Source organism: Emydura macquarii, unplaced genomic scaffold (genome assembly GCF_026122565.2).
Source record: "Emydura macquarii macquarii isolate MOO-44397 ecotype Brisbane River unplaced genomic scaffold, CSIRO-AGI_Emac_v2 contig_2994, whole genome shotgun sequence".
Taxonomy (NCBI): Eukaryota; Metazoa; Chordata; order Testudines; family Chelidae; genus Emydura; species Emydura macquarii.
Genome location: NW_027133131.1, coordinates 1,410,395 through 1,474,604, shown reverse-complemented (window position 1 = coordinate 1,474,604; position 64,210 = coordinate 1,410,395). Strand labels below are relative to the sequence as shown.

General features: G+C 62.1%; 4 protein-coding genes across 7 annotated transcripts; 1 reads left to right on the top strand and 3 right to left on the bottom strand.

Moving 5' to 3' along the window:
- The first annotated feature begins 3,555 nt into the window (after positions 1-3,555).
- Positions 3,556-18,845, top strand: C1QL4 (complement C1q like 4). Its single transcript, XM_067529905.1, has 2 exons — positions 3,556-4,249; positions 18,576-18,845. The coding sequence occupies exons 1-2, from the start codon at positions 3,686-3,688 to the stop codon at positions 18,753-18,755; spliced, it is 744 nt and encodes a 247-aa protein (XP_067386006.1). The 5' UTR covers positions 3,556-3,685; the 3' UTR covers positions 18,756-18,845.
- A 4,927-nt stretch (positions 18,846-23,772) lies between these two features.
- TROAP (trophinin associated protein) lies at positions 23,773-34,757 on the bottom strand. Of its 4 annotated transcripts, none has more exons than XM_067529859.1 (17): positions 34,699-34,757; positions 33,986-34,267; positions 32,451-32,682; positions 31,576-31,745; positions 30,880-30,973; positions 30,427-30,545; positions 29,678-29,898; positions 29,196-29,242; positions 28,440-28,597; positions 27,975-28,068; positions 27,650-27,774; positions 27,197-27,295; positions 26,830-26,904; positions 26,270-26,383; positions 25,730-26,078; positions 25,141-25,352; positions 23,773-24,807 (listed from the first exon to the last, which is right to left on the bottom strand). In XM_067529859.1, exons 2-17 carry the CDS (start codon positions 34,217-34,219, stop codon positions 24,712-24,714), a joined length of 2,439 nt encoding a protein of 812 aa, XP_067385960.1. In that variant the 5' UTR covers positions 34,220-34,267; positions 34,699-34,757; the 3' UTR covers positions 23,773-24,711. The 4 variants fall into 4 exon arrangements, with proteins under 4 accessions (XP_067385960.1, XP_067385963.1, XP_067385961.1 ...); XM_067529862.1 differs by having other exon boundaries at positions 29,196-29,239; XM_067529860.1 differs by having other exon boundaries at positions 33,986-34,221.
- Positions 34,758-37,621: 2,864 nt separating this feature from the next.
- Positions 37,622-44,004, bottom strand: PRPH (peripherin). Its single transcript, XM_067529886.1, has 9 exons — positions 43,445-44,004; positions 42,227-42,287; positions 41,303-41,398; positions 40,647-40,808; positions 40,261-40,386; positions 39,730-39,950; positions 39,434-39,483; positions 38,932-39,011; positions 37,622-38,433 (listed from the first exon to the last, which is right to left on the bottom strand). The coding sequence occupies exons 1-9, from the start codon at positions 43,930-43,932 to the stop codon at positions 38,386-38,388; spliced, it is 1,332 nt and encodes a 443-aa protein (XP_067385987.1). The 5' UTR covers positions 43,933-44,004; the 3' UTR covers positions 37,622-38,385.
- Positions 44,005-52,916: 8,912 nt separating this feature from the next.
- Positions 52,917-55,275, bottom strand: LOC137141059 (tubulin alpha-1C chain). The gene is made up of 3 exons (XM_067529887.1): positions 55,121-55,275; positions 54,864-55,012; positions 52,917-53,989 (listed from the first exon to the last, which is right to left on the bottom strand). Exons 1-3 carry the CDS (start codon positions 55,239-55,241, stop codon positions 53,015-53,017), a joined length of 1,245 nt encoding a protein of 414 aa, XP_067385988.1. The 5' UTR covers positions 55,242-55,275; the 3' UTR covers positions 52,917-53,014.
- Positions 55,276-64,210: the final 8,935 nt, after the last annotated feature.

The window sequence follows — 64,210 nt, the reverse complement described above, 5'->3', positions numbered from 1 at the left end:
AGAGAGAGAGACACACACACACACACATACGCAGATACTAACACACAGAGAGACACACACACACCCCGATATTAACAGAGGGAAAGAGAGATGCACACACACATGCAGATACTAACACACACACAGAGACGCACACACACACCCAGATACTAACAGAGAGACACACACACAAAGACTGACATGCACGCAGATTTACACCAATACACAGACATATTCACAAATTCACACACACACACACACACCCAAACTCACACAGATATACATTAACCCACAGACACACACAGACACAATCACATGTGACAATCACAGTAACACACACACACACATATATGCAAGACCCAGGAATGTGGCCCATTTAAAACCCCATTAAAAGTGACCGGCTGTTGCCAGAGGGCCAGCGTATGGAGCAGACAAAGAGCCTGAATCCCCGCAGAAAGTCAGCCCCTGCCCAGCTGATCTGAAAGGCACCGGGGGGGGAGGTCAGGGAAGGTGGAGGTCGCCACCCTGGAGAACCAGGCGTCCGTTTGCACAGTTTTCCCTTTTTTTCCTAATTGCTCAGAAAATGCAGATCTGACTCTCTCTGGAAGCCGATTCTCTGCAATCAGCCCATCTCCCGGGAGGCTGAGGGCAGGAACTACATTTTGCATAAAAAGGAGCAAATCCAGTAAAGATTCTTAAAGAGCAGCCATAAATCAGATCCCAAAGCACAAAATGCGCCCGGCTCCTCCGCTAAGATGAATGTGGGAGCATGAGAGACGGCTGCTAGGGCCCCCAGACAGGTAGCTATTGAGATGTATTGGAACAGCCAGATCCTGACGGCAGGGCTGGCTCCAAGCTCTATCTTTCCGGTTGGAAACACGGCCTAAAAATTAACTACAATTCCCTCGCATCGTGGGGGCGAGAAAAGAAAAAGGAACCTTTACTGGAAAAGGTTTTGTGCTCGCAAACAAACAGCTGCAACCTCTAATGCAGACGTACACACACAGCCACTAACTACACACAAACAATAAACCGAGAGAGACTAACAAATGCACCCACAGACACGGCCCAGGGGAGCGATGCTACCACACACACAGGTGCACAGAGCAAGTCGAGTTTTCCGCAGCTGCATTTAAAAAGGGGAGGGGGGGGGATTTTTGTCTTGAGGGCAGGGGAGCAGAATATGTATCAAGCTCTAAAAGGCAGGCGGTGACATTTCTAGTGCTAATACGTTGAGATACTTCCCGACGGGCTGTAAGCACCTGCCTACACTGGAACAGAACGGATATTCCTGCATGTAGCTAGAGCCCCCCCGCTGAGTGCTGACACCGATAGCCAAGTGTGACAGAGGTGAACAGCTGTCTCTCTCTCACACACACACACACACACGCACACGCACATCTATATACACACACAGCGACACAGGTGTCGAGCTCTCTGTAGCTATACAGACTTTTTGCATACTCATAAACATGCATTCGTATTGCTCTCCACGCATCCCTCGGCATGTGACACACACAGCCACCTCGTGCGCCCCACATAGATGCTCACCCAGCACGGCACTGATCCACAATTGTATATGTGTCCAGTCAACGTGTGTAGCAGCAGCGCCGCACAGAGATATTTAGTGTGTGTAATTAATACAGCTATAAATACATGCACTATAAAAAGGAGCGTGTACCATAAACAGGCTGACACACACGCGGGCGGACACGTTTCGCTAAGGTTTCCGGAATGAGCTAGAGATTTCTCAGGGCTTTGGTTTTTGGGGTGGTGCATTCGAGGCCGAGTCGCTCCTGCACTGAGGAATGGGCCCCGTGCAGGTGTGTCAGGTTGGCTACCTACACATGACCTCAGCCTGGCTCCCCCAGACTCACTAGTCACTTGTGAAGGGCACAGCTAGCGAGGTGAGCTGGCGGACGCCCAGCTCCGGCCAGGAGGTGCAGATGTGCCCACTGAGATCCCTCTGGAGCGAGAACGCGACGTACCAGCTCAGTGATGGTGGAATTACAGCTGCGCCAGCTACAGCTTCCTAGTTCAGGCTGAGCCGAGTTTTGCACTGCACACGGGGACCCAGCCTCTGCTCCCCAGCGATGCCCACGCGTACTTCAGACATCTCGCTCTGTCTGAGCGTGAGCGAAAACCCACGAGTGGCTACGAATGGGAGCATGGCCGCTGGCTTCCATGGACTTTGGAGCATACACAGACATCTACACACACCTCCTGGCCGGAGCGATGCGTGTGTGTAAACACAAACCCACACACACCTCTGTCTCCTATGCAAGTGTGTTAGTTTACACACGCATGCACACGCACGCCCCTCTCCCTGTCCATCACGCTGGCTATAGCATCTTGCAAGATTGAGCTAAAGGAGCAGGAGACGCCTCTCGCTGGCCGTGTGTGTGGTGGTGGGGGGTGGGTAATTGATTAATTAATGCCGGTGATGGTTTGCAGCCCCTGTAGCTGATCTGTCAGCTGTTAATCAGTCTCTGCAGACAGAGGCAGGGGAGGCACCAAGGTAAAGCGCTTTAATTGCACAGGGGAATGATACAAACCCAGCATATAAAACACATCCTTAAACATGACAAAAGCTGTGGGAGGAGGGGGGCTGGCGTGGCAGGATTAGCAGCCCACAACTGGGGTGGGGGATAAATAGCAGGAACAGGATCCAGGGTAACACAAGTGCCCGATGGGGCCAAGCAGAGCAAACACAGCGGGGTCGCCCATCCGCCGGCTCCGCGCCTTATAGGAAGAGACGTGATGTTTCCATGCATGCGCCGTGTCTCCCCACCAGCAGTGCTGGGGGATGCAGCCCTCGGACCCCCGGCCTCTCACTCCTGCAAACACACCAGGAGCCAGGCTGCTCTGGATGAGATGAGACACTCGGCGGCTCCGGGCGCCGGGGGCTTGTGCTGAGCCGCGCCTCCATCGCGAGGCCCCCAGAGGTCGCTCGGATGGTCAGACCGTTACTTTTTGCATCTTCAGCCGCTCAGACCCGCCTTCTCGCTCTCTCCCAGCTGAGCACCGGGGGAGTCTGGGGTGGGGGGTGCCAGGGCCGCGAAGGGGTGGGGTTGGGATCCCTTCCCTCGGGCGTCTTGCTGCACAGCGATGATGCCCATATGATCTGGCAGGAGGAGAAGCCTGGAGCGGCCACAGGCACCAGCTGGGTTCTCAAGAAGAGGAGACAAAAATTAGATATATTTATATACGCGCGCACACGCCTCCCAGCATCTCCGACCCCCCTGCTCCCGCTCCTGCTGCCGCTGCGTCCAGTCAAGTGCGAGCAATCCGGAGTGTCTCCTGGAGAGGAGCGAGACGGAGTCTCCGCCGAGCGGCGCGCACGGTGGGGAGAGGTAGCGAGGGGGGCAGAGAACGCGGGCACCTGGCTCCCGGTCACTGTGGCGAGAACTTTCCCGTCCCTCTGAGCCAGAGCAACAAGTGAGGGGGCCGCCTGCAGAAAGGAGCGAGCCAGCGGGACTCTGAGCCGGGCTGGGCCCACGGGCATCGAGCCGGGGCTGTCCTTCTCCTGCTGTGTCTTGGGAGGGCTCTGCTCCCCCCCCCCATCGCCACCCCCTTCCCGCCTCCAGGCTCCGTCTCTGGAGAAGCCGCCACCATTCCTGCCAAAAGCGAAGACGACTTCCTAGCCCTGGCCGCGTCCAGGCTGAGCCGCCGGAAGCGGGTGATCGGCGCGGCCATCGGGGTGGCCATGGTGCTGGTCCTGCTGGTGGCCATCCCGCTGCTGGTGCACAGCTCCAAGGCCACCGGGCATTACGAGATGCTGGGCAGCTGCCGCATGGTCTGCGACCCCTACACGCCCCAGACCCACGGGGCGGCCGAAGCCTCAGCCAGCCAGGAGCTGGCCCTCATCTCGCCAGCCCCGTTCCTGCCGGGGGGCAAAGGGGACCAAGGGAGGAAGGGCAAGGCTGGGATCCGGGGTCCCCCGGGTCCTCCGGGGCCACCAGGGCTGCGTGGTCCAGCCGGAGAGCCGGGCAGACCGGGGCCGCCGGGGCCGCCGGGGCCAGGGCCGGGGGGCTACGTCTCGTCTTTCTACAGCCCGAAGATCGCCTTCTACGCCGGGCTGCGGAAGCCCCACGAGGGCTATGAGATCCTGCGCTTCGACGACGTGGTGACCAACGTGGGGAATTACTACGAGCCGTCCAGCGGGAAATTCACCTGCCCCCTGCCCGGCATCTACTTCTTCACCTACCACGTGCTGATGCGTGGCGGCGACGGCACCAGCATGTGGGCCGACCTCATGAAGAACGGGCAGGTAGGAGAGCGGCCCCCACCCCGCCCCCTCCATCTCACCTGCGACCCCGCCCCTCTCCCCACTGGCTCCGCCCAGCCAAGCAGTACTCCCCCCGGTGGCTCCGCCCACCCCACCTGCATCCCTGGCCACTTCACCTGCAGGTCCTGGCTCCAGCCAATCCACCCAGGAAAGACAGTAGCTTTACCTGCAAACAAACGCCCCAGCTCCTCCCTGCCACCTGCGCCCAGCCGTGCCAGGGCCTCGCTGCAAGTGATGGATTCGGAGCGTGGGCGAGGGGAAAGGCACGAGTGAGGGTCTGATTTTTCAGACCCTCCATCTCTAAACCCCAGGTGGGAAGGGACATTTAGATCCCTACAGTCCTGTACAAACAGGGCACATTTTACAATCCAGCTACTTCTGATGAGTACCAATAGAAAGGACACCTTCACACACAGCCAGCACTAAGCCCTTCTATTCACTATTAACACAGCTCTTTACTGCACTACTCCGGTGTTATTTACGGGAGGACGCTGGCTGTGTGGAGGGTTTTCAATTAATAGCTAGGGTTCCTTTTCTGAAAGACAAAAATCAAATTTAAAAAACATAAAATGCAAACTAGATTAATTTCACTGGGACCCACCCGTTCAAGGAAGTCCTTTTAGGTTTGTGATCCAGGGTTGGGTTTAGCATTAGTCACCAACTCCTTATACGAGACCCCTCGGCTTGGGAGCCAACCGCTTTGTCTGTATGAATCCTAAAGGTAAAATACAGAGAAGAAGAAGGACCGGGAAAAGCAATTCAGTTCTATTCAGCCCATACGAATACAGAGGGGCAAGGCTGCCCATTCCTTTACAAAATGAAAGCAAATGTCAGAGCATCTGGAATCCAAGAGGCATTTTTAAGTTAGCCTTGGGCTATTGTATTTGTAAAATATTGGGTTATTGGGTTCCCTGCGGTGGGGACAGGGAAAACTTTATTTTAGAAATTGTTAGAAAAAAAATAGATTTCCCCCATACCTCCACGGAAACAGTAATAAATCAAAACTAGCACAAAATAATATACACACTGATCAAAGCAACACACACACACTCCTTCAGAACATAGAGAGACGGGTTTGTGAAGTTTAATATAATTTGGGGGGTGTGGTGTGGAAGAGAAGTTGCTAATTTTTTTCAGATTTAGAGAACTCAGGATAACGGAGATGGGTTTTCAAAATATGTCCACAGTCAAGCAAGAAAATCAAATAAGATGTAAAGTATTTGAATATTCATTGGAATAAGAGGAAGGTGTTAAAGATGTGTAAGCAATTATTACGTGTGTGTGTGTGTGTGCAATATATAGCATAATATAGATTACAGACGTATACGTTTGTGTGTGTAATATATGTTATAATATACCGAGGATGCATACGTCAGGCGGTGATATTTATGAAATACACATTCAGTGTGTATTTGTAGAATATGTAAGTACATCAGATGTTTAATAGAATAGTATATAACCAAATATCTACTATTAACATGATTCTATACACACTGTACCGTGTGTTATAAATTCATACCTACTGTGTGTGTGAATATATTATAGCTACATTTCAGTGTCTATCATAGAAATACTTGCAGAATGTATAGATAATCGTTTAATGGTTTCGGGGGTTGTATATACAGGACTATGAACAAACATGTTATGTACATATATACTGCACAACACGTATTATACAGACAGCCTCGGTGTGTATATCTGCACAGTAAATCAATGTACATAGCATGTTTAATAGTTTGCATTTCAAAGTGTATCTAGGCCATGAAATACAATTATGCCAATATTTACTGTATTTCGTATGTTTACAAAGTGTGGGTTTAGATCTCGCTATCGCTAGATAGCTAGATAGCGTTGATGTAGACAGACACTCACCATACAGATAGATAAACACTCAAAATTTCCTCTAAAAATCCTCCTAAGTCTCCTCAACAGGGGGGAATAAAAACCTGAGAATTTTCATCTCTGGAGAATCATTTTTCCTTTTCTCCCTCTCTCTTCTATTCAGCCTTCAATAAACTCATATCGAATCTTCTCATCACCCTGCATGCTTTATTAGCATCCTCTCCAAAGCTGCAGGTGGGGTCGGGTGCTTTAAAAGCAGCTGCATGGAACCTGGGCCAAACCAAACAAAAATGCGCTGAGAAATATTGTTTCTTTCTTCTTTGATTGGATTGATTTTCCAATGCCCAAAGAAGCCCGCAAAGGCCAGCGTTAGGATATTTAGTATCAGGCGATTATTTTATTTTACCTTTTTTAATAAAGAGAATAACTAGACAGTTGATCTAAAACATAACAGTTTAAAACCTCAGCCTGGACACCCTCCATTTATTAAAGATAAATAAGCCATTGATCTCAAACTTTAAATGCATCCGACTTATCCACCCACCGGCTGCCTGAACTAATGAAAGCAGCACCTCGGGAGAAGCCGTCTGTTGTCTCTCTTGAGCGAATCAATATACATATTTACATTTGATTGCCAAGGGTCTCAGCAAATGCTTCAGCCGGGGGATTAGCAGACACCGAAGCCAAAACCCACGGCTTTATATGCCAGCAAGTTCTTTTAATATCAACGCTTGCACCCCGGGGCCAGATCCTGACGCCAATGGGCCTCCTTCTTCAGCAGGTGTGATCCTCAACCCCCAGGCCAGAAAGGGAACATTTCACACCTACGCTGCACTGGTGTAAAGGTGGGCACAAGGCATCGGGCAACAGCAACCGAGGCCAGATGCTGCTGTGCCATGTGGTCGAGGCTTTGCCCCCACTTCCCCGGGGGTCGTACAATTCTTGCCCTGTGTCTGTTTCTCTCCTTTTCCTGGCCAGTTTCACGCCTGCGATGGCTGAGCCCGGTTGTGGCATCGTCTCTCTCTTTCCAGCTGCCACCCAAACTGAGTCTGGTGTGAAAAACTCCCTTTCGGCTCACCCTGTCCCTGCCATTTCTCAAACCACGCGGGCGCTAAAATGCCACATCTGCCGCCTTGCCAGGGAGCCGCTCGTCAGCAGTGGCTGTTTGCAGAGCACCAGAGTAGGTAAAACACCAGCGATGACAAAGTCCCGCTGTCTTATCCAGGGGCCAGAATCTTACCTGGTGTAAACTGACCCAGTGCCATTAACCTCGGTGCTGAGTTGCATCAGCTGAAGATGGGGCCTGTAATGTGTTAAAAACCCATCCTAGCAGCCCCGGCTCTGTCACTGACACGAAACCAGGGCTCACTGGAGCTTGAGCCGGTTTATTCCCAGGCGAGGCTAAAGAGCATTTTTTAAAAAGCAGAGGAGGGGGCAGCTCTGATTGAAAACCGGTCCCCAAGTTTGGGCCGCTGAGTTGGTTTTTGTTTTGAGGGAGAGGAATGCCAACGTGCGCGGGAGCAGTTACACGTCCGGCCACTCTCCGCTCCCCCTCCGCGTACAAACAGGCAGAATCGGCTGTTTATTAAATAATAAACGTGGGGACGGCTAGAAATGGCCAGCCCAGCTGGTAACATCGGTTCATTGCACTCGTCCCCGGGACGGTTTGCAGTCAATTTGTCAGTGGCTTTTTTTTTTTTTTTTTTAATTTTTAATACCAAAACACCCTCCTGTCAAACAAGCTCAGACAGGAGCCGTCCTGTCTCTCTCCCTTCCCTCCCCCTCCCCTGGCCACCCCTGCTAGGTCTGATAAAGGCCTCCTTGACTTTTTATTTATGTAGCTTATTTTACCAGGGAATTAAAACCCCGGGGGTGTTTATGGCAAGACAGCGCCCAGCGGCTGTTGTAAATCCACCCTCAGGCGGTGGGATTCGGGCGCTGACGGACACTGAGAGAGACTCACAATAAAATCTTTTTATCCATCGCCCGCCACCACTGCCCCCTGCCCCGCGCCACATCTCACAGGATCGGGCCCAGCGATACCACAGGCTCTTGCCCGCTAGAATTCCCTCCCCGTCCCCCTTTCGTGCCAGGAGAACCTCTGTCCTGCCAATCTGCCCCCTCCCGCCAGCAGCACCCACAATTTTCACCACACAGTTTGCACGCATTGCGAACGTGCAGGACGGGTCAGCGTGCCCCAGGGGTGAGAGACAAGGGGATTTTGCAGGCGATCGGGCCAGGCCAGAAAAGGTTTGGAGTCGCTAGACAGACACACACACGCAGAGAGAAGATTAGTGCAAGGGTTAGGGATCAAGCCGGCTGGAAAAGCCACCTTGTCCCGAGGTTTGGGGGAGGGAAGCTGGGCGCAGGGGGGGATCCAGGAGCGATCCCCAGTGGAGCCAACAGGCTTTCCCTTCCTGAGCCGACCAGACCATACGCCGGAGCCTGTGCCCCAAATTCCACGCCTCTGGGGCGGATTCTTGCCCCTCCCCAAGTGACAGCGGTTTGGCCCAGCGCGTTTCAGACCCCGGCGCTGCTGCGCGGTGACAGTTTGAAGGAGTGAGATTTCAAAGTAATTACAAGCCAGCTCTGAGACGCCGTGTCGGGAGGCAGGAGGACACGGAGCCGTCTGTCCGCCCCCCCCGGGCGCCGGCTCCCACCTGGTCCCTGTCTGACAGGCACGGAGACGAGTTTGCTGGACCTCAGCCTCGTTCCTGGAAAGGGAGGCAGCTGTCCAGGCCGAGGCTAATTGGCAGGATTAAATGGGCCGTGGAGATTTAACCCCGGTCCTGCCCCTGGAGCCGGTCTCTCGAGGTCAGGGGCGCTGGCTGCAGGCCGGCTGTCGCACACATCAGGCTCTGCGGCTGTCAATCAAGCATGATCCACCAGCGTGAAACTCACAGCAACAAAACGCTCAACTGGCAGCAAAGCCCGCCGGGCCTGCCACCAGCCCTGAGCGTGACCCCAGGAGGTAGGGGCCTCGCTCCCCAAAGCCCACACGCTCCCCCCCGGGGGGGACCTGCCCTCCTAGGTCAGAGGGTGCTGGTCACCGTTAAAGCAGCACTGAACAATGACCCGGCTCCTTGCCGCGCTCACAAATGCAGCTCGGTGGCGTTGTTCCTCATTTTACAAACGAGGCACGGGCAGGGGGTGTGTGTGACTGGTCTAAGGTCACACATTGAGCCTCTGGCAAGGGCCACACTCCTCAGCTCTAACCGCTAGGCTTCGCTCCCCACCCGAGCAAAGCATAGACCCAGGAGTCCTTATTCCCAACCGCTGCACCGCCACGGCGCCTCTCGGGAGATAGCAAACACCAGGTGTGCCAGAGTTTACGCCAATCTCTGGCTATTCAGGATCAGGCGGAGACCTTCCTGGGGGCCGATTATCCTCTGTCTTTTTCTATCTCACACCTTCGTCTGCCGCACCTGGTGCCAGCCACGGGCGGAGCCGGGATCAGCTCTGGCCATTCTGCTTAGATCAGAGCCCTGAAACGAAGGACAGATTCTTCCGCTTTTGCAGACTACATGGTGCTATTATAGATATTCTCCTCTCCCCTCCTACCCCCCACTCGTTTCTGCCTCTAATTGAAATCTGCCCCAGGAGCGCTTTGAATCCAATTCGTCACTCCGGGTAGGTGAGAAAACGCTAGAGGAATTACAGTCAGGTCATCAACAGGCAGCAATTCCTCTCGACTTCTCTCCAGAGGAATTTTAAAAGCACATATCCATTCCCCCACCGTGCTGCTCTCAGACACACTGTCATAAACACCCTCCAAGTCAGCCGCCCTGCCAGCCAGCTCAGCCAAGCTTAACCTGCTCCCTCGCTGGACGGCAGACCGCGAAGGGAAAGCCGGGAGTGTCAGCAGGAGGCGCACATCCCTGTGACTGTGAATCACTAGGAGCCAATGCAACAGTATGACGGGTCGCCATCCCTGACCATCCCAGTCTGTCTCCCTAACATCCCTTTGGTGGTGACAAGGGGCTGCAGCAGCCGTGTTCACAGCCTGTCCAAAACCATCGGGTAGTCCGAAACAGCGGCACTGCTCCACCCCAGAGGTGGATGCATTTCAGTGCTGGCGAGTGATCCCTGTGCAGTGCCGCTTTGCACCGTTACAGAGCTGCTACGCCCCACCCTAGAAGCAGCTGCATTTCCGTGCCGGCTGAACTTTTTCATAGCTAGCTAGATCTGCAAAGTGCTGTGGGATCAAAGGGGCTCCATGGAGCCAGTAAATTATTGGCAGTAGCAGCTCACTGTGAGGGTACAAATAACTAGGTGAGCTGGTGAAAAGCAAAACAAGCGTCTCTATTTGCAAATGCCCGGCCCATTGCAGCTTCAGCAGAATGTTGCATTTTAGCCCATCACAGACACAGCCAGGCTGCAGATTTCAGGTGACTCTGTTGTGAGGTTGCCCCACGTGAGACGCCAAGCCCTAGATTTGCTAGGTGCTGAGCCCCAGATTTGGGGGGGGGGCTTCACGCCTCTGAATCTCAGGCCACTTTCTAATCCACCCCTTTGCCTGGGGTGTTATTGGTGCCTCCTGCATCTTTGCAGGCTGTGTGTATCCTGAAATGAAAAGCACAGCATCACGCAGCGGGGGAGGAGCAGGTACCCACTTGAAATGAGGGAGGGGGTTTAGGGAGGCAGACGGCGATTAATACAGTTGGAATGACTCCGGCACGCCAGGGTTAAGGCCCCAGGTCAGCCAGCAAACTCCTGTTCCTGAGGCATGATGGCAGTTCCCGCAGCACAGCACCCCACTGGGGTGGGGGGGGTCAGTGCTGCCCTGGGGGGCAGAGCACCTCTTGTGGCATCAAAGCACGGTCCGTGGAGGTCTCCCTCCTGTCCCAGTCCTGACCCGTTCCAGATCCGATGGGCTCCCAGCACAAGGGGCTGCGGGTGGTGGAGTCGACAGGTTAGAAATGGGATGTTGGAGACACAACATCTGGTTTCTATTCACTTCCCCTCTCTGTGCCTCAGTTGCTTCATCTGTGCAATGAGGATAATTATATGGACCAGCGTTGCTGCAGGGTCATTCACTACAATTGCCTCTTTTTTTGAGGGGAGGGGCTATAGCCACATAATCCCCAGTACTTTTGAATGGGAAATGGCCCCCCAAATCCCAGCTGATCCAATGACCCTGCCAAGGGACAAGTTCCCCCCACTCCAGTCTGCTCCGCTCTTGGGGTCTGGCAACTGAATTGCAGCTCCAGGAAGAGGAAAGTGACAGCTCCAAGGCAGACCGAGGTGTGTGTGTGTTATTCTTGTGCTCCTACATTTCTGCTAGTCTGTGTGTATCCGTCTGCATTTGTGTTAGTGTGTCCAAGTGTGCAAGAGGGACACCCACTTTGTTGCTTCTGCATTAATCCCAAGAACACCCAGCTCTTAGCTGAGCGCTTTCCATCAGGAGACCTCAAAGTGCTTTTCAAAGAGCAGTGTCATTATCCCCATTTTACAGCTGGGGAAACTGAGGCACGGGGGAGTGGGGCAGTGACTTGCAAAGGTAACCCAGCAGACAGGAGGTAGAGCCACGGATAGAAATCAGGGTTCCCTAGTCCCAGTCCAATACTCCAGCCACTAAGTCCCCCCGTGGATCCTAGGAGAGCGAGAGCGGCATTTTAAACTGCTGCCTGTGATGTGTGTAGAGAGACGAAGTGGCGCGAGAGACGTGCAGCACCATGCACAGAGACGTGCAGCGCTAACGTCGCCAGACACAGTGTAGTGCAGGCGCTGTGTGGGGCGATGTTAGTGGAAAGGGGGTTTCCAGTTGTCACCAAAATCAGCAGGGTTCTGCTCAGTGCTGCCGAGAAAATCCCCTGAGACCTTGGGCTTGGTTGGCTGCGGTGCTGGAAAGTTATCCCGTGCCAGCCAGGCAGATCGAGACGCAGGACAATGCTGTTGTATTCCACGCTGGGCTAGACCTGGGCAATGTTTTCCAGCCCATCGTTCATTCGCTGAAAAATGCAATTTGGTGACGAACTCAGCCAATAATTTTGCCCCTGCCCAAAAAAGGAGGCGGCGATTTCTAAAAAGTCCAACTGGTTTTCACTGTGACATTTGCCAAACAAAGCGTTTCGAAGCCCCTGTATGATTTTGAAGTGAAGCTGGGTTTCTCTAAACACTAAAAAAAGACCTGAAAACGAAACAAAATGTTCAACCTGAAGCGAATTTCTTTTGGGGATTTTTTTGCCACTGAACCAAAAATCTCAGTTCTTTCCCCAGTTCTATGTGGGGCCTCGCTGTGGTCAGCCAATGATTTTGCGTGGGTCTGGCTAAGTGTTAACATCCGTGTGTTTATGGGGGACAGGAGGGGTCTGTAACTGTGCTACTATCTTCTTCCTTCCGCCTGTAATTGTGTTGCCAGCTGGGTGTAAAACCGTGCGTCGCTCAGCCCGACTGTCCGCGTTTGTGTGAACGTCTGTGCCACAGCTCTGTGCCTGGGTGCAGGAGTGTGTGTGGTGTTATTTTGGGGGGGAGATGTGTGCAGGAGCCGGCGTGTTTGCACACCGCAGGGCTTTGCTTGTTGAGTTGCAGTGGGGGGGGGGGCGTGTGCCAGGAACCCACCGGCATGCTCGAGAGATTCCAGCTAAACGCCCAGAAATCAATCCTTTCCGTCTGTTTCGATCTGGCGGGTCAGTGGTGTCAGGAGGAGGCTGTTAATCTCTCGGCTTCGCAGGAAACGCGCCGTGACACTTTGATGGGCCCTGGCTGCTTTAGTTTCAATTCTTCAGAGTCAGGGGGATCACAAGACACCAGGTTTGGGGGCTGCAGGGAGTTTTAGTGAATTTCACACTGGGGCCTGCTTGATCGACCCCTCTCACTGAGCCAGACAGCAGCAGGGTGAACTTCCCACTTGCGTGTTCCTGCTCTGGGGGGACCTCAGCCCTGCCCCGGGGTCAGTAAGAAAGGAGACCTCAGAGCCTGTGGGAGCCAGCAGATCTGCCACCGATTGGCTGGGTCTCCTTGAGCAGGTCACGTTCCTGCTCTGTACCTCAGTTTCCCTCTAGTTGCAAACTGGGGGCCATGCTGCTCTCCCTGCCAGGGAGCACTTATGAGGCTACGTTACTGGAGGTTGATCAACGGCTGGGACTCCCCCGAAGGCAGGACCCCGCCCACGTCTCCCTAGGTTCACAACATCCATAATGCAGCCACCTCTGGGGAGCTCCCTCCACCCCTTGTGCGGCATTCGAACTGGTGGCCTTGGAGGCAGTTTCCCAAGGCCACGTCGGTGGGGGCGGCTCAGCCGCTTGGGTTGGAGCTGCTGAAGCATGGGGGGCGGGTGAGGGGGGGCAAGAGGAGGAATCGAGGTAAAGACGGACTCAGAGAAAGGGACCTAAATCGTCTCCCCGAAGCCCTGGCCCTCCCAGGTGGAGGCCGCCCTAGGTTTACAGCACTGCCCTAAGCCTCCGGCTGGCAGTTTGATGCTATTCTATGTAGTGACAAGCGGCTTGGAGACAGCGCTTTATCCCCCGCCCCGGCAGCTTGATCTATGGAAAAGGCTTCAGCCCCTTGTCAGAGATTTTCTAGCAGGGGCTCAGGGGATGCCAGGAGAGCTGAACCGAGGAGGCTGGCTTTGGGGGCAGGGCTCACGGAAACACTGGTGGGGGAGGCCGTGACGGGTAGGAGCCCGGGACCGCTGCATACATGGGCAGGCTGCTGGCGGCCAGAGCCTGCTGCGTGGCGAGCCGGAGGACCGACCCCCTGTACTGTGTTGTGCTGGTGCCCTGTTGGGTTGCCTCAGAACAAATCCCTTGGGAAAGGGAAACTTCTGTCCGAGCAAAGGAGCCGATTCTCCAGGCGGCTTCGTCTTGGCAGGAGACCGGAGAGGCGGGGGCCGGAGGGAGGGGGCCCAGCAGCAGCTGTGATCTGAAGCAGACTCACACCTGCCTGCACACAGCCACTCATTCGACAGTGCCCCGAAGCCAGCCACATTAGTGTGAGACACACAGCTGAATGTGATTTGTTGGGGAAGAGTCATCATGGTTTTTGTAAAGGGAAATCACGCCTCACCCGTCTACTAGAATTCTTTGAGGGGGTCAACAAGCCTGTGGCCAAGGGTGATCTCATGGATATAGTGCACTTAGAAGTTCAGAAAGCCTTTGACTAGGTCCCTCACCAAAGGTTCTTAAGCAAAGTAAGCGGTCGTGGGAGGAGAGGAGAGGTCCTCTCCTGGTTAACAGACAGGAAAGGAAACAAAGGGTAGGAATAAATGGTCAGTTTTCAGACTGGAGAGAGGTCAATAGTGGGGTCCCCCAGGGTCTGTTCCGGGACCAGTGCTGTTCAACAGATTCATCAATGATCTGGAAAAAGGAGTAAACAGGGAGGTGGCAAAATGTGCAGATACAAAACTACTCGAGCTGGTGAAGTCCAAAGCAGACAGCGCAGCGTCAGCAAGAGATCACTGGGTGACGGGGCAACAAAAAGGCAGATGAAATTCAACGTTGATAAATGCAAAGTTATGCACATTGGAAAACATGATCCCATCTATACATATCAACCGATGGGGTCTAAGTTAGCTGATTCCACTCCAGAAAGCGATCTTGGCGTCAGCGTGGGTAGTTCTCTGAAAACATCCACTCAAGGTGCAGAGAAAAGCTAACAGAAAGCCGGGAATCATTAGCAAAGGGATGGAGAGAGAAGACAGAGAATATCGTATCGCCTCTTTATAAATCCATGGCACCCGCCCCTGGACTGCTGCCTGCAGAGCTGGTCGCTCCAGCTCAAAAAAAAGCTACGTTGGAACTGGGAAAGGTACAGAAAAGGGCACCTACAATGAGATGGGCTGTGGAAAAGCTTCCGTCTGAGGAAAGAATAATGAGCTGGGAAAAGAGCCGACGCAGGGGGCTCTGACAGAGGGCTGTAACTCAGCGCTGGGGTGGAGGCAGGGAATCGGGACGTGTTATTCACTGCTTCTCACAACACACGATCCAGGGGTCACCCAATGAAACGCACGGGCAGCAGGTTTCAAACGAAGCGAAGGACGTGTTTCTTCACACAGCGCCCGCTCCCCCTGTGCACTCCTGGCCGGGGATGGTGGGAGGCAGAGGCTATAATAGGATTAAGTAAAGGACCAGGCCAGCTCCTGGAGGCTAGTCCCCGGATAGGCTGCGATGGCTGTTTGCAGAGGCTGGAGTGGCCGAGGGGTGGATCACCTGAGGGTCACCTGTTCTGTTCATTCCCTCAGACGCACCTGGCCGTGGCCCCTGGCAGCAGACAGGACACTGGGCTGGATGGACCCTGGGTCTGACCCCGTCTGGCCGTTCTTCTGACGGGGGCAGGAGGACACCTAGGCCAGTTCCCTTTGCCCAGAGGCCACCGCTGGCCCTGGGCCGCCTGGCCCCAGAGCGATTCCCACCCAGCATGCACTACGCCAGCGTAGACTCCCTCCCACTTCCGGCCCTTCCCGGAGGGCCCAGGTGAGGCCCCGTCAGTTTTGCTCTGTATCTAGTCCGTGTCCCGGCAGCACCCAGGCGGGCGGTGTTTCGGGGTCACACGCACCCCAGGGAAAGGTGACGACAAAGAACAAAAACGATAAACCCCCACCTCCCCTGGGTCAGATCCTGCAAGCACCTGAGCGCAGAACCAATGGGAGTTAGGCGCCTAAAGACCTTTGAGGATCGGGGCCCTGCTCATTAGCGAGTCTACTCGTGCACTCAGAGCCACGCAGGGGTGGAGGCGTTTGCAAAAACCAGCGTTTGCCCTCCCCCCCCGTGCACCGCCGATTGTTTGTTTTACACGGCCCAGGCTGCGCTGCGTATCCGGTCCGGATTGTGCGAGCTGCTCCCGGGAGCCATGAATAATGGAAACCGGAGGACGATCAAATACAATTATCTGCCGCCCTTCATTATATTTCCTATTAATATCCTAATGGGAAAACCGACCCGCACTGACCCCAGCAAATCCCTTTCTTAAAAGAGAATGAAACCAACCCCGTCCCATCGCCCCGTGTGACTCCACATCTGCAGCGCAGCTGGAGCCGCCTCGGTCCCAGGATATTAGCGAGCCAAGGCGGGCGAGGTCCTGTCTGCACCTTGCGGGGCCAGACAGACAGACAGCAGCTGAGCGGAGCTGGCTCCGGCCAGGTTGGCGCCCACCGCCCGGTTTCTGACGGGAGCGGTTCTAAACCGAATTGTGACTCCCCGACTCGGCGAACCCCGGGAGCAGAGCGAAGCGCTGCGGTTTGGGGGCCGCTTCGCCGCATTCCCCCGACGTAGGGAGGCTGAATGCCCGCGGTCAGCCCGCCTCAGCCGGCAGCCGGACCCGCACCGCCGGGAACACCTCGGTTCGTGGGGCAGGCAGCGTCCCGCCAAGATTTCTGCACGGCCAGGCGGGTCGGGGGGGGGGGCTGCCCCCAGGTGCGAGCGGACGGGCCCCGCCCGTTAGTAATGCGGATTTATGGGGCGGATTTCTTCTCTCTCCTGGCAGCACCCGCCGCTGAGACACCGCCCCTCCCTCGGGGTGCAGGGACTGGCGGAGACCCGGGCCCCGGCCCAGAGAACTCGGCCCGCTGGGTGTGAAGGGGGCACCGCGGCAGATCTCGGCCCTGCCACCCGCCGTAGGCGCAGAGCGGCGCGGTGCTAGGATGCCGTGCTCCGTACAGGGCCGCTCGTCAGCACCTGCCCGAGCAGGTCTGCTCCGGACTGACGGACGCGGAGCAGCGCGGCCCGGCCCGGCCCGGCCCGTCTCTCCCAAGGCGAGCGGCCGAGGCCGGGGTTAGGATTTTGCGGCCCGGCGCCGGCTGGGGGCGGCTCAGCGCTTGCTGGGGAGGGGGTGAAACCCGGGCGGCGCGGCGGAGGCAGGTGTCGAGACTCGGGGCGAGCGGCCTGGCTCGGAGCGCTCCAGAGCGTGCAGTGGAAACGCAGCTGGGCTGCGCCGCCTGCTAATCCGGTTTTATACCCACCACTCCCTCCTCTGCGTAACAATCCGCATTAACAGCCAGCCGCTGGCGAGTTACTAAAGCTCTGCCGCTAATCACCCGCAAACCCCGCCCGGAGCGCGCCGGTCACACGCCGAGCAGCGAGCGACAGCGGACCCGCTGCGGGACCCGTGCGGGGTGCGGGAGAGATACAGCGGAGAGCGAGTCGGGGTGTAGCGGTGTGCTACCGGCGGAGTGAACACCGCACCCCGCGCACGCGCACACACACACACACACACACACACACACACACACCGCACACACACACACACACACACACACACGCAGAGACACACACACACACACACACGCCCCCCCACACACCCCTCCCCACACACACACACACCCGCACACGCACACACACACACACACACACACACACACACACCGCACCCCGCACACGCAGAGACACACACACACACACACACCCCCCCCCCCACACACACCCCCACACACACCCACACACACACCGCCCCCCCCACACCCCTCCCCACACACACACACACCCCGCACACGCAGAGACAGAGACACACACACACACACCCCCCCCCCCACCCCTCCCCACACACACACACCGCCCCACACACACACACACCGCCCCCCACACCCCCATCCCACACACACACACACCGCACACGCAGAGACACACACACACACACACACACCCCCCCCCCACACCCCTCCCCACACACACACACACCCCCCACACACACACCGCCCCCCACACCCCCACACACACACCGACACACACACAGACACACACACAGGCGGGGCACCGCTCGCTGTGCCGGGCTCTCTCTCGCACTCCCGGTCCTGAGGCGCTGGCGCTGCTGACCCGCTGTTACCGGCCGATCACACGACGACGCTCGAGCACCGGCAGGCCCGAGGCCCCGTGAGCCGGGCGCCCCCGGCGATGTCTCAGCGCCCTTCGGGGACGGTTTTGGGTCCCTCTGTTGATCTTTGACAACGCGCAGTGCCCGGCGCTGCAGCTCCAAACACTCCCGCTTCTCCCCAAACCCCCAATTAATCAGGTCACTGCCCCCCCCACCCCAGCAATTACTGCTGCCCCCCTTAACTGCTGCCCCCTCCCATCCTCACCTCTGCGCCTCCTGCAGCAGCTGGGTTCTTTACCCCCCTCTCCCAGGCCGGGGGGGAGGGGGGCTCCCCCCACCCCCCCCGCACACACCTGGCGTTACAGAGAGAAAGGGGGTGGGGGAGGGGCAGGCTGCCCCCTTGTTCACAGGAGGGGAGGGGGAAGCAGAGCAACCGGGGGGGCAAGAGGAGAGCTCCTCCAGCAGCAGCCCTGATTGGCTGCTCATCCCCGGGGGGTGGGGGGCAGTGGGGAAGGCAGCCAATCAGACGGGGGCTCCCGCCCCCACAGCGGAGATTCCCCCGGGGGGGCTGCGGCCTGGCTCGGACGTGCCTGCGTGGGGGGGGGGGGGCTCTCCCCTGGCACTCCGGGCTGACCCCCCCGCACGCTGCCGGGGGAGGGGCTCCGCTGCGGGGGGCTCCGCAGGGCAGCTCCCCTCTGACCCCCCGCGTCTGACCCCCCAGGTGCGGGCCAGCGCCATCGCGCAGGACGCCGACCAGAACTACGACTACGCCAGCAACAGCGTCATCCTGCACCTGGACGTGGGGGACGAGGTCTTCGTCAAGCTGGACGGCGGCAAGGTGCACGGGGGCAACACCAACAAGTACAGCACCTTCTCCGGCTTCGTCATCTACCCGGACTGAGCCCCCCGCGCCCCCCAGGGGCCATGGACTGGGCTGCAGAGCCCCGGCGCCCAGGGACACGGGGGGGCTGCGGGCGGCTGAGGCAGGGACGGGGGGGGGGGGGAGGACGGGCTACGGGGCGTCTGCTCTGGGACCCCCCCACGTTACCGGCCCCCCGGGCAAGATGACGTGGACGGGGGGGGCTGGATGCAATCGGGGGGGATTGGGCTGCCGTGGGGCCCAACCCCCCTCAGCTGGGGAGAGGTGCTAACGACCTCCTTGTAATGGGGGGGGGTCTCTCCGAGCTTTGAATTGGACCCTCCCCCCACAGGGAAGTCAAGGGTAAAGGTGCCGGGTGGGGCCCGAAGGGGGGATCCTGGGAAGGGAGGGGTCGGGTGGGGTTACCGAGGGGGGTGGCTGTGGGGCAGCTCGCTATCCCCCCGGGGCCGCCCCCCAAGATCCTGCACCGCCCCCCAGGCTGGGGGGCAGGAGGGGGGCCTGGGGGAAACGGCTCCCAGATTTCTAACAGGTCTGGGCTCCTCCTCTCTTCGGATCCGCCCGCCCAGGGGCAGGAGAGATGCCCGCCTGCCCCCTGGCACTGGTGTGTGGATGCCCCCCCCAACTCCCCCTCGTACAGAGGCCCCCCTACCCCCCAAGGTGGGGAGAACCTGCCTACCCCTCTCGTCTCTTCGCCCCGATTGTACTCTGCCACCATCTGCTGCCCCACAAGTCTCTTGCATGAAGGGTTGTGGGGCAGCCCTAGATATTGCTATATATAGACTCAGGGTGGGGGGAGGGGGGAATGCCCATTGGGTGTTGCCCAAGGGATCGTCTCTGTCGTTATCCTGTCCCATTGGCGGCTGACACGCACCTGTCTGGATAGACTCTTGCCACTGCCCCCTGCTGGAGGCCATCGGAGCTGCTCGCACGCGCGTCATAGATCCCGTACAGCAAAGGGACGATGGAGAGTCCCCCGCCCAGCCAGCCTTTGGGAGTGGAAGGAGCAGAGTCCCATGGGCCATGCCCAGCAAGTCCTGGGGTTGTTGTAATAGAGAGATGGGTCTGGCAGGGCTGAGGTCTCCCCCGTCACAGCTGTCGGCTGCAGTGGGTTTCCCTCTGCCCCACAATGGCCAGCCGGGGGGGCCTTGTCCAGCCTCTGTCCTGGCTGCTTCCCAGCAAACAACGAACCACAGTGGTTGGGTCAGAGCCAGGTCGCAGCTGGGCAGGCTGGGACACCCCCCCACAGCCCCACACTGCCCTGCCCCCAACACACCACACCCCTACACACCCACACACCATCACCGCAACTCCCCCCAGCCTACCCCAACCCCCCCACCTTCTCTTGATCCTCCCCGACTCGTCCAGCCTCCCCCATTCCCCTCCCCACGCGTGATCTCCCCATACCCCCCACCCAACCCTCCGCTCACACACACCCGCCCTCGAACCGCCCCCTGGCACTTTCCTAGCAGAGACCCATGTGGGTTAGATCTTCCCACACCGTGGGGGCGTCTCTGCCACGTGCGCACCGGGGTGTCTTTGCACGCGGGTGCAGACGAGGATGTGCACACAGGGGTATGGTCATGCAAGTGTGAGTGTGCAGCTGTTTGCACATGTGTGTGCACGGGGTGTTTTCCCAGTTCCTCCTCCTCTCCCCAGCTCGTTCCCCTCCCCCTGACACCCTCCACATTTCTGTCTCTAGGCTTCATTTCTCCTCCCCTGCTCCCCCCCCCCGCCCCGTTTCCTTGCCCCCTGCTGGAAGCTACACCCCACCTCAGCACACGGGCCGCATTGCACCACGGCACTTACACACACACGTGCAACACGCCTGCCCCTGCATGCAGGCCCCCCTGGGCCAGGCCGAGCCAGACCGTGCCCCGTTCGTATCGTCCAGATCAACACACGCTATCGCGGGGGCTGGGGCACTTCGCTGCGCTTGACCCAGCTGGGCACCGCACGCCAGGGCCCCCCCAACTCGTGTCGCCGATTGTCAGGCTGTGTGTGAGCCGCCATTAAAATACCCTGTTACGGACTCGCACTTGGCGGGGTGTATCTGTTGCCACGATGTACTACTGCCCAGGGCTCACTCACCCACCACTGACCTGCAGCCACCTCTGGGGTGAGGCATGGCAGCTGGTTAACAGCCACACTGCAAGGCTGCCCCGGCGTTCAGGCCGGGAAGCGCAGGCGACTCCCGGGGGGAGGTTAGTGAGGGCAGGACATTACCTGAGCCGGGATTTGGCAGGGAGGATGGGCCCCAACCCTGCACTTGGGAAGCGTCGCGAGCACCGCACCCGGGTCCAGCCGGGATCTGTTGGCAAAGCCAGAAGCCACCCCCAGCCGGTTGCGGGGGCCAAGATGAGGCCAAGATCTGGGTGTGACCCCTCTCGTTAACCCCTTCCTTGCTGCTGGCCTGTTCTCCCCCGCTGATGAATTTAACAAGCACGCTCAAGTCTCTGCTCCAGGATCGTGTCCCTTCCACCCCCACAGACATGGCTGCCAGTGCTAGACTACCGGCTCGGCCAGCCCCAGCCGGGGCTCTCCTGGCTTCTCTGTGCGCAGGGGCCTGGGGGAGCCAACCGTCCTCTCACTGGCCCCTGAGGAGTCCCCAGCAAGACGCCGCACCGCCGCTGGGAAGGGCACGCACAGGGCACTGCTGCAGGAAAGCTCACAGCACTGGGGGCCTGCAGCCTGGGCACGGCTGTGGGGCAGCTCACAGCTGTAGGAAATCTTCCATTTCCAGCCCCTTTGCCCGGCCAGTTAGTGTTAACGAATCAAACGGGTCCAAGCAAGTGTCTGAGTGTGAGCGTGAGGCTGCAGGTGAGATGGTGGCACAGCGCCCACTTACCCAGGGCTGAAATGCAGCTGCTGCTGGGGTGGGGCATGGCAGCTAGGTAGCAGCTGTGATGAACCAGCATTTCACCTTCACCAGTTTGAGGGGGGAGTGTCTCACTGGTGCCTTTTTCACAAGATCCCCCTATGGCCAGATGAGGGGGCAGCCATGGGGGGGGGGCCGGGGGCTCCATGCAGCTTTGATGGTGGTGAGAGAACACATAGATTGGGGGGGGGGGGAGATTCAGGATATGGTACCAGCTCTCTCTCTCTCCCCCCCCCCCACCCTGTCTGACGTGTCCCCCTCCTAGCCTGTGGACCCCGATATCCTGCACTGACAGCGCCTGGGCCAGGATGTCTGGGGCACCCCTGAGCCTCCCTGTCCGGCCTACTCCTGCACCAGTTGCCCCAAGAGAGACACAGCAACCCACCCCCCCCCCCAATTGCCATCCAGCCTGGGGGGGGCCCGCTCCTCTCCCCCAGGGACCATTATGCGGCGGGAGCAACTCAGATTTCGGGTCACGCACCGGCAGCTGGGAAGGGCGGTGCCATATGTGCCAGCCCCTGGGCCTGGGGGCGTGCGAGGGGTCTGTGTCAGACAGGGAGCGTGTCTGCACGCCCACGTGTGGCTAGCATGAGCGGGGCAGCCGTGCTCCGTCGCGTTAGCCGCGTGCAGGGGCTGTATCCCAGCCCTGCACGGCCACGTGGCGTGTGCCCGCCTAGTGGCAATGACACCTCCAGGCCCATGTCTGTGTCAGTGCCCCAGAGGGACGTGCCTGGCCCCCCACGTCCCATGTGTGTCACAAGGACACAGCTGGCTGGGCTGCCTGCAGCCATGTCTGCACCCCGACGGCTCACACCGGGGGCGGGTGGTGATGCTCCCGGTGCACACGCCTGTGCCGGTAGGCTGGCGTGCTGCTGTGTGCACACACGGGCCCCCTCCCCCCGTCTGCGCCGGCCGGCCGTCACCACGCTGATCGCTGCCAAGCACAGCCCGCCTGTAACGAGCTCGCCCCCCCAGCCGCCGATGCTGGTAATTGGCAGCTCAGCGCCGAGACAGCGCCGCGGCCCAGGGCCCCCTGCCCCCGCCGGGCTAGCAATTCGACAGGCGTTCATTCAGCATGGGGGCTGAGAGATTCGTTCCCCCCCTCCCTGTCTTTTCTCTCCCGCTCTCCATCCACCCCCTGCCATCCCCCGGGAACAGGAACACGGGTGCGAGCGTGCACGGCCCAGCCTGCGTGGCAGGGCTCAGACTGGAGGCTCTTCGGGACAGGGACTGACGCTGGGCCGCGTGTTCACACAGCCCCGGCCCAGGAGGGGGGGCGGCTCCAGAACCCTCCCTCCTGCCCTCCATGCCGGGCGCTCCCTTTTGCCTCCCCTCACAGGGGCTCTGCCCCCCCTTTCCTGGCAGGGCAGGGCACCCCCTGTGCGAAGCTGTCCTGGGCAGTCCCCTGCAGGGGGGGAACAACACAGGCATGGTGGGTTTCTGCCAGACAGAGAAATGCCCCCACTGAGCACAGGGCCCCATGGGGAGCAGAGGGGGGCCAGGGGTAGCCAGCACGGACCCCCTCACCTTCCCTAGCAGAGTCATGCCCAGTCCCCTCCCTTCCCAGCCAGGCCTCACGGGCCAGCAAAGACAGGGCAGTGAAGGGGGGCACTAGGGCCCCCACACACAGAGGGCGCTTGGCTCACCTGTGGCCTCAGCCAAATCACTGCACTTCTCTGCCTCAGTTTCCCCCTCTGGGCATGGGGATGGTATTTCCCTGGGGGCTGGGATGATGAGGCCTTGTTCACCCCCCTCCCCAGAGGTAGGTTAGGATCATCCCAATTTTACAGCCAGGGAAAGTGAGGCACTGAGAGAGACGGGGAAGGAGGAATAGAACCCAGGCATCCTGGTGCCAAGCCCCCCACTTCCAGATCCCACACTCTGCACCCCCATCCTCCCCCAGACACAGAACACAAGCATGTGCTAAGCCTGTGATGCCCAGGGAGCTCTGCTGGCACAGATTCCCCCCCCCCCCCCTCCCCAATGGTCGCTGCCCCCCCCGGCAGTAACACAGCAGGCTGACGCCTGGCAGGCTGGTCTGCGCTGCCGCCAGGTGGCCAGGGCCTGTTACAGCAGCTGCCTGCCGGGGCTGGCAAGCTAAGTGCAGCTGGCTCTGGGCAGTGGCCGGCTGGACCCAGGGGGGAGGGTCGTTAATCACAGGCCAGCAGCAGCCCCCGCAGGGAATGGGCCAAGGAGGCACCTGGGGCCCAGGGCCCCTCAGGCTACCACGGCGGGGAACCTGCCATTGCACAGGGCCCCTCAGGCTACCACGGCGGGCATCACCCCCCACTTAGTCCCCAGGTCCCAGCCTGCGCCCAGGAGAGTCACTGCTGGCATCTGGGGAAGGCCAGGGACCAACCCCGCTCGGCTACTGCGGCAGCCTGGTCCACGGGTTAATGCTTTGCCAAGCAACTTGGCCAGGACATACGACCCCAGCCCTGCCCGCCGAGCAGCCGGACAGCAGGGCAGGGCAGGGTAATAGCCAGGCCAGGGGGAGGGCGGCAGGGCCTGGAAGGCAACAGGAGACCCTACAACAACAGCGGAGTGTAAACAATTCTTTATTATGGTGCCATGGTCAGCGTAACAGATACATCTGCTCATTAAAACGTAGTTTGCGGCTTCCCACCACTGAGGCTTCGGGCTGTTAATAAATAAGAGATGGGCCTGGCTGGGCTGGGGGCTGGGCACAGGCAGGTCCCGGAGACTTGGCAGGCACCGCTGAGCGGCCAGTAGGATGAGCCGGGAAGGTCCCAGAGCCTGTGGACACGGCTGGGGGGTGGGTGTGACGTGACCCAGGCCCAGCCTGAGCAGCAGCCTCCAGCCGGGCTGGACGGGCACAGGGGGGGGCGGCAGAGGTGCCCCACTCACCCGCCCCTGGGCGAGCTGGCGTCTCCAGTGCCGGGGCCCGAGGGCATCTCATGAAATCCCCCAAGTCACAGGTCCCGGACGCGGAGCGGGTATCTCCAGCCCAGAGCCCAGCCGTGCCCTGAACAAAGAACAGGAGGTGCCCGCCCAGCCCATCCAGCTGTGCCAGGGATGCAGGGGGCAGGCCGGCCCCGGGGCGCTGGCGCCGAGCGGGTCTGGTCTCCCTCCATCCCATCATCATCTCAAAGGCTGGCGTGGCAGGGCTGGCTGCCGCGCGCTCCCTGCTTCCAGGGGGGCGTCACTGGACTCCGGCTGCGGGATGGGGAGAAAGTGCTAGAGGGGAGAGACGTGAGGGCTGGAGTCTCACCTTGTGACACACGCGCTGCCCCCGCGTCCCCCGAGCACCCCCAGTTGGGAACCCAGGAGCTCAGCTGCCTGAGGCCTGCTCCCATCACTAGGCCCCACTGCCCTCCACTGCTGGGAAAAGATCCCAGGATCCCCCAGCTCACACTAGCTCTCTCTTCCAGAGCCAGGGAGAGAACCCAGGAGTCCTAGTCCCCTCCCCACCCCCAGCATCCCCCCCCCCCGAACGCAGGAGACCCTAGGGAACACACACGGAGGACAGGGGCCAGCGTTCTCACCCCCCATCCAGCCCCACCAACTCACCCTGGTTTCCTGGGCCTCCAGCAGGCTGGCCACGGGGTTGGAGCAGCAGCGCGGGGCGTGGGGCTGGCTGCCGGGTGCCCGGCCCGCGTAGAAGGCGCACTCCTCGTCCAGGCAGGCCTCGTGGAAGCGCTGGGGGGCACCAAGCAGGTCCCCGAGCCGCTGCTTCGCCAGGGCCAGGCGGGAGGAGGGCGCGGCGGGGGCAGCCGTGGCTTCTGCAGGGAGGAGTGAGCGTGAGCTGCCCGGGGGCCTGGAGCCCAGAGCGTCCCGTCCCCCACCTGACCGGCCAGCCACGGGACATGGAGACTTGTGCGCCCCGGGGCTGGATCAGAGCCAGAGGCCCCCACGGGGGAAAGGCCCCATGTCCCGTTCCACCCCCCACAGCCTCCCCACGCCCCGAGCCAGCCAGTCCCCCTCTCTGGGGCCAGACGGGAGCCAGCCCCACTAGAGGGCAGAGGCCCCACGTCCCAGTCCCCGCCAGCTCAGTGCGCTCGCAGCAGGCAGACACGGCGGGGAGGGGGGTGGGTCGAAGAGGCTCTGGTGCCCCCCCTCCCCAGCCCCGCAGGAGAGGGGTGAAAGAGCCATGTCCTACCTGCTGCACCCCTGCTGGTGCGGGGGGACCTCAGGGAGCGGATGAGGGGGCTGGAGCAGACAGGCCGCTGGGTGGAGAAGGTCAGCGTGGTGCCCGCGGCAGAGAAGCTGGGGGGGCTGGCCGGGGGCGCAGTGCCCAGCCCACGGTCGCAGCACGAAGAGGGGGAGGGGAGTCGCTTCAGCCCAGCACTGGCGGCTGGCAGGGGAGGGGACGTGAGGGGGCGTCCGGGCGACGGGGGGCATGGGGCCGGGGCACGGGCAGCCAGCAGCCTGTGGAGCTCCTCCAGGGCAGAAGAGCTGCCCGTCCCCTCCACCTCCTGCCGCAGGAGCCGGGCCAGGACCTCGACGCGCTGCCGGGAGGAAAGAGAGTCAGAACAGGACCCCCCAGCCTCCCCCGGACCCCACCCCGGGCCCAGCCCCTCTGGCAGCACCCGAGGAAGGCCACCCCGTCCTCATCAGCACGCCGGCCTCAGGCGATGCTGCCCCGCTTAGGGACGGGGGCCGAGAGGAAAGAGGCAGGACCCCCAAACCCCCTTCCTACCTGTGCCTTGCTGCACCCCTGGGGGACGGCGGGCTGGGCAGGCGCTTTCCTCGCCGACGCTGCCGCGGTCGCCTGGCTCTCCCCGTCCCCAAAGAGCCGCACGGCGATCTTCTCCTGGGGGGAGGCACCGTCAGGGCTGCAGGACCAGACCCAGCCCAGAACCCTCTCCCCGCTCGCAGGCCAACTGGGGGCGGCCCCGGCCGCTCCTGCAGGACCAGGCGGGGGGCAGGGAGTGATCTTCCCCGCAGAAGCTACAAGACAGTCCAGTCCCCCCCCCCCCCCACAATGCTTTGCCATGCCGGGGGGTGGGGGGGTCCCAACCAGGGCTGCCAACCTTGCATTTTAGTGGTTACTGACATGAAGATCTGAAGTTGATTTTTTTTACCGACAGCGAACCCTTTACTGACCGCACTACAGACACCGGAACAGCACGGCAGAGCAACGGCCACACGACACTTCCTCCGCCACCGCGTTCCTCGACTCGGCCATTTTCACGAACCAATTACCCTCAACAAATTCTCCCCAACCTCCCCCGGCCCAGCCCGGCCCCAGGCACTCACCCACGGCAGAGCCGACTCATCCGGGTCCGTGTTTCTCTGCTGCGGGGAGAGGCCGGCGGCCCACCTGGCCGGGGTCTAGAGAGGGGAACGGGGCATCAGCGACGGTCAACGGGCAGTGGGATGTGGCCGCCCCCCCCCCACGCCCCGGCTCATTCCGGGGCTCAGACCCCCAGACTCAGCTCAGCTCCGGGCAGGCGGCCACACACACAGCGCCCCCGCCTGGCAGCAAGCAGGCCCCCACCCCTCAGACCCTGAGAAGGGAGACTGCTCCCCCAACAGCCCGGACCCCTCGCCCCACACAGACTGTCTGGGATGCTGTTGATCTGCCCGTTCCCATCCCCCAACTCCCCTCTGCCACCCCACGCACCTGCAGTGCTCCCCGAGGCGGGCGCTCGGCCAGGGGCTCCCCGAGGCGGGCGGTGCAGGGGAAGACGGCCAGGCGGTGGGTGGAGAAGCAGGGGCCGCGCTGGGAAGAGAGAAGCGGTTTCATTTGCACAGAACCCGGCGCACGGGGCTGCCATGTGCCCCACACCCCAGGGGACAGACCCCGCTCCCCTGCCATTGCTGGGGATGGAACCCAGGAGTCCTGGCTCACAGCCCCCCTCCCCTCCACAGCCCGCCGCTCCAACCACTAGACCCCACTGCCCTCCCACAGCTGGGCAAGGAACCCAGGGGGCGGTTTGGATCCTGTTTGTGGCTGGTAAGGGTTGGGGCCCAGCTGAGTGGAGGCAATGGTCTGAGGGGTCCAGGCGACAGGAGGGCGGGCAGAACCACCCCTCTCCTGCGGGGCCTACCCCCTGCGCCGCCCCAGAGCACACACCGAGGACTGGGGCTGCGTGACGGGCACTCTCCTGGCGGAGCCGAAGGGCGAATAGCGGCTGATCTCCCGGGTCCTGGGCGTGCCGGGCGGCTGGGCTGCTTGCGGAGCATCCGGGGCCTCCAGGCCTGGAGAGGAGGAGAGGCTGAGGGCAGAGAGGCTGGCACAGAACCCACTGGGCCCCGGGCCTGGGCCGCCCAGCTGGGTCCCACCCGGCTCGTGCATAAGGAGATAACCCCACAGACCAAGGACAGATCCTCACCCCTTAGCCCCCCCCCCCCCAAAATCCCCACCCCACTGGATCCCAGGGGCAGGGAGGGGTCTGTACCTTTAAGCCCCAGCACTGAGCGGCAGGACGTGCGGCCGAAGTCACCCTTTGGGGGGATGCTGCCCTGGGACCCCAGCAGCGAGGTCCGGCTGCCCTGGGGGGAGGCGGGGAGAGAAGGCAGCGTCAGCCCCGCCCCCCGTGTGCAGATGGCAAGGGCAGGGGGGCTGGGCCCAGCCCGCTGCAGGCCAGTGCCAGGCAGGCCCCAAGCCCCCATGCCAGGCTGCTGCTACCTGCCCGCCCTAACCCCCCCATCACTGCAGGAGCTGCTGGAACAGGGCTGGTGGGGCCAGCACACAGACAGGGGGCGCAGCCCAGCTGCTGGAATCCTGGAGGATGCCCGCCTCCTGCCCCACTGGTGCCAGCCCCCCTGGTTTTGGATCCGCTCCTCAGCCCAGATCCCCCCCACACAGCGCCGGGCAGAGGAAGCCCCTGCCCCCGAGATCCAGAGACCCCTGAACAGCTCACCGTGGTGCCGCCGCCAGTGGAGGGCAGAACCCCCCGCAGCCCTTTTACGGGCACCCTCTGAGCCAGGCTGAGCTTCCCCGTGGGCCCCAGGGCGGCATGGCTCAGCCCCACGTTGGAGAGGACGCTGGCCAGGGCGTCCGGGTCCGGCACAAACTCCTCTGCACGAAGGGGGGAGAGAGCGTTAGCAAAGGCTGGCAGAACTCCGTCTGCTAAGATTTTCGATGGCTAATGTCATCGGTTAAGCTTTTTTTTCCTATTTCCAGCGATTTAAACGTTCAAAGCTGCAGGGTCGGACAATGGGGGCGGGAAATCAGACAATGGAGGAGCAGAGAATAAATGATCTGATGACAGCAGCTGCTGAGATTCAAACATTCATAACCCTTAGAACAGACACCGGCGCGGTCGCGGGCCCAGATACATAAAGCACCACGGCAAGCGGCTCTAACGGTGGAAACGTGTGTCATCGGTTTGTGCGTTACACGGGTACGGACACTGCCCGATAGAAGTCGGAGCCGTGCAAGCCCAGCGTGACGGGGGGAGTCCAGGGCTGGGAGCACGACAGGGAACTCATGGCAGCCTGTGGAAATGCCCCACACCGCGTCACTCATAAGGCAAGACGGAAGTTAGGTTGGGCTGGGGAGTCAGGACTCCTGGGTTCTATCCCCAGTTCCGGGAGGGGCGCGGGGTCTAGTGGTCAGAGCTGGGGAGTCAGGACTCCTGGGTTCTATTCCAGGCACACAGGACACAGCATCTTACCTGTCTGTGATGCTCCCATGGGCCCCCTCCTCGTGGCTGCGCTGCTGCTGAAGGAGAGAAAACAGGCAGGAGCGTCACTCCCACCCCTGCTGGCAAGCGCAGGTGTGGGGCAGTTTGTTTGCCACCCAGTTCCCAGGATCCCCTGCTCATGGCCTCCCACGTCCTTGGGGCCTGAATCCCCAGCTCAGCATCCCAGCATGGGGCAGAGGCCTGTGTGTGTAGTGAGTTGGCTGGGTCTCAGCACACAGGGTCCCTGTTTAGAACCAATTCTAACCCGCCTGTAGATGAGGCTAAGGCTGGAACAACTGGGGGGTGGGGGGGCCCTGCCGGCTGGGATATTCCTTGGGGGGGGGGTCCAGTGCCTGGAGAATGGCAGGCACACACTGCGCGCACCCCCTGCCCCATCAGCCGCTCGGGGAGCGGTGAGAGGAGAGCTGGGAAGGGGTTACCCCAGGGCTGTTAACGGCACGCTCCCCCCTCACCTGCTGGCTGCACTCCGCCCCCCGGTGCCAGCCTTGCCCCCCGGGGCTCTGCCGTCGCTTGGGGCCCTGGGCCTGCCATCGGGGGACCGATCCCCGGCTCCGCCTGCTTCCTGGCTCCTGGCTGGTTGGCGCCGAGTTGCTGTGGCGATGGGAGGCGGGTGCTCCTGACACGCTTCCGTCCCCCCTGCACCCTGGCTCTGCAGGGCGGGGCGCCCCTGGTGCTGAGAGAAGCCTGGCTCAAGGGGGGCTGGGCAGGCAGGAGGTACCCACAGCTCCCTGCCCCCATTTGAAGGCATTGGTGCCCCCCTACCAAACACACCCAGCCCCACGGTGACCTACCCTGAGGGGCTGGGGAGCCGCCGGCCCCTGCCACAGGCATCCAGGGGAGGCGGCCGGCCCCAGCCATCCAGGGGAGCCCAGCTCCGTGCATGGGGAACACAAGCCGGATTGATCCTGGAGCAGGGCAGCTTCGAGGAGTCCCCTGCACTTCCCCCTGCCCCTCTCCCAGGCCCCTCACCGCTGTCAGCGCTGGAGCGGCATACAGACAGCCCCCTCCCTGCAGAGGGGACAGTGCCAGCTGGAGCGGGGACCCAACACTGGCCCAGGAGAGCAGCCCCCCCCAACCCTGTAGGGCCCCGGTGCCCTGAGATGGCATGGCCAGCCGGAAGGGTCCCGCCAGCCCAGCCCCGCCCCGCCCGCCCCCAGCCAGGGAGGAGAGCTGCACAGGGGTGCCGCCGGGCAGCACTCACCACAGGCGGGGCACGGGCCCCCAGGTCCCTCAGCGTCGCCGACAGGGCCTGGATCTGCTGCGACTGGAGGAGCAGGCCACGGTGCCGAGCAGGCTCCTGGGTGGCTCGCCGACCTGCATCTGGGGGCCGGAGCAGAGAGGGCTGGAGTCAGGCGGCACTCCCGGGGGGGCGGCCGCCGGGAAGCAAGTTTGCTGGGTCTCAGCTACTCAGCACCACCGGCAGCGCAGGAGCGGGCCCAGGGCTGAGAGCGGGAGCTGAGAGCAGGGAGGAATCGATGCTGCATTCATGCTGCCAAAGGGCCCGGGAGCAGCAGATGCCGCCGGCACCCTCCCCTCCTCGCCGGGGCCTGCACTGAGGGCTCACCGTCCTGGGGAGGTTTCTTCCCCCTTGCTCTGTGAGCACGACAGAGGGCTGCCCGGCCCCCCCCAGCTGCTGGAGCCAGGGGCTCTCTACCTTTAGCCGCTAGCCGGGAGAAGCAGGAGGTGCGGGCCGGATCCGGGCGCAAGGCAGGGGTCCCCGAGGCCACGTACAGGGAGCCGTGTAGAGTCTGGGGGAAGAGCAGAGGCAGCCGGGGAGGCCAGTTAGGAAAGTGAGTCCCAGGCCACACTCTTAAAGCCCTGGTCCTAGGGCTGGGAGCTCGCAGCGGCAGGGGAAAAAAACCCAGAAAAGTGAGAACTTCCCCGGGACATCAAAGCAATTTACAGGAAGGAGGACTGTCTCCTCCCTCCTACGTATGGGGAAACTGAGGCAACATAGCAGTTAGGAATAGAACCCAGGAGTCCTGCCTCTCAGTGCCCCCTGCTCTAAGCCACTGGACGCCGCTCTCCTCCCAGAGCCGGGGGGTAGAACCCAGGAGTCCTGGCGCCAAGCCCCACCCCCACTGCTGCTCTGAGCTGGTGCTTACGAGAAGGACAATTTTTGAAGAGTTTCCATCGTGTCGTCCCTTTAAAAAATGAGCCCCCCTCCCACAGGGCCCATCAGCACCAGCGAGGAGCTACCCTAGAATCTGTGCTGACCCATGACGGTGCCAGAGCCGCTCCCAGGGCCCTGGCTCAGCCTGGCACTCATGCGAGCCACAAGAAGGCAAAGCCAGCCGCCAGCATCGGGGGGAGCCGGTTCCACACCTGGTCCCTGGATGACAGGACTTACCCTTGTGCTTCCGCTGGCGTGGACCGAGTTTCCCCTGCTCCCCCTCAGAGGGACCCGCCGGGCCAGGCTGGGTTTCCTGGCCACGCCCAGCGTGCTGTTTGCCAGCCCCACGTTGGAGAGGATGCTGGCCAAAGCCACCGGGTCAGCCACGAACTCCACTGTGCCGACTTCTGCGAGAGAGATCGCGGCGGTCAAGGGACCTACAGGGACCCAGTAATCCACAGGCAGCTTTACCCCCACACCTCATGACCTTAGCCCGTCTTCCAGCCTGAAGCACCCCACAATGCTTCACAAGATCACCCAGTGCTGAAATGCAGCCACCGCTGGGGTGGAGTGCTGCCGCCAGTTCACAGCGCACAGCAACACTGCAGGAGTGATGTTGAAAGGCCGCTGACACCACAAGGGGAATGAATGCAATTACCGGCGCTGGATCAGGGCCAGGACATGTGGCTCAATGCCCACAGCCTCAGGGCTCTGTCCCAGGCTGGAAACGTGCCGTGGCATCTTCAGAGGGCAGAGAGAACCAAGGGCTGGGCTTTACCACTCAGCAGAAAGACGGTACCTCCACCAGCACAGCCCCGCTCAGCACCACCCCGTGTTGCCGCAGCCAATAACCCTACCCTGGACCCACTGCAGAGCAGCCCAGCACTGTGCTGGGGGCCTGGGTCGGTACGGACTCAGCGGGACGGGCTCTGGCTTCCTGCGGCCCCTGCGCTGCATCCCCGGGTCTCCCACCTGCAGCAGACCAGGACCAATCCTGCTTCCCTTGGTCAGGAAACTCGCCATCCTCCAGGGGCCGGGGGCCCCCTGCCGACAGAGGCTAGGATTGCACCCGCCGTGGTTTTCGGCACCAGCGCCCCATCCTGCAGCGGTACCTTTGCCACTGGGGACCCCGCTCCCCGGCGCGTTCTTCCGCGCTGCTGCCCCCGGCTGTATCTCCTCCAGGGGGCCTCTGGGCTGGCTCCAGGTCAGCAGACTGGGTGATCCCACCCGCAGCTCCGGGCCTGCAGCCACGTCAGCACAGGACATGACCTGGTCCTTGTCCCCTTTGCCGGTCAGGTTGAAGGGACAGGTCTGCGTACAGGGCTTCTTGCTGGCAGCCTTCCCCTGGGCAGGAGAGAAAGACAGTCACCCTGCGGCGAGGTGCAGTACCTGGGAGGCGGAAGGTACGTCTACCCAGGTGGTGGAATGGAGAGCAGACACCGCACACCCCCGGAGCAGGAGTAGAAACAGCAGCGTCGACAGTGAGACACAGCTTAGGCAAGTAGGGTGCCTCAGACACCCGATCCCCCCGGGCACGTCCCCTGCACGGCTCTCTACGCACCCGCATCTACGCCGCTGCTGTTGGCGGCGTGCTGCCCCACCGCCGGAGGAGGTGAGGGAGCCTTTCCCCACTGCCACGCGTACCTACGCCACAGGGACAAGGGGGGCTGCGGCCTGCCTCTCTCTGCAGCGTGGGGCGCCACGCATAGCGCCTGTCCCCTGCCTGCGGCCGTAAGTGTAAGGAGCGAGCGACGCATCCCCGTTAGTGGGGGAAACCGAGGCACTAGGAGGGGAAGCAGCTTGCCTGACGTCACACATCAGTCACAGAGGTGGGACTGGGACCCAGGAGTCCTGACTCCCAGCCCCAGCCGGCCCACTACAGCACACTGCTTGACCCAAAGCCTGCTACAGAACCCGGGGATCTGTCTGCCCGGCCCCTTGCTCTAACCACCACTTGCTCCACACCCCCCTTTCCTTTGTTTTAATAAAGATTTGGGTCTTATACAAATGTCACACCAGGCGCGCTCCCCCAGCCTGTCCACAGCCCTGGGACCACCCAGCTGCATTTAAAACCCAGAGCATCGGTGAGACAAAGCAAAAATAGCCCATCAAAGCTGCAGCCCGGCAAATTCATGCTGTTTTGAGCCGTGGAGCACAGCGACCCAAAGGAAGGGGGGCTTGAACCCCCCTGCGCCAGCTGCCCCATCTCCTCTGAGTGATGCACCCCAGCAGATCACAGCAGGGGCAGCATGACCCAGAGAGAGGTGGCATCAGCGCTAGTGCATTGGACTATCCAGAATCAGATGCACCGGAGTCGGCCTGGCGGCTCACAAATGCCCCCAGCAGGAGGTTTAAGCTTTGAGCTGGGTAGCGAAGGCCCTTCACTGGGCCCTCCCAGGGGCTGGGGGCACCAGGACTGGGTCTAAGCCTGCATCCGTGGGAGCAGAGATCCGGAGCATGTTCTAGAGAACCGAGCACACCGGCTGCCACTCTCAAGAGGGATAAACCGGGGTCTAGGCTTCAGCCAGTCTGCACAGAGGCCCCTGCTCCATGTCTGAGCAGTGCCCTGGCTGTTTTTCCTCGCAGTTCTCGCCCTGGCACCGGGAGCAGCCGACACACGGGTCTAGGAGAGGGCTGGAGCATTCACCTTCTGGGACTGGCTCCCCCAGGCCTGGCGCAGCGGCTGGCAGTCGGGGGGCAGGCGGCTCCTGGAGAGGACGGGGATCTTGCTGTGGCTCTGTGCGCCTGGCAGGTCGCCGGGCGAGGGCTGGTTCTCCTTGCCAGGCTGCGGGCTCCGGGCCGGGGAGCTGCTCCTCCTCCACTTGCCGTGCGGCGGGCGGGCACAGGAGACCCAGCCCGGGCTCTGCTTCAGCTGGGCCATGTCTGACAGCGGCAGGGAGCGAAGTCACCGCAGCCCCCGGCCGGGCAGCTGTAGCGGGAGGGAGAGGATCCCGGGAGCTGCGGGGCCCTGCAATGCGGTCCGCAGCGCGGCGCTCGCTGGCTGGGCTCCCCCCCGCCGCCGGCACCGGCCCCGGGCGAGTCTCAGCCGCACCCCACGGAGCGAGGCCAACGCCTGCCTGGATCGCGCATCCCCTGCCCGCCCCCGTCTGCTCCGGGGCGCCCGCCCCAGCTCCCTCCCGGGACCCGCCCAGAGACCCGCCCCCAGCCCACGGGGACCCCCGGGCCCCCCCAAGGGAACCCCTCCAGCGTTGCAGCCAGCCACGGCGACCCCCAGAGCCCCGCCCTCCCCGCCCCCCGGATCCCCCCCGGCGGGGACCCTCGCTCACCCCGCCCCGTGCCCGGCTCCAGCGCACCCCGGGGACCCCGCCCGCCGGGACATGCCCCCCCCCCGCGCCCTACCGGCTCCCCGTTGATTCGGTTGCGTCCGCTACCGCCAGCGCTCTCTCCTCGGCCGGTTTGTAAAATACCAAGGCCGCTGATTGGTCCCTTCACCTCCCGCCGCCGGACGGGGCGGGGCCGAGCGGAGAGCGAGCCAATCGGGAGCCAAGGAGGCGGGGCCAGGACGGTGGCAGGGCGTAGGGCGGGGCTGCCATGACGGATTGGTCGGCGCTGTCCCTTTCCCCCGCCTCCCGACCTATCAGGGGTGGTGGCGGGTGGGCGGGGCTAGGTCGCCCAGCGGAGGTCGACGATCTCGCGAGATCTGTGTGGAAGGGAGCTGGGGCGTGTGGACCATAGAGCGGGCGCGTGGGTGGGTAGAGCGGCGGGCGGATGGGATGGTGGGATAGCCTGGGTCCTCCGAGGGGCCTCTGGGGATGCAGGGGGGCTCAAGGTAGGAGCTGAGTCTGGCCCCCCCCCCCAGGATCAGACCATGGGGCCCAGCTCACGCCAAGGGGTCACGTGGGGTCAGGCCCTGGCCCTGGGTCACATCCCAGAGTCATGCCCTGGGCCCGGCCCTGGCACCAGCTCATGCTCCAGGGGCTCCCCCTGGTTCCCACTCCTGGCCAGGGGCACCTGTCCCTGCCCCTCTGCTGCGAGTCCCCCCAGGGCAGGGGGCAGGGCGGGGCCACGGTGCCAGCTCCAGCCAGGGCACCAGGTCTTGCCCCCCGGGCACCAATTCCCAAAGCCCCAAGGAAGCCCCCGCGGCCCTGCCCTGGCTAAGATCACACTCACACACACACACACACACACACGGCAGGCCAGGCGCTCACCGGGGGGACCCGGGCCCAGCTTACTGCGCTGGCACTGGCAGCAGGGAGCGGGCCAGGGCCGAGAGCAGCTAAGCACGAAGAACTCCTCTCCCACCGGGGCGCGTGGTGGGGGCTGCCGACAGCAGTCACCTGTGAGGCCTCTGCCCCCTGCCTTGCCCCCCATTCTTGGCCACGGGTGGGTGGCGCCACCACCCAGGGGCTGAAGCCAGGAGACACAGACTGGAGGCAGACACAGAGATTCCTTGCTATGATCTTTAGTGGCCAGTAAAGCAAGACATGGCACACACGTTCAACACCAGGGCCGAGCGCCGGGCAACAGGTGTTCAGGCAGATCAGGGAACACCAGGGCAACTAGCCTGCGGCTACTCAAAGCCACCAGCATGTTCCAGCAGGATGAGGGGTCCCTACCCCAGCCCACTAGTTAATGAAGGCAGAGCTAGGGCAAGGGAGGTGGATCTGGAGAGTCAGAGGCACGCTGGGTGTGCAGGGGGGAAGAGGGGGGCTGGCAGTGGGGTAAAGCATTTTGGGAGGGACTGGCCTATGGAGCAGTAGGCAGGCTAGGGCCTCACTCTTTGGATCAGAATCAGAAAAGCACAGCAGGTTCGGGTGGCATCAGGAGGGGTTGGTCTCAGGGATTGCTACTGAGATGGGAGATCAGCACATTTTGACAGCAGGAGGTGTCGCTCCACGCATTGGGTGCAGCACTGGAGCCAGTGCTGAAAACCAGAAGAAACTCCCCCCTCCCCATCATGACCTGAGAAACAAAATTGTATCTGAAATCAAAGCTAGGCAGCCGTGCTGGCAGGCACGTAGGCAGCTGTATCACATGGAGAATTGAGAACCAGGAGCACAGCGGATCTCATGGAATGAATCAAACGCAGGGGAGGGAACGGAGAGGCAGCAGGAGAGCGGTTGTCAGGGTTGTAGCCACAGTGGGCCCAGCTACTAAAGACACAAGGTGGGCAAGCTAATATCTTTTATTGGCCTCACGTCTGTCATCTGTCACCCACCGATGTTGGTCCAATAACAGGCATTAGCTCACCCGCCTCGTCTCGCTCCGCGTTGCTGTCTAGCACCTGACAGTTCTCAATGTCATTGTGGCAAAGCAGAAATCAGCATCAGGCACAAACTGCAGGAATCGTGACTGGGTGTTAAAAATAGAGATGGCCTTGGGAAAGGTGTCGCCTCAGAGCCGCTACTCAGCCTCAAGAATGAGAATCGACTCTGCGATTCAGCACCGCTGGTGAGAAGTCACTAATGGGACCAGGAACTGCTTCAATAGCCACAATTTGTATTGGACTTTCACCTGGGTAGCAGGAATCTGCTCCGAGAGTGGGGGGCGAGACAGCCAACACGGGCAGGTCGTGCCTGCAATTAGAATCTTCTGTACTAAAATGCAGCTTCCGGAATGATCAGTGTCAGAAGGTGGGGGCCTGGCCACGAGGGGTATCGGGAACAGACACCAGCGTCAGAAATCGGTACCAGCCATAAGAATTGCACTCACTCAGCTACTGGTATCAAACTAAGAAACCAGAGTCTCTGGGAGCAGTATTAGGATCAGTACTGGTGGTCAGGAATGTGTCAGCACTGGGACCAGCTGTTGGGGGGTCAGTATCCATCTGGAGTTCAGGACTGATAATGGAAGCAAGACAACTCTTGAGTTGGGCAACTTCTTGAATACTGGTGTGCAAAAGCTTCCAGCTGAGGAGAGATTCATAAGACTGGGACTTTTCAGCTCGGAAGAGAGACGACTCGGGGGGATATGAACGAGGTCTATGAAATCATGACTGGTGGAGAAAGTAAATAAGGAACTGTTCCTTCTCATAACACAAGAAATAGGGGTCAGCAAATGAAATCAATAGGCAGCAGGTTTAAAATGCACCACAGGAAGTATTTCTTCACACAATGCACAGTCACCCTGTGGAATTCCTTGCCAGGGAAGGCCACAACTAGAAGAGGGTTCAAAAAAGAAGTAGGTCAGTTCCTGGAGGCTAGGTCCATCAGTGGCCATTAGCCAGCAACTGCTGTTTGCTAGAGACTGGGAATGGCCAAGGGGATGGATCACTTGATTCCCTGGTCTGTGCATTCCCTCTGGAGCACCCGGCCTTGGCCACTGGCAGAAGACAGGACAGGGGGCCGGATGGACCATGGGTTTGATGCAGGGTAGCCCTGCTGGTGTTCTAACTCGTATCTAGAATCAGTCTCAGGAATCAGCTGCTCTTTGGTACTAAAGTCAGTGTCAGGCCCCTGTCTCGGGAGCCAGAATCACAGCAGGGTCAAGTCTCCGTGCCGGTTGTGAGGCCTGATCTCAACACTTGCTCTGGGCTGGAGGTTTATACGGGCAGAGCACGGGCAGGGGCTGGAGGGTGAGCCAGGCTCCTGCTCGATTCAGTAGCGTCCCTCTTGCTTTACCAGCTCAGTACATCTAGTCTGGGCTCTTGGCTGACCCTGATGCTTCAGAGGAAGGTCAGTCCTCCCTCACCGGCAGAGCTGGGGCTGGGGCAGGGGAGGAAAAGCCGCCAGCTCAGATCCAGGGGCACAGGAGCAGGGAGGGACAGAGGAAAGAGCATGCGGTGAGAGGGGCAAGAGGATGCGGGGGGAGGCAGGACCCCCTTGCTCCTTCCCCTGGGGAGCCCTCTGCTCCATGGCTGTGAGTGGTTATTGCTGGGCTCTCACCCCTCGGGTGCACGGGGGGCAGGCAGTCCGTGGAGGGACTGGGCAGTGCGGGAGGCTGTCAGAGGTATCAGTAGTAATATAAGGCCAGTGTGGCTTTGTGGGGGGGGTGGGGAGAGCGGGGTGCAGCAGGGGTCTCGCATTGGCTTCTGCACGGCAGCTTCACACCATCGCCTCAGTCCTGGGCAGGTGCCTGGTGCCGGGATCATTTGTCCAGCTCGCTTCTCTGCTCCTTCCTCGACTCAGTCACCACCTGCCGCGCCGCGGGTCGGGACGGAACAGAGCGCAGGGTTAGACGCCACTCCCAGTCCCTCAGGCCCGTGCCTGGCTACGCTCCCTGCCCCCGAGGACCCTGGAGCCCTTCCAACCGGCCCCTGCCCCGGGTTGTGCCCAGCACAGAGAGGCAGAGCAAGGACCAGAACCCAGGAGCCTTGGGGTTCCCTGCTCCGGCCACTACACCCTGCTCCCTGCTAGCTTGGTACGGAATCCAGGCGTCCTGGCTCCCAGTCCCCTGCTCCATCCCCGAGCTCAGTCCCCTCCCAGAGCTGCCCATAGAACCCAGGAGTCCTGCCTCCAGCACCCCCTGCCCTCACGGCGAGACACCGCTGCTTCCCCTTGCACAGCCCCTAATGCTGGCATGTGAACGAACCCCAGGGACCCTGGCCTCCTCCCCCACAGCCTCTGCTGGCACGTGCCAGCCTGACAGATCCCTGCGCTCCCCCCCATCTCCGACCCAGCGGGGCAGACTCACCTCTCCATCCTGGGTCTCGATGGTTTTGATCAGAACCGTTTTCCTGGTGTGGGTCTCCACGCTCGGCTCTGGCTCCGGCACTGGGGCGGGGGGTGCACGGAGGCCATGAGAGAGGAAAGGGCGGCAGCCATTGAACCCCCCCCCCCCCCCACTCCCCTAGAGTGAGGCCTCCATGCCCGGGGCTTGGGTGTGTGCCAGGACAGACACTGGCCACAGCTGGGCTCCCCCAGGGAAGAGCCGTCGACGGGCAGGTGCTGCCCCAGGATATCGGCAGCGAAAGCAGGGTCGTTTCCCAGGCCCCGCAGCCAGAGCCGCTGCAAAGGGCCCGATCCCAGCGGGACGCGCCCGGCCCCGAGCGATGGCAGAGGCCGGCGACGTGCCTGGCCCATGGGGAAAGACGACGGGCAGCCCCCGTGAAGCAGAGCGGGAGAGCAGAGACCTCGGGGGGAGGCACACGCAGGGACAGACGGACACAGCCAGGTGGCCCGAGCCGCACACTTACCCGAGGTTCTCATGCTGAGGGAGGCCAGGGAGTGGATGGGGACCATGATCCTGGGGAGGGTCGAACAGCGCAATGAGTGGCGGAAAGACCCTGCTCCCCTTTCACCCCACCCCCCTGCCCGGCCCCCCAGGGCGACAAAGGGGAACAGGAGAGATCGGGCAGCGCAGCCCCCTCCCTTTCGATACCCCGCCCCCTGGCGACAGAGGCGCTTGGGCCCCCTGAGGCTGGGTGAGACGATCCCCCCCCGCACACACACGCGCACACACACGCGCGCACACACACACGCGCACACACACCTGTTCTCCTCCCCCTCCAGCAGCTTGCGGTAGGTGGCGATCTCGATGTCCAGCGCCATCTTGACGTTGAGCAGGTCCTGGTACTCGCGCAGGTGCCGCGCCATCTCCTCCTTCAGGTGCTGGATCTCCTGCTCCAGCCGCCCCACCGTGTCCTGGTAGCTGCCGAGCTCCACCCCGAACTGGTCCTCCAGCTCCCGCATCTGGCGCAGCAGGGCCTCGTTCTGGTGGGGGCAGGGGGAGTGTTGGACGCCCGGTCCGAGGGGGGGGGGGGGGGGAGGCTGGGTATCTGCCCGCTCCCCACGCCTGCTACGTCCCATCCTGGGGCAGCTGTCCCCCACCGTTCGCACCCTCTGCAAAGGCAAGCCGGGCCGCGGGTTCCCACCCTGCCTCGGCACGGGCAATAGAACCAGTTGCTGCAGGGAGCAAGGTGGGGGCTTCAACCGGGGGCACCCTTCCCTCAGTGCAGCACTGGAGGGAGTGGGGGTGGGTGAGAGGGGGCTGGGGGTCCCCCCCCCGCCGAGCCGTACTCACGGTTCCCCTCAGCCCGTCCACCTCGCAGGTCAGGCTCTGGATCTGCCTCCGGGACTCGTTCATCTCCAGCTTGGCCTGGCGCAGCGCCTCGTGGTTCCGGTTGGCGGCGTCCGACAGGTCAGCAAACTGTGGGGGGTAGAAGGCAGGGAGGGAGCGTCAGGGGAGGGGGTCGGGCAGTGCTGCTGGGCCTTAGGACCCCCAAATGTTACCCGTGAGGTGCGGGGGGGGGGCTCCCCACATTGCTTCCCTGCAAGGAGCCCCAGCAGGAGCAGCCATGCCCCATCTGCCCACCCCCTCCATCCCCGGTTCCCCCTGCGGGCGCTGGCGAGCACAGAGGGCACATGGGGCTCATCCACCCACCCCAGGGCCGCCACCGGGGCCACTACCTTGGACTTGTACCACTCCTCAGCCTCCTGCAGGTTCTTCACCGCGATGCTCTCGTACTGGGTGCGGATGTCCCGCAGCGCGGCCGTCAGGTCCGGCTTGACCGGCTCCATCTCCACCTGCACCTGCTGGCTGTGCACGCTCACCTGCATGTCACGCAGCTCCTGCGCACGCCAGCCCCACACGGAAACAGAGAGAGACCATGAGACACCCTGAAATCTGCCTCATGCGGGGGGGGGGGGGGGGGGGGGGGCCCCAGCTGCATCCAACAGTGTAACTGTGAGCCCAGCTCCGAGGCGCCCTGTCTGCCATGCCCTGCCTGGGTGTCGGACCCCCCCCCCCCCCCCCCCGGCAGCCCGCACTGCAGCCCAGAGCAGGGTGGGGCTGTACTGCAGCTGCAGTTCCGCCCTGCACCACTAGAGGGCGGAAAGGGCGCCCGGCCGATGGAGAGCCCAGGGAACAGCTGCCCCCCCTCCCCGCCCTCCATCCAGGGTCTCCCTGGACCAGAGCAGGGGAGGGAGGCGGAGCTGTCAGCTGCCGCCCCCCCCCCATCAACATGCCACCCCTCTGCTCATCCACCCCTCCTTCCCCCACCCCAAATCCCCTCCTACACCCGCCCCCCCCCACACACACACTGCGCCCCCCCCCACACACACACCACCTCATGCAGCTTCTTCAGGAACTCGATCTCGTCCATCAGCGACTCGATCTTGCGTTCCAGCTCCAGGCGCGAGAGGGTGGCATCATCCACATCCTGTGCAGTGGGGAGGGACGGGGGAGGGGGCTGAGTGCCGGGGGGGCACGCAGGGAGCAGCCCGACCCACCCTTCCCCTCCCTGGCCCTCTCCTTCCACTGAAGGTTTTCTGGGGGTGGGCGGAGGGGATCCCGTGCATGCTCTGGTTGTGTGTTCTGTGTCTGTGCACACGTCCTCGGGGTGTTTGTGCACACGTAGGTCTTCTACAAGTGCCTGTGTGACCACACGTGTGTGCAGCCGTGTCTCTCCCGCTGCCTGTGTGTGCAGGCGGACATGACGTTCATGGGTGCAGGTCTGCACGGCTGTCTGGGCACGGAGGCGCACACCTGCTGCGTGTGTCGTGCACACTCAGGCAGGTGTGCAGCGTAGATCCTTCCCCCACAACCCTCCTCCCCACTCCTACAGTCGGTGGCAGCCAGGGCAGAGCAGGGACTCTGGATCACGCTGATTTGCACACGGCTCACAGAGCCACGTGTCGGAGCCTGGTGCCCGGGGCTGGCACCGGGTCATTTCAGTGCCGCCGGGAGCCCATCGGTCGCAGGGCTTGCTGCACGGGAGCGTGTGCGCACGCTCCCAGGTGTGAGGCCGTGTTTGGATGTGAGCGCAAGCATCTTTGGATGCGTGTGCAAGAGAGTACGTGACCAAGAGTGCAAGAGGTTTGGGATGATATAGCTGAGGTTAGTCCTGCTTTGAGCAGGGGTTGGACTAGATACCTCCTGAGGTCCCTTCCAACTCTAATATTCTATGATTCTAAGCGTGCATCCAAGTGGGGGCAGATGGACACACGAGAGAGCCCCCTGGGGCCTCCTCACCCCAACACACACCCACCTTCCGGAACAGCACCATGCTGTTCTCCGCATCCTCACGCTTGTGGATCTCCTCCTCCAGCCTGGGGAGACACAGCAGGAGGGTCAGAGGCAGGCAGGACACACCCAGCCCTGCTCCCAGCTGCCCATACACTCTCCCTGTACCCCCCCCCCCGTGCTCCCTCAATACCCCAGGATCCCCCCCTGCACCTGCCCTCACACCCCTGGACTGACACCGCCACCCCACACGCCCGGGACTCTTCTCTCCCACGCCCCATCGGGCCAGCAATCCGGGGGCGGGGGGACCCAGCATTCTGGAGCTGCAGCCTCCCCCCCAACCCCAGCTTCTTCAGCAGGGCGGGGGGAGCAGAGGATGACTCAGGCTGGGGGAGAGGCAGCCCCACCCTGCAGTCATCTGCAGTGAGCATATAGGTGGGGGGGGGGAGCGACCCACCCTGCAGCACCACCACCCCATGGGCTCAGGGGGCAGCAGGGTCCCTCTGTCCCTCCACCCCCGCCCATGCTGCTGTACTCCTGCCTCCCACCCGCTACTGACTCGGGCTGGGGCTGGGGTGGGACGCTGCCCTGGGGGTGCCCAGCCTGCAGACCCCCTCCCCCCTTCTTCAGGGATTGCTGGGATGTCGCCTCCCCCGAGCCAGACAGGGACCCCTTCACGTCCTATGCCCACACTATAAGGGAGGGGTCAGCCCCCCACCCTTCCCGCTTCCCTTCTCTTGCTCCAGCTGCTCCCCCATCCGCATCCTGCATCCCTCCTCCCCCCCTTCGTGCCTGCCGGCACTGCTGCCACCCCCTCGCCGCGGTCGCTGGTATCACCTAACCCCTCCGTTACTCCCCAGAGCTCCTTCTGCCTCCCCCCGCCAGCGGGTGCGCAGGGCGTGCCAGCCCCCGGCCCTGACAGATCCCAGCCCAGGGCTCCCGCGGGGATCCCGAGCCCGCACCGAACACCAGCCAAGCAGGGAACGCTGGCTGCGGCGCCCCCCTGCCCGGCACCCCACCCACCCAGCTTGTACCTCGCCCCCCCATACCTGCCCCTCTCTTTCTACCGCAGCCCTTCACTCCTCTGCACCCCCTTCTCCTTGGCCGGCCAGCGAGCAGCCCCCCCAAGACCCGCCCCTCCCCCCATTCTCTTCCCACCTGCGGAATTCAGGTCACCCCCGTTCCCAGGCCTGTCTGCAGCCCGCTCCCCCCATCCGGGCACTCGCTGCCCCCGCCCCCTCACCTCTGCTTGAGCGCGGCCAGGTCCTCGGCCAGGTTGTCCCGCTCCACCTGCGCGCGGTCGCGCTCCTGGCCCAGCTGCTCCACCTGGCGCCGCAGCGCGCGCAGCTCGCCCTGGCACAGGTCGGCGGCGCGCGCCGGCTCGCGGGCCTGCGCCTGGCCCAGCTGGGCGCTCAGCGCCGCGTTGTGCGTCTCCAGGGCGCGCACCTTCTCGATGAAGCTGGCGAAGCGGTCGTTGAGCTCGCGCAGCTCCGCCTTCTCGCTGCTGCGCGTGGCCAGGAGCTCGCGGTTCAGCGCCTCGGCCAGCGCCAGCTCCGGGGCCGGGCGCGCCGCCGGTGCGGAGCGCAGCGCGCCGCTGCGCGCCCACTGCGCCGAGCGCGGCGAGCCCAGCAGCCGCGAGGCGGAGAAGCGGGAGGAGGCGGACGAGTAGGAGCCCGGCGAGAGCAGCGGCGGCCCGAAGGCCCGGCGGTGCGAGGGGGCCCGTGCGCTCATGGCTGCTGCGCTGCGCCGCGCCGCCGGCCCCGATCCGGATCCTGATCCCGAGCCCGAGCCGGCCCCGCGCCTGGCGACTGAAGGAGGCTGGCGGCGGTGTTGGGATGCCGCTTTATAGCGCCCGGGCAGACTCCGCCCCCTCGGCCGCCGGCCAGAGCCCCGGGAGCCCCCCCCCGCCTCCGCCCGGCCCTGCGCCGGGTCCCGGGAAGGGGCTTAGCGCCGGGGGGCGTCAGCTGTTGGGTCCCCGGGGCAGCGGAGGAGGCACCGGGGCAAGAGTTGGGGGGGGGCAGGGGCGCTTGGTGGGTTCTTCTGCCGGGGGGCGCAGGGAGTCCTGGCCCCCCCTCAATACCTCCCCCCACGGACCTGCAGATAGAACCGAGAAGTACTGATCCCCCCCCCGCCCCGACCACCACACCCCGCACGGACCTGCAGAGAGAACCCAGGAGTCCTGGTGCTCACCCGCCCCCCGGACCACCACACCCCACTGCCTCCAGAACTGGGAATAGAACCTCCCCCCCCCGCTGAAAACCACTGTCCCCGCTTCCCTCCCAGAGCTGGCACCAGAACCCAGGAGTCCCGGCACACCCGCCCCACGGCCACTGGAGCCCGCTCCCCTTGCTGTGCTCCAGACAAGGGCTCTGAGGGGCTGGTGTCAGGGGAGGAGGCACAAGCCGGTGTGTTGTGAGCACAGACACATCAATACCGCAACTAGCGGGAGACTGGATCCGGCTGGAACAGCAGCAACGTTGTGCTTCACAACCCGGGGTTCTCGCTCATACAGGTCACTGCACTGCCACACGTCTCTGTTGGTGCTTTCACTCATACACTGACAGACAGACAGACGGACAGGGCTCTCACAGACGGTATGGTTACCAGCCTGGTGGGAGTCGCTGCCCAGGTGACTGCAGCACCAGGGTGAGGAGCAAGGCTCTGCCGATGGCCCCGGTTCTCCTGGCTGGTGGGTGATGTAGACCCGAACCTCCAGCCTTCACCTGCCTGTCCCGTCGTGTAGGGAAAAGGCCCCAGGTCAGTCTGTGGGTTTTGCTCTGTCCTGCTGCGGCTGCATCTGGTGTGAGCCTCACTCACCCGCATTGCTGCCAGCCTGGGCCGATTCTGTGCTTTGAAATGGGCTGACTCCAAAGTTATCAGCTGGCTCCTCTTCGGCCAGGTGAGTGGGAAATGTTATCAAATTCGCGCCTCTCTTCCCCCTCCCTCCAACGTCTGAGGCGAGGCTGGTGTTTTCTTCACCCTGTTTCGACATCCCTCACTCAGACCCACTGCTCAGTCACTCCCTGGCCATCCACAGGCCGGTCACCCACTGCTCAGTCACTCCCTGGCCATCCACAGGCCGGTCACTCAGGGCCAACTCCGAGCTGAAGAATTCAGGCGTTAGTTTTAAAGCAAACCTGATTTCATGTCTGCCCGTGCGGGTCACAACTCGGTGGCTGCCTTACACTGCACAGGGCGGCGTCTCCGACTGAAAACGGGGTTTGCATAAATCTGCTGAAGGTGGGAAATGAAGGGCGAAGATGGCCGGGGGATAGTTTTACAAACTCTGAAACCAACAGAGCCCCGCAGAGCCCAGCCAGGCCGGGCGCATTCTGCAGTCCGTGGCTGTGTCAAAGTGCGCGTTTCCAGGGTAGGACACGGGGCTCAGCTGCGGCTCTAGCTGTCATTAAAGGTGCAATGTATGGGGCTGAGCTGCCTCCTGGTAGAAGGGGGGCGGGGTTGTGGCTCTGTTCTTTCATGTATTTCATGAAAACAGGATTGGGCCAACACTGCCCCTCTCCCCAGCTACAGCGACCAGCCTAGCAATAGCTGTGTCTGCTTCGCAGGGTGCTGGCTCATCCCTCCCCCGGACGTGTGTGTGTCCAAGAGCTGGGCTGGGGGGCTAGTGCCCGGGGGACACACGCAGGTGGGGCCGGAGCTGGCTGTGAGCAGCGCAGCCTGGGTGAGGCAGGGTGGGGGCAGCTCGACGGCTCCTGTCACAGCAGAGCCGGCCCCACAGGGGCACCTCCTGTGTGCGCACACGCCCCTTGCACACGCTCCATCTCTCCCACACCCCTCACAGGCACCTATCTCCTGCCCCCCCCCCACCTCCGGCTCTGAGCCCCCTGCAGCTTCCGCCCAGGCGTGGGTGGGTGTCCTCCGCGGGGGGCGGGGGCCAGCTGTTCTTCGGGTGCAGGCGGCTCTGGGAGGGACGCAGGGGCCCTGCCCCAGACAGGACACAGCCTGGGCTGCCAGCCATCTCCGTCTGGCGCAGCCCCATGCCCCCCCTCCATGCAGTCGGGCTTGGCAGGAACAGCCAGACCCGCTCACAAGCCAGGGAGCCGGGGGGGGGGGGCACACTGGGAAAGGATCTGCCCCCTCCATCCACCCCCCCTTAACCCTCCCAGTTCTTAGCATGACGCAGCCTCCTGGGCGCCAGGCTGAGACCCAGACACTTGTTGGGGTGTGAGGGGGGAGGCTGCTGGTCAGACAGCAAATCCGCCCCCCCGCACCCAGCCCTGCGCAGCTGCAGAGCTGCTCCAGGCCCCGTTCCTGACCCGCCGAGCAGGGCCCGTCCCCCGCCATCCATGTGGCCCCCCCAGGATCGAGCCAAGGGGGGGAGCTGAGGTTGTGGTGAGGCCCCCCCCCCCGACGCTGCCTGTGTCCGACAGGTGGGAGTGGAGGCTGCCAACAGCCTCCCCCGTCATGCCACAAACCCAGCCCAGCCCATGTGCTGCCCGGCGCCGGGAGCAGGTATGGCGCAGACGGGCTGCGGCTGGGTCAGCAGCTTGCCGGGTCCCCAGGGAGGCCCGGGGCCATCAGCGGAGAATGGAGCTGGAACTGCCTAATGGATCCTTCCCCTGCAGGGCGGGCCCAGCTGCCAGCCTGAAACAGCCGCTCCAGCCCTGCCCCCCGCTGCCCCCCAGCCCCCTCTCTGCTGCCCCCCAGCCCCGCCTCTGCTGCCCCATGTCCCCCAGCTCTTGCCAGGGTGCAGCGAGGGAGGTAGGCGTGGGGGGGGTCTTTGCAGCGGTGACTTGCCCTTGGCTTCCAGCCACGCCTCTCCTGCCCCCCTCCCCCTCCCCCGGCAGCTCCTTGGAGGCCGGTGCCCTGCGCACACAGTGCAGGCCCTAGCTATTAAAACACTCCCTTAGCCTAGTGGAGAGGGAAGAGGGGTCTAGTGGTTAGCGCATGGGAGGAGGGAAGCTGGGAGCCAGGACGCCTGGGTTCTATTCCCAGCTCTGCTACTGACTTGTGTGACCTCTGTGCCTTTCCACCTCCCGTCCTTTGTCTGCCTAGCCTGTGAGCTGCCTGGGGCAGGGACTGGCTCCGTGTGTGCAGCACCCGGCACGCCGGGGCCTCGACCTCCACTGGGGGCTCCAGGCACCTCTGTGCTACAGATTATCATTCTCACCTGGAAACACAGCCCCCCACCTGCACCCCTTGAGCCCCAGGCACCGACTGACAACCTGTGGGGGGGGGGCAGCAATCCTATGTGACAGCCCACAGCCCCCTCTCATCACTGACCCCTCCCATTCCTGGCCTTCTCCCCCCCCTCCCCCCCATCTGTCTGATGCGAAGCCCATTTCCCAGCAGTGGGGCGGGGCCGGCGCTCACCCCAGTGACTGGGCATTCTCCTACATCCTTGATGGGGGGGGCAGGGGGGGACCAGCTTTCCAGCCACACAGCTCTGCAGCCAGGCCATGCTGGGAAGGGAGAACGGCCTTTAAATTGCCCCTGAACGCGGGACTGGTTTTTATTGACAGGCCGGGGTCACTGGGCTTTCTTTCCCCTCCCCCATGGATGAAGGTTTGCTGGGGGGCAGAGCAGCAGCTTGTGGGAAGCAGGGACCCGTGGGGCCTTTGCCCAGGAACCGTAAGGTCTGGTAAAACCGAGAGCGAGGGAGCAGCCTGGAAATGCGGCTGCTTTGGACTTTGTCGGGGTGGATCCAGCGCCTGGTTGCAGCCTGAGCTGCCTGCGGAGGGGAGGGGGCTGCTTGGGGGGCCGCAAGAGAAAGATCTCAGCTGAACAGGGAGGATGGGGCTCTTGGCCCCCCCCCCCGGGGTAAATCTGGTGTGATCTCTGGTGTCACCCCACATTTATGCCAGGACCAGAGCACGATCTGGCCCCGTGTGTAGCTCTGTCCACCAGGGTCTGTCCTTCCCTGGGTTATTAATGTCACCTGAGATGGTTAGAGCCAAAGGGGTTTAGGAGTCACTGACAGATTCATAAAGATTTTAGGTGCCTGAGGATACAGATTGGCACCCCTGGGACTTACAGAACACCTAAGAGAGTTAGGCACCTAACTGTCATTGTCTTTCAATGAGACTCAGGCGCCTACGTGCCTCGGTGACTTTTGTAAAGGGGATTTAGGCACTTCCAGCACCGTTGCCCAGCAGGACTCTCTGATGAAATCCAGGCTGTTCCCTGGTCCTCCTGGTCGGTACGAAACTTTCCCACACTAGCCGTTACCTTGGCAACGTCCTCAGACGTCATGAGCCAGGCCCCAAAACTCACCAGATCAGCTTAAAACCCCCCAAGTTCCAACAATATATGTGGGACGTGACCTATCCACCGTCTGCCGCCTGCTTCCCGCTTTTCCTCCCCACCAACATGGGGGCGTGAAAGTTGCTTTTATGGGGGCTGGGCTGAGAACCAGCAAACTCACTGCACATGGTGGGGAGGGGCTCCAAGGAGGCCACATGGTTCAGTCCCTGCCCCCGCTCAGGATTCAAACTAGCCACCTCGAGGCAAAAGGCTCCAAAACCCCATTCCCAAAGCCCCGGGCCCCGGCCCCTGCCTTCCCCCCATGGTTTCGTCGGCCCATCACGCTGTTCCCCCCTCCTGGGGCTGTTGCAGCTCGGGTGGGAACCAAGTGAGACCCCCCCACTCCCCTGGCAGCACCAGCACCCCTGGAAAAAGCCACCTCTTGTTGGGAGGGAAGGGGCAGAGGCCACAAGCCCCACACCTCGAACAATGCAGAGAGGGCTGGAGCGGGGATACCTCCCTCCGGGGCCACAGGTACAGAGGGCCTATGCCTGATGGGCTGCTTGGGGGTCCCCTCACCCCACAGTGCATCACAGACCCCAGCACACTTGGTATAAGAGCCAGTGGGGCCTGTGTTAAAATCCAACACTCCCACCACGCAGAGACTGTGCTGCACCCCAGAGGTGGCCGCATTTCCCCAGTGTGAAAGGCTTGGAGCACTTCCGGGCGGGGGAGCGGAACGACACAGGGGTGATGTCAGCTCTCAGGTCCCCCCCGCATTCTGTAGGGTGGAGAAATCACCCCACAGCCCTCATCTCTCACCACACAGCCCCCACCCCCGGCTGAAATTCCAGGCAGGAAAATCTTGCTCAGGTTCCACCTCCCGCTCGCCTGCGAATCCCCCAGGCGCCGATCAGAAGTGAGTGAGTGGCGCCAGCGCTAGGGAACGATCCAGCACCCCCCCGCATCCGGATCGATGGCCCTGGCAGCTGGAATTTGCCATCCCTCCCGGGGCTCATCCCCCCTTCTCCCCCCGCTGTCTCCGGCCTGCTTGGCGCCTGCTCAGCTGCTCATGGAAAGGAGGCTCTTCCTCCCAAGGACCAGGGCCGGGGAGCCAGCGCTGGGGTTGCAACCCTGTGGCCCTCACCCCGGCTGGGCCGGTGCCTGGACGGGAGCCCTCCAAATAATTCCCAAGTGCTGACAGGTAGCAGGGGGGCAGCTCCCCCTCACGCTCCCCACTACGGCGCTGGGCCAGCAGAGACCGACTCTCTGTAAACTGAGGCTCTGACGGCTCAGCACCATTCAAAGATCCTGCGGCGCTTGGCAGAAAACCTCCCGGCCCCAACAGAACTCAGCTGTCACGTCCATTCAGCCCCCTGGGCTGGGCAGCTGTTCGTCCCTTCCTGTCTGAAATGGCTGTGCAGCACGGCTGTTAAACAGCTGCCAGGTCCCACCCCAGAGGTGACTGCATCTCAGTGCTGGCTGGTCTATGTCATGTTTGCAATGCACGACGGGAGCCCAGGGAGCCGGGGCAGGGCCAAGCGCTGTCAGGGCCGAGCCCCGGCTCCTCCTGCTCCAGGAGTGGAAGGGGGCATTTGCCCAGCCCCCACAGTGCAGATGGGGCAGGGCCTCCTTGCTGTCCACTCCCCCCACACCCAGAGGTCTCCAGGCCATTGTCTCCTCAGCCCCACCCCCCGGCTGTTTTGGGGGCACATCAGCCCAAAGACGGGGCCGCCCAGGACACGACCTTCAGCCAACAGCAAAGGAAGAAATGCAGCAAGCAGCACCCTGGGCCTCGGCTCCGATTGCACCTCGGGGCAGCTGATACCTGAGCCCCCGCCCGGCCAGAGGGAGGATTCATGCGAGTGAAAGTGCAGGGAGGGGCCCGGCCCGTGCCTCATGCAGCTCCGCCAGTGACCCACTCCTGACCCACAGCCCCTGCTACCCAGCCCTAGGCTCCCCCCCAGCTCTGCCAGTGCCCCTCTGCCCCAACCCATAGCCCCTGCTATGCCAGGCCACCAGGTGCGGGGGGGGAGAGCTCTAACAGCCCCTGTGCTATGCTCTCTCCCTGAGAAAGTCTTGGCCATCCACCCCCCAAGCTGCCCCCGGGCCCATCCGTCCATGAGCCGAGCTGCGGGGCTGGTCTGCAGCTTCTCCCGCCTGCCCAGCAGGCGTTCAGAGAGCCCCCTCATACTCCTGCTGCACCCCCCCCCCCACTAAATCCAGGGGCTCCTGGAAAGCGAAGCCTGGGTGGGAAAGGGTCTGCCCCAGGGCAGTGGGTCCTGCTGGGCTAAGGGCTCCGTGACCCGGCTCCAGCCTTCCCTCCCCAGCCCCACCTTGCTGCAGAGAGGAAGCAGCCAGGCATTGCCTCTGCCCCCCAGCTGGACCTTTCCTTGCAGGCCCAGACTTCACTGAATGGTGCAAGGATCCGGCCAGAGCCAGCCCCCCAGCTGCTCCCCCCCCCATGGGTCATGCTCCCCCCTGCAGCCAGAGCCGCTGACCCAACCGGGCAGGACACAGGCCAGACAACGCTCCTGCAAAGCTGGGCTCTCACAGGCCTGGGGGACCAGAGGCGCCCTGCAGCGCAGGCCCCCCCCCCCTCCGAGAGCAGGGGGCGACAGACTGCTGGGTCTAAGCTGAAAAGTGCTGGGCAGAGGCTCTGCCCCCGCCCCCACACTGGATCTGCTGCAGGGGACAAGGGGGGGGCTGCCTCCCACAGTAACAGGGAACCGGTGCAGCCAGCAGCGGTGACAGCCTCTGAGCGAGACGGGCAAGCACAGGCCGGCCCCAGCCTCCCTGTGTGTGTCTCCAGCCCAGCCAGTGAGCCCCACCCCCCGCCCTTTTGTTCCCAGCCGCTGGCCCATGAGCAGCAGCCTAGCACAGGGAGGCTGGCTGGAGGGAACAGCCAGGGGCAGGGAATCCAGCAGTCTAGGGGCTAGCGCAGAGGAGGGGCGGGGGGGAGGGTTGCACACAAACAGGAGCCAAACCTAAATGCGGGGCCAGCTCTCCCCCCCACCCCCACCTGAAGCAGGGACATTGGACGTATGCAGCAGTGAACCCTGCACAGGCTGGGAGTGGAGCATCAGCCCCTCTGTGGGGAAACTGAGGCAGGAAGTCCTGGCCAAGCTCTCATGGAGGGAATCAGCTCATTGCCTACAGCCCCCCCATCTTGGCTCTGAGCCCCCCGCCAGCTCAGGCTTCCCTTGGAAACATCCCTCCCTCCAGCCCCTGCAGCCTGCCCTGTGTGGGCAGCAGCCCCAGGGGGGCGGGGGCCGGGCCTGCACAGGTGCGGCTCTGCTACAGGGCTGCCTCAGTCCACAGCAGCCCCTTCTCGCCCTTGCCCAGCCTGCTGATGGGAGCCGAAGCTCTGCCTGCAGCCCCCGGGCCAGGGTGGGCTGAAGCTGTGCAGGGGGAGCTAGCCACTCTCAGTCATTGAGCACCCCTCCTCTGCCCCGCCTGGGGCCACTTCCTCTGCCCCCCACAACCAGCCTGGCTGCAGTTGGGCAGGGGCTGGAAGGTGAAGGGTCCACTCAGCATAAACACCCTAAGGGAGGGGCCAGGGGCATGTCCCCCACAGGGCCTGGCTTCCTCCAGGACAGGGGGCGCATTTCCTCCTCCTCTGCAAAGCAGGGGTGACCCCCCCCCCTCCCCACTGCAAGGGGAAGGGGATGCTGTGAGATCCACACTGGGTTGGCCCATCTGCACACAGCTCTGGATCCAGGCAGCTAGGCGGACTGCAGGCCGCGGGGCAGGGGGAGAGGCAGGACGCCTGGGTTCTCTTGCCTGGCTGTACAATCAGTCTGTGCCTGGCTCCTTCAAGCCGAGGTCATGCAGCGGGCGACTGGATCAGTGGGGGGGGGTGGGGGTGTGTGTGGGTGTGTGTGTGTGTGTGTTTTTCCAGAGCCAGGCACCCAGCAACTCAGCCCACCCCGTGCAGCCAGGACAGGCTTTGCCTGACCCGCTTCAGCACCAGGCCGTGGGGACCACACACTGCCCCAGGGAGCCTCCTTCTGTTCCCCCCGCCTCTTGCCGGGCGCAGCAGGCGGGGCCACCTGGGAATGGGACGTGCTGGGGACATGGCGCCTGCTCCCGCGCCCTCTCATGGAGCAAGGCCCAGCCCCTGCACGAGGAGGTCCGGGGTCCCCTGCAGCACACCAGGTCTCAGCAACATGGGGGGGCGGGGGGTGCCGCAGGAGGAAGTTAAGTGCATGGTGACCCTAGCAACCGCCACCTTCCGCCCCACTCGCCCGGCTCCCACCCATGCCCAGTGGCTGCAGGGAGCTGCTGCAGCCTGCCGGGTGGGGGTCACTGCACCCGCGCAGGCACTGGCGGAGCTGCGGCTGCTTCGGCACAGGCTGCAGGACAGAGGAGCCCAGGCAACAGCAGAGAAACAGCCCCACCCCCTTCCACTCCAGAGCAGGTCCGAGCTGCCCCCTCCCCACACCCTGGCATGTCCCGAGAAGACCCACGGGCTGGGTGTGTCCAGCAGGCGAAGGAAGGAGAAGGCGGTGTAGGAAGAGCACTTTTAATGACTAACGGGCACAGTGGAGAGCTTCACAGGAACAGAGACAAAGCGAAGGGACGGGACAGGGCAGAGAGAAGATACAGGTCAATACTCCTCGCCTTCATCCTCCCCCTCGACGCTATCTGCCCCCACCTCTTCGTAATCCTTCTCTAGGGCGGCCATGTCTTCCCGAGCCTCCGAGAACTCGCCTTCCTCCATCCCCTCCCCGACGTACCAGTGAACAAAGGCACGCTTGGCATACATCAGGTCGAACTTGTGGTCCAGACGGGCCCAGGCCTCGGCAACGGCTGTGGTGTTGCTCAGCATACACACAGCCCGCTGCACCTTAGCCAGGTCACCGCCCGGAACCACAGTGGGAGGCTGGTAGTTGATACCAACCTTGAAACCAGTTGGGCACCAGTCCACAAACTGGATGCTACGCTTGGTCTTGATGGTGGCAATAGCAGCATTGACATCTTTGGGAACCACGTCCCCACGGTACAACAGGCAGCAGGCCATGTATTTGCCGTGGCGAGGGTCACATTTCACCATCTGGTTGGCTGGCTCAAAGCAAGCATTGGTGATCTCTGCTACAGTGAGCTGCTCATGGTAAGCTTTCTCAGCAGAGATGACGGGGGCGTAGGTGGCCAGAGGGAAGTGGATACGCGGGTAGGGCACCAGGTTGGTCTGGAACTCGGTCAGATCTACGTTCAGGGCGCCGTCAAAGCGCAGGGAGGCGGTGATGGAGGACACAATCTGGCTAATCAGGCGGTTCAGGTTGGTGTAGGTGGGGCGCTCGATGTCCAGGTTCCTGCGGCAGATGTCGTAGATGGCCTCGTTATCGACCATGAAGGCGCAGTCGGAGTGCTCCAGGGTGGTGTGGGTGGTCAGGATGGAGTTGTAGGGCTCCACCACTGCGGTGGAGACCTGAGGAGCTGGGTAGATGGAGAACTCCAGCTTGGACTTCTTGCCGTAGTCAACGGAGAGACGCTCCATCAGCAGGGAGGTGAACCCAGAACCAGTGCCACCACCAAAGCTGTGGAAGACCAGGAAGCCCTGGAGACCAGTGCACTGGTCAGCCTGTTGGGGGGAAAAAAGGTACACACTGCCTATGGAACCAGCCATGCCCCAGTGCAAGCGGGTCTGTTCCACCTGCAGGGAGATCCTGATCCAACAGGAAACCTCGCGAACGCCAGGCGCGATGCTGGAGCCAGGCCATCTTTGCCAGCCCTGCTCTGAGAACTGATCAGTGACAGTTTGGTTTGGAAAAGACACATGGGCATGTGCTGGACAGCCAGACAGCCAGGACAGACGCACCTGCCACGGACAAGCCCTGTGGCCACAAGAAGTTTGGTCTCTCTCCTTCCCCCGCCTGGCCAGTTCAGAGCTCTCCCGTGCAAGGACGCGAGCTGCGCCTACTCTGGCCTTGTCTAAGAGGCAGTGTAGTGTGCTTGGGGCTCTAGGCAGGTGCTTCCATCCAGCCCTTGGCCAGGAAGCCAGAGACAGCAACTCCTCCGGAGCCGTGTCTGATGTTGCATCTTTCACACCCAGACTCTCCCCTCTGCCCCAACAGCTGCCAGGTACTGCACGTGGACTACAGGAAACAGGGCAGGACTGGCAGCTCAGCCTTTAACCTCCTTTTCCAGAGAGCCCCGAACACGGCCGCCTGCCCCTGTGTGGACAGGTACCTCCCCAAGGTGGACTGTGTCCGGCTCCGATGCAAGTCCACATCCCTCCCTTCGTCAGGATGCTGACTGCAGTCCGTTGTCAGAGCGGCCATAGGCTCCGGGACCCGGCTATGCTGCTCATTGGATTTCCCCTCTCAAGGGAGGGGCATCTGCTCCTGCCTGGAACAGGAGGCTCACAAGGGAGCTGTAAGAACAGGGTCGACAAACATGCACCAGCGTCCGCACCATTCTGCTGCTCCGCCCTGCCTCAGGTGAGCTGTACTCACCAGCTTGCGGATCCTGTCCAGCACCAGGTCGATGATTTCTTTCCCAATGGTGTAGTGCCCACGGGCATAGTTGTTGGCAGCATCCTCCTTGCCCGTGATCAGCTGCTCGGGGTGGAAGAGCTGGCGGTAGGTCCCAGTGCGCACTTCATCTGGGGGAGGGAAGAAACGCTGGCATGAGGCACGTTTCCCCCCTCCCCTGGACATCGCAGGGGCACGAACCAGGCTCAGGACTGGGCCCAAAGGAGCCCGGAACTCACCTATGACTGTCGGCTCCAAGTCCACAAAGACGGCCCTGGGGACGTGCTTGCCAGCGCCCGTCTCGCTGAAGAAGGTGTTGAAGGAGTCGTCTCCTCCACCGATGGTCTTGTCGCTGGGCATCTGGCCGTCAGGCTGGATTCCATGCTCGAGGCAGTAGAGCTCCCAGCAGGCGTTTCCGATTTGGACTCCGGCTTGTCCGACGTGGATAGAGATACACTCACGCTGCGGAGAGAAAGGGACGTGGGACAGTCATTCCAGAGTGAACCGTTTGACAGCCTGGGTGGGGGGAGCAGTTTTGGACCCAGCACCCCCAGCTTATTGCGGGCACAGGAGGGGAGAAATTCGATGTACGGCTGAGCTGCAGGATCTGCAGTGCAAACTCCTCCAGGAGACAAAGCTACGCATCACTAGGCCAGAGACAACCCCTAAGAAGGTTCGTGGCAGCAAGGAGCTGGCCTCGCTGATAAATAACCCCCTTTAAACAAGCTGCCAGATACCATCGGGGCCTGCCAGATCTCGCTCTTCCTAGGGGGTGGGCAGAATACACGTGGGGAGCGTTAAGGAATCATTTCTTTAGCCAAGCTGTCTACTAGAATCAGCACAAGAGAAGCCAGGTTCGAGGCTGGCCGGGCCACCTGAAAGTGGCTATTCAAGAAAGTTCTGGCTCGCAGGGTCCAAGCAGATCTGAACAAACAGACATGTGATGAGGCAGCAAGTTCTCATCAGCAGCCTAGTGATCAAAGCATCGCTGCCGGCTGGGTCCCCGGCATCTATACAACAGGCTGTTCTCCGGCTCCAGGGAACATTCCGGAGCGGACCCATGGAAACATGCAAATTTCCCTTTTCAGTCCCTGATCCACCATTCCCCAGCGATTGTGTAACACTGGCTGAGCTAATTCAGGCTCCGCTTTATTCTTTAGACACAAGGCCTTTTTTCCCCTTTCAGCCAGATTAAACCAGCAAGCTCCAGCCATCTGACTCACTGGAAAACATGCCAGATAAGCAGCCGCAGGAGCTGTAATTGTAAGGGCTGTGGTCAGCCGTTTTTAACCCTGGAGGGGGGGGGGGGCGCGGACCAGAGGGCCTCTGGCAAGAGCACAGCCAGCAGGAGCTTCTGGAAAACAGCTTTTCGGGTACCTTGAAAGGATTTTTCCTAACGTGAAGTGCCCATAAATTCCAGCAGAAGCAGAGATTTGGCTGCGCCCCAGGGAAGCCAAGGGGCTGAACTCGCAGGAGCTGAAGGAAATGTTCCACAAACATCTTTGGAACAGTGTTGCTAAAACGGTTTCCTTTGCATATTTGCCAGAGTCAGGACTTCTGAGAGATACCAAAGCCCTGCTGAATGTACGTCACAAACACCCCATCTCTCTCCCCAGTGGCAGGAAAGCAGCATCCTCCCCGTTACAAGTGGGGAAACCGAGGCACAGAAGTTAGAAGAGCTGGCAAAGCTCATGTGGCAATTTGGTTTTTTTTGGGGGGGGGGGGGGGGAAGGGGGGAGCCACTACACACTGCCACGCAGTTCCTTTGAAATGGCCGTTTAGGGCTAGCAGGTTAGAAGCAACCAACCTCTGAACCGAAGACCTCCCTCGCCCTGCGGAGGTGCTGACTAAGGCGGGCGGGGAACTCAGACCCCAGAGCCATCCCAGCCCTGTGACCCAGGAGAGCAGCGGGGAGCATGACTCATTCCCCTCTCATCTGCTCCAGGCTTTGGGTGTGACTAGTCCTCACAAAATGAGCTCAGCTGAGTCACAGAAGCGCCAGGTCTGGGGGCTTGGAAGGCAGACCCTGGGGCACAGAACAGGCATTGGCTCCCCCATGCATGCTGGGGGTATTTACATGTTCCGATTTTAAACCTGCCTCGGCTCCCTCTTCACCCAGTGTCACTTCCTCCCCTTGCTTCCCCTTTACCAAGCCCTCTGTCACGCTGGCTGGATTGGGGGCCCTTGGGGTGTATTCAGGAGCTCTGATACCCCCAATGCGAGATTGGTGTAGAAGGGAGTAATCACGCTGGCTGGATGGGGGGGGGGGGGGGCATTTATTATATTATTTAACATCAATATGTCAAAACCTTAAATTCATAGGAGATCTGCCATGCCAGGTACTGTTAGAAAGGCTGTAATGTGCTGAGTGAGATGATGATGTTCATGTGTTGGGTGTGATGGAAGTTACGGATATGGTTGATATATCTGTATTTCAAATGGTGCTGCATCTGGGCGACGCCCCAGACAGGATGGCTGCAGCACTAGCCTGCTTAATAGCCCATTATGGAAACTCACAGGTACAATGGGCCCCGGGGAGAGGCCAGGAATATACCTGATGAGTCACCAGTCACTCATGTGACCCTGGACTCCATCTTACTCCTGTAAATTTCCACAAGCAGCATGGCCAAGGCCAAAGGACATAAAAGGCAGCTGCACAACATCCATTTTGTCTTCAGCCTGGATCAACTCTTCTACAGCTGACCTGAAGCTGTGAGACAAAGGCCTGAGACCCACCCAAGTACTGGATGTGCACCAGAGGGACCGTACAAGCCTGCACACTCCACAGTTCTACTAGAAACCGGATGTAGATGGACTTCCCCGTTATTATGTGTCTGACTGCTTTCATCCTGTAACATTTCTCTTCTGGTTTGTTTCTTTTTACAATAAACCTTAGTGTTAGTTACTGAAGGATTGGCTGGCAGCGGGGTATTCTGGGTAAGATCCAAACTTACATTGATCTGGTGCCAGGGCTGACCCCTTGGGGGTCAGGGGAAACCTTTTTGGTAAAGAGCAGAGAGTTTAAATAACTGGTCTCTTTACTGGACCTAGTGGCCGATTGGGAGCCAGAGACTGACGTGCAGTAAAGGGGGCTGGGTACATTTTTATTCTGGCTTCTCGTTAACCAGGGCGGGTAATCAGCCGGGCTGGCTGGGAAGTCTGCTGGGAGCATCTGCTCTCCTTTGGCAGCCTGCCCTGCCCGGGGCATTTGCAGGTGGCTGTCCTAGGCACGGCCGGTCACACCCTCATCCACCTCTGTCCTCCCGGCCCCTCGCCAGCTCCTTCCCCGCCTGGTTCATCCCAGAGCCACTCGCCCCTGCAGACTCCGTTCACACGGCACCCCTTTCTCCCGGTTCGCTGCGGACACGTGCCCGGGCTCAGAGGACGCAGCTCCAAAGCGGGCCTCGTCTCCAGGGCCCAAGAGGAATTTTTTCAGGCCCAGAACAAACTTTTAACACCAGCCCCCTCCCGTCATGGGGGTTGCGGCCTATACCGGGCCCCCCCCCCCCCCAATGCGGGGGCCCAGCTCATCTCCCGGCCTCTGCACCCAGCCACGGAGCCGTCAGGGCGCCCGGGTCCCTCCAGGCTCGGGTCGCTGCAGCCCCGGGCCCCGTCTCGGCCCCAGCCCGGGAACTGCTCGCCAGGCGCCAGCCGCTTCCCTCCCACCCGCGGGCCGCCCAGAAACGCAGCGCCGCGAACGGGCCGCGAACCTGCCGGAGGATCCGCCCGGTCCCGCGGGGGCGTCTCCGAGCCAGCCGAGCGCTTCCACGCACGTTCCCGGGCTCGGCCGGGCCACGGGCGAGCTCGGCGGCGCGGAGCCGATGTCGGGGTGGGGGGTGCGCGCAGCTCAGGCTCGCATGGGGCCAGAGCCCGGCCCGGCCCCTCGCTTTACAGCCCGGCCTGCGCCGTGGGGCCCGGATCCACCCCCCCCACGGCACGAGCCGGGCCCGCAGCCCCACGGCGGCCCGTGGCCGGGCCTCTCCTCCCCGTTCCGGTCTATCTGTCTGTCTGTCTGAGCTCCCGGGGAACCCCCCCCGCAGCGAGCTTCCTCCTGCGGCTCAGCCCAGCCCGAGAGCAGCCGCCGCCCCTCCCGCTTCCCTCGGCGAGCCCCGCGAGCCCATGCGGGGAGGAGCGGGGGGGGGGGGGGCGCCGCGGGGACCTGCCCAAGGTCACGGCGAGGGGGGCGCAGCGGAGCCAGGCGTGTCCCCCTCCACCCACTCGGGTGCGTGTCCCGCCCCCTCCCGCCCCAGCGCTCCCCGCCGCCCCGGACAAACCCCACAAGGTTCTGGGGGCAAAGCTCGCCCGAGCGGGGCCCGAACTCACCATGGCGGCGGGGCGGATGGAGGCGGCGGAGTCTCTCACTAACCGACCCTTTAGGGAGTCTCCGGTGAGAGGAACTTTGGGGCAGCCCCTCGGCGGGGCCTTTTATACCTTAGGGGGCGGGGTTAGCGGGAAGGGGCGGGGCATCGTGGCCGGGGGCAGGGGAGTAGGGGGTGTGTCCTTATTTAAACCCCGCCCCTCTCCTAAACCCCGCCCCCGAGGTGTCCTGATTGGCAGGTTCGAAAGTTTGAATTCGCACGTAGGGGGTGACGGTGACGGACACAGAGTGGAATGTGGAGTGGGGGGAGACATGGGGGGGCGGGGGAGATGGGGGATGGGCTGGGCTGGTGGCTGGGAGGCGGGAGAGATGGGGGATGGGTTGGGAGATGGGCTGGCCTGGAGAGATGGGGGATGGCTGGGGCAGTGGGGGATGGGGTGCAGGGGGAAGTGAGTTCGGGGCTCTCCACCCATGAGCGTGACCCATCAGTGCCTCACTGCGGAGCGGAAGCCCGTGGAGGGAGGGGGCGAGCAGGTCCTAGGAAGGGCCTGAGAAGAGGGGTGGGGGGCTGGGAGCACAGGACTCTGTGAGCAGCAAAATCCCTGCGTCTCCTTGGGTGTGTGTCCCCACCCTCCCGTGACAGGGGTCTCCTGCCCAGCCTGGGGAGGTCTGTGGGCACGTGACCCCCCCAGCCGGTCTGGAAGCTGGGGGCAGGTGCAGACCCTGCACAGCGGGTCCGAGAGGGACGTGGCTGTGGAGGCTGGCGCGTCCCGTGTTCATATGGGCAGCTCCCTGGTACAAAGGGTCCAGATCAACCTGTGCCCCCAGGCCCAACGCCAGGAGCCCAGCCTCAACTTTGGAGCCATTTTCCTCCCCGGTCTGTGCCGTGTGTCCGGCGCGGAGGGCGCTATCCTGTGCCTCCCCCGAAGCAGAGCCATGGAGGTCCCTGCTGGGCTTTCCCAGGACACATTTCCTCCCTTAACTCTCAGATCTCCCCCACGCCCAGCCTCCCACCAGGCTGCACAGCGTGTGCGGCTGCCCTTCCATCTGCATCCTCCAGCTGGGCTCCCTCCCTCAGCTGCCCAGTGCCCTTCAGCTCCTGGAAACCCCCCTCCATTGCGCAAGGAGCCGGGGTTTCTTTCTGCCTTTGTCAGCAGTGGGTGCAATAAAAGATATTCTCTCACCACCCCGCCTCCGTTATCCTGGGACCAACTCGGCTACCCCTGTGAACAACCCTAACCAACGCTGCTTCGACGCCTGCTGCACTAACATAGGGCCGGTAACCTGCTTCCTCTGCGGCTTGTTGGTTACCCCACAGCAGGTCCCCTGCCCCTCTGGGGCCTTTCCAGGGTAAAGCCCAGCCACCGTGACCTGGGGACCTGGGGTTATTTAGTCCTAAAAATGAAGGACAGAGACATTTTGACAATGGGGGGTGTGAAACCCCTCGCCACGATGGGGGGGGACAAAGGCAAATAATCAAACCAGGAATTCAATCGCCGCCAAAGCAGTGACCTCAAGATGCAGCAGCAGCCGCAGCTCTACGTGCTGACCCGGCGTTGGCCAGGCCCTGGGTGCCAAGCGGGCCCCTGGGAACGGGACTGGAGCAGCCTCGACGTCTTGCTTCCCAGGCCGGTTCCAGCCTCGGCGGGGGTGCCTGGCCATTGTCCGCGGGCGGTAGCTGGTTGGTGCACTACGTTCAATGAGTAGGGGAGTCTCAGGCCACTTGCCAAGGGGCCAGGGACACGTCCGAAGACACAGCCGCTGCCAGTCCGCTAGAGCTGTTTGCCATGTCCACAGAGAGGCCGAGGGCCAGGAGCCTGAGATCCCCGTTCCCAGCTGCTCCCTTCCTGCGCTCGGGGGCCTGGCCTGTTCTGTGGGTGGAGACCCAGGCCCAGGGCTGTCTGCGTGACCCCACTGACCACACTCACACAAGCACATCCCGGTGTGTTGACCTGTCCCCCCGTCCTTATATGGCCGTTCATCTCGCAGAGGGTTTGCACCCACAACCTGCTTGGTGGCTCGTGGCAGAAAGGAAGATGGTGGCAGTGGCAGCGGCAGCCCAAAAAGCGACTGGCGCCGTGTGAACTTGCCCCGGCTCTGGCTTCGTTTCCACTGCCAAGGGCTGAGAGTCGGGACGAGGCTCCGTGAGCAGTGGTGGTGTCGGGTCTCCCCATTGGTAAAGGGACCGAAACATCCCTGCCCAAGCCACGGCCGCAGGGGGCCAAATGTACAGTCCCGTGGGGTGAGAACCCGCCACTGACCGACAGCCTCCCGGCTGGTACCTGGACATCTGCGGGGCCGTTCTGGCATTGCACATCTGAGCTCTCCTGCCACTCGCAGGGCAGGTTCCATCCACCGGGAGGGCATAAAAAACAGCGTTAAACCAAAACAGGAAGTAAGCAGGACAAACATGGGCAGGAACAGAGGAAGTCACAGGGCGGGACGGGGGGCACTGGCCCGGGAGAGGAGCGGCAAAGCAGCAGCATGTCGGACGACCGCTCGCTGAAATTTCCCGTGGCCCTGGGAGCTTGACGCCCCATCTCCATGTGGGGAACTGACGGGGCTGCCAGTCAGGCTGGGAACATCTAAGAAGAGGGAAGTCATCTTAACAATGCCTCCTCTGCTCTCTGCTGAGAATTTCAATCCTTGGTTTCCTAGCATTTGCCGGCCAGCCGCATAAAGCCTGTGGCTGAATCTGTCCGCGAATGGCCCTGTGTTCTCGCCCTCCCCCAGGAACCCTGGCCTAGGCAGGTGGTGGGGAGCAGTTGGGGTGGGATGGGGCATGGCGTGGGTCATAGGCAGACAGACGTTAGAGCAGCCCCTGGGGTCACTTTTGCCTGCCCCCCCGAGCTGAGCTGACGGGCCGGATATCTCCAGCCTCTGACCCTTCCTGAGCTCAGCTCCTCCCATGTTTTCACCCAGATGTGGAAGGACTTTAGGGGGACAGGAGCTTATTCTCCAGGAGCTGGGTCAGGCCAGGCTGCCGGAGGTCGCACCTTGCTCTGAGGGTGGGGGCAGGGGTCTCTAGTGATCAGGCGATACCGGAAAGTCGGGAGTGCGGGGGACGGGCGTGTTTGCTTGTGAAAGGTCTGAGAGGGGCGCTCCCGTCTGTGCCCAAGCACTAGCAAGCTGCCTCGTTCCCGGACCCCACGGGCTCCTTTGCCAAAGGGGCCGGCTGTGCGTGTGGTTGTGGTGACGGAGACCCTGGAGTGAGAGACTTACCCCCTGTGCCACGCAGCCTTCGCCAACCGGCCGTCAGACGGGATGGATCCTCCGCCGCACTCCAGCTGGGCGACTCAGTTTGGCCGCCTAGCGGTGAGAAATGCCATGCCCCAGTCCCCTGCGCCCCACGCCCCGTCTCTCGGGGGGTATCTCCTTAGCTGGCAGGTGTTGATCGCGGCCCCTTCTCCCCGCAGGATGGATCCTCCAGGCCGTTCAGCGTCCGTGCCCACAGGCCGCACCCGTCACGTCTGAGCAGAGGCCCAAAGACTCTGCTGAGGCCGTGTCTACACAAGACAATGAGGCTGATTTAAGTGCACTGGTCGGGGCGTGAAAAGCCCAGACCCCGGAGCGGCGTTGTCAGTGGCTGGGGAGCCAGCGCTGGGTGACCGCTCCGAGAGATGGGCTCCTAGGTTGCGTCTACACTGCCACGCTGCAGCGGCGCAGCTGGGCCGCGGTAGCGTTTTGAGCCAAGCCTTTCCTTCCCCCGGGGGGGGGGGGGCCCCAATCCCGCTGGCTTTACCCTGAGCTCGCTGATGAGCACGATTTGTCCCGGGCTCTTTCCCTGGTGAATGACGAAGTAGCCGGCAGTGCCAGGGTGGAGGAAGGAAACCAGGCTGCAAACCGGGCCAGACTTCGCAATGGCTTCCCACTGGCTGGGATTTGCTGCAGGCCCCCGCCCTTGCTTTGTGCAGTTGCTTCCAGCAGGTGGAGCCGCAGCTAAATTTTCCCTTGCCAGGCCCGGGTTCTGCAGGCCACCGGAAGAGCCACGGCAGGATTTGCAAGCCAGGATGTCGCTGGTTAGCACCAGACGAGCCCTTTGCAAGCGACTCCGGTTTCCCCTGCCCTGTGCCGGGTGGATCCGGGAGAAATGCAGGCCGGGTGGGGCTGTCTGTGCCCATCGAAGTAAAGAATCACGAGTCTTATCGCTTTGTATTCCTCGGCTCTGTGCCGCCATGGCAAGCGTTTTACAAACGATCCATGCGGGAACCACCCCCGACGCAGGCCCGGAGATAAATGTTATCACCTCTGGAGTGTCACCGCTCACCCCAGGGGTGTGCTCCAGACAAGGGCAGGAAATAGGGCACCTGTTTAAAGTGCAAGGGAGGGAGGGAGGTGATTTTATCCGTTTCCCAGTTGGGGAAACTGAGGCACAGAACGATGAGGAGTAAGGTTTTCAAAAGAGCTCAGTGCCCCACAGCTCCCATTGAGACAAATGGGCTCCACAAGGTCCCCAGGACCCAGTGAATGTGACGTGAGACCCGCCGACGCCTGGGGCCTGCAGCCTTTTGAAGGCAGCTGTCCTGGGAAATCTGTCCGGCTGCTCAGTACGTGCTGCCAGCCAGCGGTCCAGTTTGCTAGGCTCAGGATCATCCCAGCCATCCTGGTTTTTGTCACCTCAGAGGTGGCGCCCCTAATCTGAGTTCCTGGGACACCCGGGATGCTCCTAGGGGGCCGTGGCTGGCTGCACAGAAACATTGGGGGGTTGAACTTTGCCTAGGCAGCCAAACCTTTGGGAAATCCCAGCACCCTCGGAACAGGGTTCGCGCCCGTTCCCAGCCCCGCTGCTGCTCTGAGCCGTGCCGCTGCAGCCAGGAGCAGGGGTAGTAACCACCCTGGCGAGCGCCAAGACCTTCAGTCCCCCACGTACCGCATGGCAGGGAGAGAGGGTGTCGGCCTGGCTTGTTGGCATCAAGGAAAGACAGGTCAGAGCAGGACCTGGATTTTGAGCACCCCAATCCACTGGGCGGGGGGGCATTCTGGGGTTCCGGCTCATCTCTATTGGAAACCA

Coding starts and splice junctions, on each gene's coding strand:
- PRPH (XM_067529886.1), bottom strand. CDS start 43,932: ATGAGCGCACGGGCCCCCTCGCACCGCCGGGCCTTCGGGCCGCCGCTG. Junction 40,387..40,646: donor AGGAGTGGTACAAGTCCAAG/GTAGTGGCCCCG, acceptor TACCCCCCACAG/TTTGCTGACCTGTCGGACGC. Junction 38,434..38,931: donor TCGAGACCCAGGATGGAGAG/GTGAGTCTGCCC, acceptor GCGGCGCGGCAG/GTGGTGACTGAGTCGAGGAA.
- LOC137141059 (XM_067529887.1), bottom strand. CDS start 55,241: ATGCCCAGCGACAAGACCATCGGTGGAGGAGACGACTCCTTCAACACC. Junction 55,013..55,120: donor CTTGGAGCCGACAGTCATAG/GTGAGTTCCGGG, acceptor TCCCTCCCCCAG/ATGAAGTGCGCACTGGGACC. Junction 53,990..54,863: donor TGGACAGGATCCGCAAGCTG/GTGAGTACAGCT, acceptor TCCCCCCAACAG/GCTGACCAGTGCACTGGTCT.
- TROAP (XM_067529859.1), bottom strand. CDS start 34,219: ATGGCCCAGCTGAAGCAGAGCCCGGGCTGGGTCTCCTGTGCCCGCCCG. Junction 28,598..29,195: donor CATGGGAGCATCACAGACAG/GTAAGATGCTGT, acceptor CCCTTCGTGCAG/AGGAGTTTGTGCCGGACCCG. Junction 25,353..25,729: donor CACCAGCAGGGGTGCAGCAG/GTAGGACATGGC, acceptor TCCTCCCTGCAG/AAGCCACGGCTGCCCCCGCC.
- C1QL4 (XM_067529905.1), top strand. CDS start 3,686: ATGGTGCTGGTCCTGCTGGTGGCCATCCCGCTGCTGGTGCACAGCTCC. Junction 4,250..18,575: donor ACCTCATGAAGAACGGGCAG/GTAGGAGAGCGG, acceptor CTGACCCCCCAG/GTGCGGGCCAGCGCCATCGC.